Source organism: Euprymna scolopes, chromosome 15, assembly GCF_053919585.1.
Source record: "Euprymna scolopes isolate OS-2025 chromosome 15, ASM5391958v1, whole genome shotgun sequence".
Classification (NCBI taxonomy): Eukaryota; Metazoa; Mollusca; class Cephalopoda; order Sepiida; family Sepiolidae; genus Euprymna; species Euprymna scolopes.
In genome coordinates, this window is record NC_136496.1 from 79,291,510 (window position 1) to 79,363,598 (window position 72,089).

Genomic DNA, 72,089 nt, shown 5'->3' on the forward strand with positions numbered 1-72,089 from the left:
TCCTTATATATAAAAAGTACCTTGTCTGAGTTCATTCGAAACGGCTGAGCAGATTTTTTTTTTAAATTTTACACAAATGTACTCTATGTGCCTGGCAACGTTCTTAGGTTTTGTATCAGAAAAAAAAAAAAAAAAAAAATCTGATTAAAGAAGGAACAGTTCAATTTTGACTGAAGTTACCACCCTTATACAGCATAACAGCTGCAGGGATTTGAGAAGTTTTATCACTGCACAAGCATATGTTCTTTGATAAGAGAGGCGTGTTTGAAATAAAGGTTTCTGTTTAGAATATAATTGAATCATGATACTTGCAAACTCTTACATTTTAAAGTTTAATTCGACCCATTATATAATAAAAATAATTTATCAAATCAACAGTAGATTCTCTACAGTGCAATACAATGTAATGTGGACTAAGTCACTGCAGGAAAGCATATGAAACTTCCTCCCGGTCCATCATGTTAGATCCCTGACTATCGATTTAATTGAAAAAGGCTATTTAGCGGATTTAAAATCAATGATTGTGTCAGTTTTAATCAAATCTGTCTCATCACGGTTTTTATTTTTTTTTTTTCATCAATTTTCTATGAAATGATCTTTTGAATATCAAACCTTGCTAATAAGCATATAGAAATTACAACCCAAAAAGAAAACAAAAAAGCAAATGCAATTAGATTTAATAATTTATTATATAAAAAAATAACTTATAAAAAACCGTGCCTGAATACGTAAAGCACGCAATAATTCAAACTTCTTTACAAGCGAAAGCAATTCTAACCAAGAACTGTTTCATGTACAGTTGAGAAATTGTCCAATATCTACACTGTCAGCTACACACACACAAATAGTTACCAACAAGATCTTGTAATACCAGAAAGTTTGTTATAATCAGCAAGATGTCTCCAAACGATACGACTCAAGCGCCAACGTCTGAGTACTCCCCTTGGTCGAGAAGTGATCACACATCGTTGTCGAACTCTCACAATCGAACTGTTTACTGGAAGAGCATGAACTTCTTTATCAGCTAATTCCTATAATAAAAACAATTTTTAAATATTAAAATAAAACACGCAAAAATAATTAAGCATTTTTTTAATCTATAATTTGTGAAATGAATAAATAGGTTACATTTATTTATTTTTTATTTAATTTAAGGATATTTGTAGGAAATTGGTGTGAGAAAATTTATTGCTTAAAGGAATGAAAAATCTTAAAATTTGCTGACTAAAACAAAACATTTTAGCAAACATTAATAGAAAACATTTTCAAAAAAGGTTTGAACCATTTTTCACAATGTGTGGGGTGAGACATACCAATTTTAAATTACATTATCCTTAGCAATGTCTAAAACTGTAAAAGTTACTGGTCGACTTGTTGAATTTTGAAAATAACTGATTTGGAAAGCATGAACAAAAAGACTCCACTTAAGTGTTATCAAATTTGATTGGAGGCATTTCTAACAGTTACAGAAAATCGATTTCTTTCCAAGATAGGTCCGAATGGATTATCTTAGAATTTTTGTTGTTGCTGGCACGAATAGTCAGTCTTTTGTTTATGACATTTGATTGCTTTTCTATATTTAGCCTAGTTATTTTATAGGGATTTTTTTTTGTTTTTTTTTTTGTTAAAGTTGTGATATATAGTAATAGTATATAGTTATAGTAGTGGTATCAACAAATATAAAGCTCTTCAAAATTGTCAAGTTGTATGTTGAAACTATTGTTTTGACAATTTAATTTTTATTTAATTTTTTTTTATTACAGAGACGATGGTAACCCATTATAATGCCCCACCGCATACAGAATTTTACCAAATTTCATACTGTTGATTAGCACTCATGATATTTTGCCAAAACATCTCAAAATGGATTTGTTACACACGAGTTGCACTGTTAGAAAAGCATTTTTCTGTTCCTATGATTAATGTTTTATATAGAACGATAGCACTATCAGAAATTTCGTGAAAATAGTGAATAATTCCACCCCATCTTTCCAAGCTTATAACTCCTCGAAAAATGTAATTCAAGCCCTATTTTTTTTTTTTTCAATTAAAGTAGGAAGGACCAAGGTTTCATTTAAAAAAAAAAAAAAAACCCAAAAAACAATGTTTTTTTTTTTAAAAAAGGTTTAAAACTTCGGACTTTACAGGTAAATCTCTAAAAAACGGGGGGTTTTTTGTTTTAAATTTGAATATATTATTTATTGACCTTTTCTCTTCAATTTGTGATGTATAAAACTTTCAACATAAATTAATTATTTACTTTTTAAGAGAAACTTGAAAATGGGGGGGGGGCGTGAATTTAAAAAAAAAAAAAAAACGTTTGTCTAAAATATTATATTCGGTTTATTGGAAAGAACATAAAATTTCACATTGATCCTGAAAATATCGTAAAAATAGAATCAATAGAAAAATTTTGATAGATTTTTAAAGTTTAAAAATTGAAAAATATTGAGTTCGGAAAATTCATTACTGTTTTAAAAAAAAAAGAAAATATTTCTATTACTTTTAAAACAACTGTAATAGTTTATTTTGGAAGTATAATCCATAAAGAAAATAACCCACTTTTAACAGAGAAATTACGAGATTTTTATATTTTATTCGCAGTTTCGTGTTAGGGGTGTCAAAAATTCCTACAAAAATTCTGATACTGCTAATAGAACGATTGTAAAAAAAAAAACAAAAAAAAAAAAAAAAAAAAAAACAACGCGTAAATATGAAACTCATTTAGTTTATGTTGAAAACAGAACACAAAAATTCCAAATTCTTATGACAATAAACAAATTCGTTTTATAATTATTTTTTTCTTTCATTGCAGCTTTAATTAAATTCTATTTGTGTGAGGATATATTTAGAATGTTTATCACATTTTAAAGTTTTACAGCTCTGCAATGGTGTTAAAAACAATGGCACAAATGAACATTTTTTAAACCTGTTTACGACTGGTTCCATTAGCGAGGTCATTTTACTATAAGTTAGAATGAATTACATAATGATCCCACTCTCCAAATCGGAAACTAGAATTTTTTTAAATTATGAGGGGCATTCCAAAAATATCTACATTGTTGTAGATATTAATGGTGTGACACTAAGAAAGAAACCCTGTAATGGATGTGTGTCATAAGCAGAGATATATCATTGAATTCCTGGCAAAAGTGCACGCAGAATGGTGGTGACTAGGTAGAAAAATAAATTCTAAAGTACAAAAGAGCTCGTTTTAATGTTACCACTCCCGTCTTTGTAGTTTTTCACTTGGAGTTAAAAAAAAAAAAAAATGAAATAGGAAGCTTTACTTTTGGAACATCGCTTGTATATATTAAATATTAGAATAGAGTTTAATATTAATTTTGGTGTTAAAAAAAATGTTGAAAAATAAAAAAAGTATTGAATTGAAAACTGAATCTTCAATAGGCATAAAGATGGGAAATTTGAGTAAATTATAATAAAATTCCTTAGAAAAGAAATACAAGTTTATATATATATATATATATATATATATATTATATATATATATTATAAAACTTAAATGACCTTGTAATGAGTGTTGTAACCACACATAGCAATTTTCTTACAAATAAATCAACTTTGACCCGTTGACAACTATAAGAGCATTTTACAACGGCGATTTACCCACGTTCTTCCTTTTATTTTTTTAAAATTTATTCTTTTTTTTAGACACCTTTCTTAAAAACATTCATACATTTTCTTCTACACTACCAACATAAATAAATAACCCCGAAATTTTTTTTTTTTTTTTTTTTTTTTTACAAATAAATAATCAACACAATAAAACGTATTGTTTTACTGTGTACGCTTTCAGCATCCCAATTGTTTTTTTTGTGCTTAAATTATTCAAATAAACTATTGTTAATACTTCCTGCTGTTTTTTTTTTTTTTTTTACATCGTTCATTTCCACATTGTCTTAATTAGTTTTATTAACCTTATTAACAAATTAAATATTTGACTAAATGGGTCATGAATGTTTGTTTAAAATAAATGAAAAAAAAATTATATTTTCATTTTCTATTTAAAAAGCCATTCTTAACATGGGGAGATTTTTTTTTTTTTTTTTAAACTATTCTGTACTTTCAACTAACAATTTCATTTAAAAAAGATATATCAAAATTTGAATTTAACTTTAAGTATTACGGTATCTGTTCAGTGCACATTTACCTATAAGTATGACAAACCACTTATAATTAAATGGCTGTAAGTTTTTTTTTTTTTTTTTTAAAATAAACAATTATAAACAGAACAACTCATAGAAATCTATCTATATTCTTTTTCATTGTAATATACTTTCATAGAAATGTTTCTGTTATGTCACGAAAACTATTTTCTTTATGCCAGAAGTGTCACAAATACAAACCATACATTACATAGTAAGTTATAACTATGGCGATTAAGCTACACTTAATATTCTGTTTCATCCACTTTAGGATTCTTCAGGCTTATGCTTAATCCTAGAGTGGATGAAACGTGGAATATTCAGTGTAGCTTAATTGCCATATATATTTTATGGCTAACTAGCTCTACCTACGTATTGAGCACTATGAAGTAAATACTTCAAGTTTACGCATAAATTTATACTTTCGTATATTAATTTATGTGAGTAAATGTAGTTTATATATATATATATTTTTTTTTCATTTAAAGATTATTTTTGACAATGTTAGTTAAGAGTTTTTGGGGGGTTTTTTTTTTAGATCTAAATTTTTGGAGTATAATAGCAGTTGGTGTCATTAAATTGGGAAACTCAATTAAATAATGGTATTCAATTGTGGAGAAAAAAAAAATGTTTCATATAATCTTAATGTAACAGCTGTCCATGATTAAAAGAAAAATGTTTTCTTTTATTCATTATAATTAAAAAAAAAAAAAATTAGTCATCATACACCGTAAAAATGTAGATATTTCTTTTTTTGTCTTGTTTAAAAAAAAAAAAGGTCCCTCATGAGCGCACAGTGAACGTGGCATTTAATCATTGAAGAGAACAATCTTTTTCCTATTAACAAGTGTTAAGTGCCCCCCCCCCCTCAGATTTGCGTTCACACGCTGCAATTGCACAAACATACAAGTTTGAATTTATTGTTTGGCTGCGGCCTTAAAACTAAATGATGGATAATGCCACGAATATTTCAGCTAATGTACAGTGAATTTTTTCTTCCACAAATGTTCCATTTTGGAGTGGATTGTGAAGATTTACTTTTATCAACTTGCTTCCATTTTGTATTGAATATTGACATGAGAAACCCATTTTTCATCAACTTGCTGTGACACAATCAAGAAACGGCTCATTTCGTTTCCTGGAAAAAAAGGACTTGTTGCGATGGGAAGACAATCTGAATAATTTTTACAATTTTCTTCTAAATTGTATCAGCAAAATTAAAAATTATTTATAAACCAACCTAATTCATACAATGAAGATGAAGTTTTTTTTTTTTTTTTTTTTTTTTTTTTAATTTCAGACATCAATTTTATTACTGACTAGCTATGCATACAGTGTTGATCAGGAATCCTTACTTCCATTTTCTTGTTTATTTTTATACTATGAAGTATTTTTTTCTATAAAATTAGTTTTATAAGGATTTTGAAAGATTTAATTCTTATGGCATTGCTCAGTCATTTAATTATTCATCGAACCAAATCATCAGGATTTGTACAAATTTTCAATGTCTATTTTCAAGGACTTTTCAAAGTTTTTCAAGGCCTCCCTCCAGACAAAATTCAAGATCTAAAAACGAAATTTTATGTATAAACAATAAAATAAACCAAAAATCTTAAAATGTGCCCATCGACAATCATATTTACATTCCCTGGCTCGCTTATTTGTTTAACCAAGCAAGATTGAACATTATTTTCCCCATTGCTGTTCGTTTTACTTTTAAATTTTCAATTTCCGGTATTGTGGATATAAGAGTTACATCTCTTTATCAAGAAACTATCTGAGGTTATTATATGGAAAACATCAGGTAGTTTTGTGATAAAAAGAAGGAACTCTTGTATCCACAATACAATGTAATTTCAGAACCGTGATTTCGATTTTACTTTCAATATTTAAAAAACAGTTTAATCGTATTTTTACTAATATACTTAAAAATTAATTTAATAGTGTTTTGATTTTATCTCTATATAAATAAAATGAACTCATTTTTTCCCGTGGGATTTTACCTTAATAGGATTAAAAATCAAGATATTTCATGCAAATACATTATGCACAAACGGCAGAACAATATCTGAGGTTTGTTATAGGCTTATTAGTTCTCAAATTCCTCGATAATCTTAGATTTATATACTTTTTCTGCTGAGAAGTCACGGCCAAAATCGGTTAAGATCAATGGAAGTGGTAAAATATTTTCTCTCTTAAAAATTCCTCCTCCCCCTGCCACCACTTAACACCGTTTGGAGATCGTTCACAAGGAACAGTTAAGAGAACACCGGTTTGGCTTCATAGTTCTATCATGTTAAGTTATTTAAAATCACTAAACTAAGCTGCAGTGCTCTGTGGCGTAGTGGTTAGGGTGCTGGACAATTCACATTATATTTTCACGTTCGCGCCGACCTACCACTGTTTTTTTTTTTTTTTTTTTTTTCCTAAACAACTGGAATGGACTTTTCTTGGTGGCCGAACTGTTAACGTTGCAGATGTTTTTTTTTTTGTTTTTTTTTCACACTTTATTTTCCTACTTTTACTCATGACTCCGGGTTTGATCCTTCCTACTTACCTACCATAACATTTTTTAAAACTCCCCCCGTCCCGGAAACAAACACTCGGGCAACGCCGGGTAACCCCGCTAGTTTTTAATATTGCAAAAAAATTTTACTGGACATAAAGAATATAATTTTCAAGGCTTTTTCAAGATTTTTTCAAGGTAGTAGAAATAAGACCTTTTCAAGGCAAAAGGCAAAATTCAAGGACTTCAAACTTGTGCGAACCCGGGTTATAAAAATTGTAATTTTGTTAAGATAATATTTTAATCTATTTATAAAATGGCTGAATTAAGATAGTTTCCAAAATTTTCAATCTTAATAAATATTTGCCAAAATATTTAAAACAAGTTTAAATAAGTAATGTTATATATTTACAAAAGAAAACCATATTTAATTAAAAAAATTTTTTCAAGCTATCATTTTAAATAAAAGACTTATTTTCATTTGAAACATCTGCTCACAGCCATGAAGAACCTCTACAAAACTAGTCATGCGTCTACTTCAATGGCAGTATACAAGAGTGGTGTTTTCTCCTATATTCTTTGATATCTTTTTGGAGAGAATCATGGCAAACACAATCGAAAAACATCTTTCCAAGTAATCTGTGTGGATTCACATAAATATGCTGCAATACCTTAAAACTACTATTTATCCATTTCAAAAGAATGAAGTTAGAACTTAAAGTTAAATTGTAATGCCTTTTATGTACAAAAAATAGGACCATCTCAAAATGAATACATTGAAACCTTACACTAAATCCTTCAAAAAGGAGATTCTTTTTTTTTTTTTAGCAATTACATCTGCACACCCTGAATTAGAAAATTTAAAGTGGGGTATCAGTTTTGCATATGAAAATGTGAAATAATCTCCATTTCCAGGTCATTCTAATGTTTTAGGGCAGCTAACCAATTTTGTTTTTATTAGATAAATCCTGTGCATTTTTTTCTTTAAACGATTATGTAGTTTTAAGAGTTTAACCGGGTTGATTGTGTAGTGGTGCTTGTGGTTATGTTTAGGGAATAAATGGGGGGGGGGGGGGTCTCATACTTTTTTTTTTGTTTTTTAAAGGGAAGGATTGTCACTCAGATTTAGGGTTAGTGGTACAGTCAAGAGAAGGCATTTTAGAAGGTGGGTTTGTCACTTGAACCTAGAATTAGTGGTAAGGCAAGTCACTATGATTTTCTTTTTATACTAACTTTTCAGCATTAAAATACCTAATGAATTTCGAGGACTAACTGCTCTACAAGGCAAAGATGGTTTGGAAATGCGGCATAATTTTATGTTAAATTTATATACAAAACTGACCCCACACCCCTAAAATAGTTTTGTTCAATGTTTTTTTTGGGTTTTTTTTTTTTTTAATGAGATTTTTAGGATATTCACACACAATTACCTTAAGATGGCTTCAAATGGCAGTTAGAAAGTTATTTCTGACTAAAAGTTAGAAAGTCAAGTATTAGAATCTTAAACCTCAAAAAATATTTCTTGAAAGAATCACTATTTTATAAACGAACCACAAACCGCATGATAATCAATTTATATGGAGAGTACTTGAATGGCAAGCAAAAAGTTTTTCTTTCAAAATAAAATAGCTTGTGAATGTAGTTTGTAAAAATCGCTAGTTTTGTAAACAGCTTCGACTGGCTGATACTATTAATATGGCCAACTATTGTAAAAGTGAAATTTTTTTTCCAGATAGGGTAATTAAAAATTGCTAGCATGAAAAAAAATAAAACCTACAATAATTTTAATGCATAAAGGGTAAAAGGATTATCAGTTTGTAATAATAAAAAAAATATATAAAATAACGTTTAATACTGGTCATTTTGAAGGATTCTTTCACATTGCAAATAAAAGGAATGATTTACACTTTGTGAACCCCGCACCATCTAATTGGTTTCCAAATCTCATGAAATTTTCCATGTAGCAACAAACGTTAAACCTACCCCTATTCTGCACAAAAGTTGCAAAAATGGTCTGCTAGCGGTGTTAATATCACTTTACTTTCTTAAAATTCTTCAAATACATCGTAATTATTTATTAATCCATGTCAAGATATTAATTTTGCAATAAAATACTAGTTATTGAGGGTTTAGGTTTTTAAAATATGACTATTTTAGTAGACCCCCCCCCCCCAAACGAAATCTGTGCTAACCCAAAATGTTTTTACAGTCAGTGCTAGTATTAGTCAATAAAAACATTTGAAATATGATTTGCTAACAGTTAAAAATTAATTTTGTTCCCAATATTTATGAGTAGGACATCTGATAGAGAGTAAAAATTTCACTTGCTCTAAATCCAAAATATCGAACATGATTAAATATTAAAATAGATTCGAAATATTTTTCTTCAAGATCATAGGCTAATATTTGTTATAATTGACTTGCAAAACAAGATTATATCCACCTTATATATATATTATTCCTTAATTGGAATTCATTTTTGAGATGAGCATTATATATTAATTTATTTTTATTTCGGACTATTATTCTCATCTTTATTAGTTGTTTTTGATCTTTTATTGGTTTTGTTTATTCACAACGTTTCGGCCAACTATTCCTCTGGCCTTCGTCAGGATGTAACCGCGACGGATAGTAACTTCGAATCTCCTAACTGCATTCTCAGCCATCACTGCCATCCGTAGTTGTCTCACCACATTTTGGCCAATTAACCTCTGGCACGCTTTGGGTGGGATTGAAACCGCTATCTTCAGACAATGTTAATCTGGAACTGTAGAGATTCAACGTCTATCAACTGCGCCACGGGCCCAAACCAATAAAAGATCAAAAACAACAACTAATAAAGATGAGAATAATAGTCCGAAATAAAAATAAATTAATATATCCACCTTGTATTAAAAAAAAAAAAAAAAAAAAAAAAACTTAATGTTAAAGGAATAGAGAATAAACTAGTTCTTAGTACACACACACACAACATCAGGGAGACCCGACGTTGTCCAGCATTAAATGAGGATCAACAAATGTTTCACCATCCCATACTTTTATTGGGATCAAAATCTATGAAATGGACCTTTTTTTTTCATCAAGTAGATTGATTACCTGCTCTAAGGATCTGCCACAGTGTACTGGGAGGAAGCTTCTCATGCCTAAATATATTCTGGTCTACATTGCACTGTAGAGAATCTATTGTTGATTTTATAAAATTATCTGTAAATCATGGCTTTAATTAAAGTGCAGAAGTCGAGTATCATGGTTTAATTGTGCTTTAAAAAGAAAAATTCATTTTGAACGCATCCCTGTCTTATAAAATCAACTGTAGAATCTCTTATAGGATGAGCCTTTCTGCTTGTAGGGTGATAAAACTTCTCAAATGCACTTGTATAAAAATGTAAACGTTAATCAAAATCTCACTTTCTTTAAATGGATTTTTTTTTTTGATAGATTTGATACTTAGACGCATACAAAACCTATATAAAGAAACGCTCCCAGATAAATCTTTATGAAATTTTAAATTGATTCAACCGTTTTAAAGTTCATAGGGAACAAACTCCCACATACAAAATTACTTTTCTATAATAGTAGGGGGATAAGATAAGAAAAGTTCAATATTAAATTTTTATAAAAATTAAGTTTTAGGTGAGCAATTAAGTAATGTATAATTAAAAAACTGAAATTTTTTAATTTGCTTTTAAAAAACAGTTTTAATATCAATATGCAGAAAAGGTAACATGCAGCCTGTCAGAGGACAGCTGTTAGGTGTGAATGGTTCAAATGTACGTTTCATTTAGTTTTGTGAAAAAATAGTTAAAGTTTAAATAAAAAGTCCTTCATGAAAATTTCAACAATTCTGATTTTTGTGAAATTTTAATAGGTATTAGAGATTAATTAATATACCTCCATTTCAATTTCTTTTTAGTATTTGAAACACATAATATGGACATAACATACCATTTCAAAATTCAAACATTTTCAGATTTACATTGAATTTGATACATTATATCTTGATTTTAATCAATAATTGATGCATAAGTGCATCTCCAAGAGAATCTTTTGCTGAATTTTCACTTGAATAAGTCACCCTAAGATTTCACTGTGGCATCCGAACTAAGCATGAATGTGAGACTCAGTTTTCAGTGTCCTTCAAGAGATGTCTTGTCAGTTTGAGATGCTGGATTCTATAAACATTAAAAATAGAACTTGTCTCACTGTTTTTGTAGGATGCAACTAAATAGAAACCCCTGCAATATTTTCTATACTTCTTGGTTTAGTCTCTAATATAATAAAATGATACAGATTTTTCCATTCTACAAAGCTTTGAAAATATAGAAGACACATAAAAATTCAATATGGTCACACAAGCTTCCTCTATCTGGTGTAAGTTTTCCGGATATTACACTTTTCTTAACCATTATCATATCTTCCTATATAAATTCAAGCAAAACTCACTCTCCCAAACAGCATACACATAGAGGGAATAGCACAATACTTACTCCTTCAAAATGTGTTCCTCGCACATTCTCATCATGCATTGGAGCCACTAACGCATTCCCATCGTACTACCTTGCCACCAATGACCGGGATTATTTCAGTTTATTCGTTACCGTTTTCCTCTTCATCACACCTAATTTTCTACAAAAATACTGACCAGTCCTTTTACAATAGTCATGTGACTTTTCATGAAATTTCATTGGTTGTTTTCTTTCATTCCACTAATTTATTATTCCCTCGATTTTCAACAATTTACAAATGGTTAGACAGTGTCTCACCTGATTTCAAACATGCCATCCAGCTAACGAAAATTATTTTGCGTAATCATTGCTCAATTCACCCACAAAGTTTCATACCAATAGTCACGCGTTGACATCAAGGTCAACAACAGGATATGCTTTATTCCCATGATAGTGCCGTTGAATGTAACGGTAGAAAAAGTTACATTCCTCTATTCCGATCACAACAGTTGTCGATTAACTGCTTCTCACAAAATGAAAGTGTCATTGTACTGTGCAATTAAAGCATCACATACATTTAATGTAAATCGCATAGTCATAGATAATAAACTCATACAAAAACCAACTATATATCCACAAGGCCTGCATTTGTCTTTGTTTTTTTTTTTATTCAATTTTGTTCCATAACAAATTTTGTTCAATAAACAAATTTCAGTTACATTGAACACCGACAAATAGTTCTTATCCAGTGTATTCTTTATTTTCACTGGTCGCCACACTTAACCTGGGTAGGGGAGTGTTTTGTATTGTTTGGTGCGTGTGTCAAGTATAAAAAAAAAAAAAAAAAAAAAAAAAATGGAAGATACTTTAAAGTATTAGATAAAACATGGGAATAAATATCTTAATATCATAAAAATTACTTGCCAGCAACACATTCAACTATATTTGTTCTTATACACGAATACTCCTTAAGAAAAAAAAACAAAAAACTTTATGGTAAGTTTTCCTTTAGTCCTTTAGGTCCCATTGACATGCTTTTTAAATAATTGTATTCCTTTATACATCACTACAACTAACATTACAAATTTAATGATCAATAGGTTTTCTTAAATGCTCTAAGAAAAAAAAAATAAAAATAAACGTAAGGAATGAACTCATTTTAAAATGAGATCTTAAATACCTTGGTGTTATTTTCTTTAAACGTTTTCTTAAAAATACACAGGAAACAACGCATAATAAAATACAGTTTTCATTTTTTGTTAAATAAATCTCTTTATATTTCACATCAAGACAGCAGCACCTGTCTAAAACAGCAACAATCAGTTCTAAACAGCAGTGCCTGCTACTCCCAGTAAGAGTAATCGCCTGAAATTTTCTGTCAGTCACCATCTTGACTGCCAGTGTCCACTACTGGATGACAGTGCACGAATATTGAAGACAGGCCATTTCATTTCAAAGCAGTCAAATGTAACTCAATATTGGTCATGATCGATAAGGTACAAAAAAATGTAAAAATGACCAAATGCAAATAACTGCCTAAAAATATCAATGATCAATGCTTGCCATTGAAGACAGACAAGTTCATTTAAAAACAGTCAAAGGGAAGCCCAATACTGGTCATACCCAACAGTGAACACCACGAATAGACACTGATAATTACAAAGGCAGCTAGTGTCTACCAGTAAATGCGAGCAGCATTAACTGTCAGTGATCATCACTGCCCGCCACAGACAACCAGTGGATGCCAGTGCCCAACAATTCCTGAAATTTGAAAACAGAAGATTTCAGTTTACAGCAGTCAAATGAAGTTGATTCTGATTATGGCCTCCACTGACTGCCAGTTATAAAAGCAACCAGTGCCTACCAATACACTACAGTATCTGCCAGTAATCTTTCAAAACCAACACTACTTGCCAGTAACCCACAATCCTGACAACGGCATTCAGTGGCTTCTGCTAATTGCTAGACAATGCCCGACTGTGGAACCAAGATTATTTTCCAGGGCTGACAAACAATTTGTTTAGAGTTCACATTGAAGCGCTCTTGACTTCCAACAAGCCGGTACACAGGTCCTGCTAGTTTATAAAAAGTTTTGTAAATAAGATTTAAAAAAATAATTTTATTATGCTTGGTAAATAAACATTTAATATAAGCCTTTTTATTTTTTTAGTAAAAAGTTTTAAAAAGTTTTGTAAACTTTTTACTAAAATGTAGTTTATTTCAATGTTTTGTTTGTGCAGTAGAACTCCGGGATATGGTGGCCTTAGGATATGTTTTTTTTTCAGGTTACAACGTGGAATACAATGTTTTTCCAGCCCCTGGTTACAATATTTGCCCTGCTTTATGGTGTTATGTTATTTGATTATATACATGTGTATTATATACTGTACTTTGTTAATTTTTAATGCTGTATACTGGGGTTTTACTGTATTTTAAAGTGGTTGTAGTTTTCTTTAAATTAAATAAAAAAAAAAAAAAAAAAAAAAAAAAATTGTTTTTTATAAATTTCTAATTTACAAAACAAAACTGCATATATTTTGTTTATAATTTAAGCAGACTAGAAGTAAAAAAAACAAACTGTGCCAGGCTAACATGTGTCCTTTTGATCAGTTATGATTTTAGGCTGCCTCAAGTATAATGAAGTCTTTATTATTTAAAAATTTTTATTTAATTATTCTATACACAAAATACTTAAAAAGGAATATTCTAAAGTTCAAGTCTTTAACCGTCCAGCCATTGCGACGGAATATGCAATCGCAGACACATCCAGCTATTGCGACAGAATATGCAATCGCAGACACATCCAGCTATTGCGACGGAATATGCAATCGCAGACACATCCAGCTATTGCGACGGAATATGCAGGAAAGCCTGCTGAAAAAAGACTGATTTCTAACTTTATCTCTGTATGAATGATTAACATTTGTAACTATTTCAAGAAACATAACGAACATTTTCTTAAAATAGCAGTAATTTTGTAATAACAATGTTTCTGACAGACATATTTTTCATTTCTAAAACTGCAAAAACTTACTCTTAATTCTTTTGGCAGAATTGTATTCTTACGAATGGCATTTATCCGCATACGTTCTGGATACTGTTCTTTGAGCGTCATGCGCCTTTTGTAATCCTTTAACATGTGCCAATTGGCAAATCTGCAACGAACAGGTTGGGAGAAATCTGGTTGACGGCCAACAGATGAAAGTATGGAAGTGGAAGGTTTCGGACAGGATACCTGGAAAAAAAAAAAAAAAAGTTTAAATATAAAATGGAGGTAAAGAACTTGGTCGTATTAATATGTATGCAAGATAAAAGATTTGGCAGTTTTACAACAAATTAACCTTTTGGGAGTTAAGTTACACCAAAACTCAATATCTCATAAGCAGTTTAATTTCTGCTTTACATGTTAGCATGTGTTGGATGTCTTTTTATAATTGACTTCCAAACGAGGTCTTTATCCCCCCTTTCTCTCAAATTAACCCTTCTTTCCATGTTACTTCCTACTGACCCTAATATCTAAATCTGCTAACCAAAGAATTCATCCATTCTTTTAATGGGACCAAACCAACAAAATTTCTTGTTCTGCACAACTTTTTCTCTACACTGTCCAAGCCTAGTCTTCCTCTGATCATCAGAACTAAGCCTGTCTTTAAGACAAACATTACATCACGTACCTGCCGTACGTTTCTCATACTATTACGTATACTATTTTTCGATACAATTTCTTCAGGTGCATCAACTCATCTCTAAAAACTGAAGTTTAGTTTCATCCATCTTGAATATGCTTGATTGTTTAAAGTAATTATTTGTTCCATTTCATTGAAATGCTTTATTTGATGCAGTGTAAAAAAAAATTAGCATATTTTGTTGAAATCATATCCACACAAAATCAAAGTTAACTTTGCAAATTAGTTTGAATCCTTTGATCAGCAATAATTATCATTTCCTACACCGATGACTATGTAGACATAAAACACTTGTCTGTGCTAGATATTAGCAGGGCAACACCGAAAGAGATGCTAGTCGACAATTATGATTATTATATTTATAAAAATAAAATGTTATAGCAAAATAAATATTTACAGATAAAATTAGTCACATGAAGTTTTAATAGAAAGGAACGTTAGAACACAATTTAAAAATAAGTTCACCTCTAGAGTCTAGTTTTGCAGAGAGGTTATTTGAACTAACATGGATTTAAAGTTATAGCTTGAAAAACATGATTTTGTAATCAAGAATGAGAGCAGATGGAGTTGTGAGGGGAAAAAGACTATCCACGGAGAGTGACGGCTCTGAGGGGGATCAGAATGCGTTAGTCTAGGACCAGTATTGCAGTTTCCAATGGTGAAACATCGGTAAATAAAGTTGTTGAAAAGACCACTCAAGATTTGATTCATTGGGATGAATCTTCTTTGCAGCTTTTCCGAGGATAAATCAAACAGGATTAAAGACGGACGAGGTAGGTTTTTATGATTCGTCCAATGTTAAAATGCCGGAACTTATTTTTCCCTTCCTGTTGTAAATGTTACATGTCCGTTGTTAAACTGTATCTGTTATTATATCAACACTGTTGTAAGGTTACACATATCAATTCAATGAACATTAGAAAAACTGGATTAGATAAACACGTATATATACACACACGTCAGAGATGACCGACATGTATATATAAACGTACACACATTCATTAGAACATTTTATACCATTAGATGATGCACAAGTTTAGACACATGTACATTATGTATACCCTTCTCCATGTTATACAGAACCAACAATATTACACCGGTAGGTTAAAAAAAAAAAAAAAAAATTTAGTAAATATTCCAAATTCGTTAAAACATTTTCATTCAAACAATTGTTTCAATCCATTTCAAAAAATTCTTTGGAGAACAAAATTTAAGGTATTTTTGAAAAGGCTTTATCAGAATTTTTATCACCACAATAAAGTGAAATTGCTTTTTTTTTTTTTTTTTTAATTTCTTTCAACTTTTCAATATTTGTTGTTTTACACACTGTATCAATTCTACAAAAAAAATAAATAATGTCAGAGTATTTTTTGACAAACAACATTCTGAACACAGAATTTATGACATAAAATACCAAAACATTAAAAATATAATCACTTAACACTTTGCTAGGTTTTCAAAATATGCCATCTATATCTATGACACTAGCAAGGAGGTCCGGTGTTGTCCAGGATTGAGGATCAACAAATCTTCCACCATCCTATACTTATAATTGTCATCAAAATTTGACAATTTGAAGCCCCCCCCCCCCCAAAAAAAAAGACTTGCCAGCTCTAGTTGGGAATCCACTCCAGTGTACTGAGAGGAAGCTTCGCATGCCTCCCCACAGTGACAGTCCACAATAAATTGTAGTCTATTGCACTGTAGAGAACCTGTTGATTTTATAAAATTATTTTTACATATAATGGCTTGAATTAAAGTTTAAAATACAAAACTCAAGTACCATGGTTCAATTATGCTTTAAAGCAAAAACATTTCAAATGCGTCTGTCTTAAAAAAAAAAAAAAAAAAAAAAAAAAAAAGATTTTATATGCTAGGTTTTTCTATTTGGGTGGTGATAAAATGCACTTGTGATGTTAGGCTGTGTTTAACTTTGGTCAAAATCTGACTTCCTTCTTTAATCAGATTTTTGATTATCGATTTTCAATAGTTATTGGACATATTCCGATAAAATAAAAAAAAACTACATAAAGAACACTCCCAGACACATCAACTACCTACATGTGAAATTAAAAAAAAATTTGGCTCAACTGTTTCCAAGTCTATAGGAAACAAACTAACAAAGTTAGTTTATATAATAGCAGATAGATAGATATGTTAAAATGTTATGATCTAGAGGCATCATGGGAATTGGCATTGCTATATCCAAATTAGTCCGGCTTTATTTTATGCCAATTGGAAAAGCGACACAAAATTAAGTAGAATTACATAGAATAGACAAAGAAATTCCTTTTATTATCTCAATTGTTACAAGTCGTTGGTTGTATACAATGTACGTGTTTTCATTTTGAAAATTGAGTGCAGTTTTAGATTTTATTGTTCCAATGTTTGTACTTAAGCACATCTCTACAAACACTTTCAATTTAGAAAATGTTAGCAGTATGCATGCGCTAAAATAAAATAATTCATTCAAACTCCACCAGTAATAAAAGAGTATTAATACAGCTTTATCTGCATATGTAAATACAAAACAGAAAGCAAATTTTTTAAAATTTAAATCAAAAAAGTTTCAGTTAAGGAAAAACGAAAAAAAAAATACTAACATTTAAAATTCTTATATTTTTAAACTTAAAAAAAAAAATTTAAAAGAAAGCAACTGAAATTTCCACAGGCCCCACTAGTAATTAAGATAATTTCTATTTGTTGTCATTAACTATTTCAGGTAAGCATTGTTTTTTTGAAAATAAGTAGATGAAAATTGAAAACAAAATAGTCTGGTATTTATGAATAAAAACATTACATTGGCACATTAAGATTTTAACAGAATCATATGTATAGTGATAAGCAGAAAGGCTGGTCATGTTGGAAACCTGCAACAGTCATCTTGAAGGAGATAAAATACACAAGTCCAAAATTTTAGCAAAATTTGTGCAGGTGAGTAATCACATAAAATAGAGCCACTTTTAGCCCCTATTTCTTTGACCATAATAGTTTTGTTAACAAAAATGGTAGATATTTTAACTTCAGTTTTGGCAAATATTGGTCTGTGTTCTTAAGAAAAATTTCATTTCCCATCCACTTCATATTTAATCTGATTAGCAGTTTTTGTTTTGATTATCAATATCATTAAGGGAATTGGAGGAGTTAACCATCTCATAGTCCAAGTCTTCTGGCACCAATGACACTTAAAGTTTGGAAGAAATCCAATTAGTCAATTTTATTTCTAACTATTAGTAACTACTTCACATGATTTTTTTCAATTGAACATTTGATTTATTTATGTAATGTTTTCATAACATGCTTATAATCTGATGTCCAAATTGATAACATTCAAACCTAAGCTGCAACGCAGAGTTCAATTCTTGTCAGAGAAAGGAAAATGCTTTTTATGTTTATTATTACTTCAAAATTATTGTCGATTTTTTTATTTTGATAGAATTGGCGGAAAAAGTCAAAATGTCTATTTGGGAAGGAAAAAATAAAATGCAAAATTTTAATATTTATGTATAACCTAAATAACTTTCTGTATTTTTTTTTTTCAGGCAAAAAAAAAAAAAATAAAATAAAAATAAAAATAAAACGGAGTAAGACCAGACAGTTTTGGATAAGTTAATTTCCCAATGAGTAGAATAAAGTGTTAATTATGATAAATGCAAATTTCAAGGGAAAGGTAAAAAAAAAAATAAATAAATTGAAAATAAAAAAACATCACTGCGCGTTTTAAGTGTAATTCAAAAAATAATTAAAAGTTAATGCATTCATATTTTTTAGAATTTACCATTTAAAGTCTTTTTTAAAACCTTGAAATGACTTAACACTTCATGTCTTAAGGGTCTCCTAATCAGGCGACGCATTGAGTTACACAAAACAAAACCAGCAAGAATCACAAGTCACAAAAGACAATCACCAGCATAGAAACATGAAGTACACAGAAAATAAAACTAGTGAACAAGCAAATTTCACAAATGCTTATGTCAAATTACAGAAAATGCTGTCATTAGCAGGTGAAACGACTTGCTTTGCGACATGAATTAAAACACAAAATTATTTGTTTACATCAAGACGTCTACAAGTATGCGCAGATTGCTCCTTTTCGGAAAGCTATCGTCTTTTTTATTGCAAACACAAACGACAGTAATCACCACCGGATGTAGTGGGCAATTCATTTTGTGAATTGGCTGCACTACAAGTTATCCAGAATTACTTGTACATTTTATAAACAACCACATCAAAGAACTACAAAGACTATAGAATTGATGAATAAGCTGATCGATTCTGTCACAGGTTCACTAGTGCACACAATCTTCAAACAGATGTTTGAGTTATCCTAATTTATTACCGTTGTATAATGGATAAAGCATATGGTGGTGAGAAAGACAGGATGGACATTTAACTGATTGATATTCAATCATTTATTTCAGCCATAAGTTGGAAGATTAAAAGATTTGTCAGTTCAATGGCAGAGAGTCCTGGCATAGCAGTAGTAAAAGTATTAATTACTGTTGAAATAGTAGCACCAATGGCGGCCATGCATTGGTTTGACAGTAAAATTGAAGAAAAGGTTTTCAGTTCAATGAGATTTAATTGAAGTTATCCCAGCTGATATCATGGCGTGGCGGAAGTAATGATATTAGTAATCCTTGTTGACAAAATGGTAGCGTTGACAGTAGTAGTGCCTTGCTGCTTTATTTTGAGAAGATGCTGACAATGTCACTTGTGCAAATTGTTGTGAATTGTCGAGAACCCTTTGCCTAGCAAACAGGTTTAAATTGCTAGTTCCCTGTGGTTCAACTGACACGAGTTCGTTTTGTAATGTTACTGCTCTTCAGAGTGCCTGCCTTATATTAAGAAATCTAACAGGTGCCCAGCTCTAGGTGTATCAGAATTTTTGTAGGAATTTGACACCCCTAACACGAAACTGCGAATAAAATATAAAAAAACTCATAATTTCTCTTTTAAAAGTGGTTTGTTTATGGATTATACTTCCAAAATAAACTATTAAAGTTGTTTTAAAAGTAATAGAAATTTTTATTTTTTAAAAAACAGTAATGAAATTAATTGAATTCTATGAGCTCAGTATTTTTCAATTTTTAAACTTTAAAAATCTATCAAAATTTTTCTATTGATTCAATTTTTACGATATTTTCATGGTCAATGTGAAATTTTATACTTTCCAATAAACCGAATATAATATTTTAGACAAACTTTTTTTTTTTTTTTTTTTTTTTTTTTTTTTTTTAATTCACCCCCTCCCCATTTTCAAGTGTTTATTAAAAAGTAAATAATTTACTCGAAGTTTTATGTATCACAAATTGAAGATAAAAGATCAATAAATAATATATTCAAATTTAAAACAAAAAAGTAGTGTTTTTGTTTTTTTTAGAAATTTACCTGTAAAGTCTGAAGTTTAAAACCTTAAAAAAACATTTTTTTTTTAATGAAACCTTGGTCCTTTAATTGAAAAAATAAAATCAGGGCATGAATTACATTTTTCGAGGAAAAGCTTGGAAAGACGGGGGTGGAATTATTCAATATTTTTCACAAAATTTCTGACACACCTAGGCCAGCTCCCACAGCAACTGTTCTGATTGAAATTAGGTCACAACCAATCAAACTCTAGGTTTCTAACCGAAAAGAATTATTTTTGCAGAAATCGTACTTTCTGCTCCTGTTAATTTTTGTTGTTGCTCCTGCTACCGCTGCCAAATTTGTTGACACTGCTGTTATTTTGATAACCTTGAAAGGGCTCCATCAATTTTGTCTTATGCCAGGTTAAGATAAAACCTAATTGGAATGAGATCTTAGCAATTACTATAACATTAAATACAAGCAGAAGCACCTGACATTGCACGGAAATTCTTATAAATGATGGAATAAGTCGGAGAGAGTTGCAACCTTGGTTGAAGTGAGTGTTCCTAAGGATGGCGGTTTGAACAGAGCTGAAAGGGAAAAACAGACCAAATATCAAGGTCTCCTGGAGGATATGAAAAGAAACTGGAATCTTAGAGAGATATCAATCATACCAGTTATTATAGGTGTGACAGGGCTTATGAAGAAGAACCTGAAGTCTTACCTAACTAATATTCCTGGTGAACCAAGTGCAAAAGAGATCCAGACAATTGCACTTAAGGGAACAGCGAGGATACTAAAAAGAGCTCTCGGTTGGTTTCAATAAAAAGCAGAGAAATATTTTCAAACTACCTCCTCCGAAATTAAGTCACAGAGCGGCGCTAAGGGCCTCAAAGGATTGGATTTTTTACGAGCCGTTCTTTTATGGTCTTTAACCAGTTAAAATTGTTTTTAAGGGGGGGGGGGTAAAAAAAAAAAAAAAAAACAACCGGGTCAAAATTGAACAAAAACATTTTATACATTCATCTTAGTTTATTTTTAATCAGTTTATATACATGTCACATTGATAACGTCACCAGTTTTGAATGCTACAGTTTTGGTTTCAATTTTAACTCATGGCACCTAAATACTTTTTTACTTTTGAAATTATGGCTATAATATGTAAAAAAATCTGGACAAATTAAAATATATCTAAACGTATTTTACGCCCGGGCAAAGCCGCGCCCCCTAGTTAATTATATTTAGTCAACATATGAAAATCATCTGAGTTATGCAACACGAGAATCAGTTTTGTGAAGCTTCTATCTGAACAATATGCATTTTTTGCATGCTAAGAAATAATTTTGAAAGCTTAAATTCCCTAAAGCCACAACAATTTTTGTTCGTCCATTTCTTCCAATTACTATTTTCAATTAAAAAACAAAGAATTTATTTATTGTAAAAAACTATTTTTAATGGCAGATAAGAAACATGTAAATAAAATGTTTTGGAATCTGAGACTAGGATGAAGAATTTGGATTATTCCATTTACTGTTCTCATCTTGATTATGTTCATAACATTTCAGCTGATATTGTTTGAATCTTGAGGTCAGAGTTGAACTTCAGGACTTGTACAGAATTTGAAATGAAATTCTTTAATTCACAAGAGACGGTTCTAATTTTATCGGCCATGACTAGATAAAAAAAATAAAAATTTTCATGTCTGTCCAATTATCAAATTGTGGCTTACTAGTTTACTGATTAAATAGTAAGAAAAATTGGAACTTGAGTATCAGAATAAAAAATTTCAGCCTATTTTCATATTCTAAAAACAGTTCATTAAAATTGGTAAATTTTTCATTAATAGTACTAACTAGCGGGACCTGTGGAAATTCCATGGAGACTCATGTAATATATTGATCTTGGCATTCTATAGAATGTTCAGTGTAAATGGAGATGCTTTGATATTGTAGCTTTTTCGTAAAAAAAAAAAAAAAAAAAAAAACTAAGCTAGCATGAACACCCGGCACAGCCCGGTCGTAAAGTATGCTTAAATATATTTTAATTCCTGCAGATTTCATATATACTATCAGAGTTAATGTTCTATCGAGTTTTATATACTATAAAGTTGCGATTTCAAAAATAAAAATATATCCATATGATTTGGGTGCATTAGCTTGAATCGACACCAAAATAAAAAAACTTATGAGAAAAAATACATGTATATAACTTGAGTTCCTTCAGCCGTTATCGAAACTGAAACTTAATTATTGATAAAATTATTTTAAAAAAATAGCCGACTTAGGTGCTATTAGCTATAATCGAAACCAAAACAAAAAATTATAATTTTACCAAGAATTCTTCATGACAAGAAATGAAAGTACATAATTAAACGACCCAAATGTAAGTGTGACATAGAAAATAACGTGCTATAGTATTAATATTCAGATGACAAAAATTTGTTTTTAAACTATCAATAAAACTAAAATCTACAGATCACAAATTTAGGCAAAAATGGCACGGTAAAATAGTAAAAGCAGAAATGGCACAAATTAATAGGAAAAACTAGCCCAATTGAAAAATATAGATGAAAATTTCACAATTTCAACCAGAACTAGCTCCCATACTTACAAAGTTGTTTAAGTGTCATCTTAAGTGCTTCCCAACACCCTGGAAAACCTCAGTCTGCCTGATCAGTCATCTCCCTCTTAGTACAGACCAATAAGTCTCCTGTGTGTCATAAGTTGCTAGAATCTGTTAAACAGAAGTAGTTCACCACCTCAGCAAAAATAAACTCCTTAGTGACATACAATATGGTTTCTGTTCTGCTAGATCTACAGCAGATATGATAGTTTATATCTCATAGGATTAGCAAATCTCTCAATGGAGGCTTCCTTTCTAGGGCAATTGCTCTTGACATAGCAAAGGCCTACTTAACAAAATCTCCAGCTATGGTATAGCTAGAAATGTCTTTATTAAAATATTTTTCTCTGATAGGTTCATAATAGTGATTGATGGGCAGAAACCAGAAGCTCACAGTATTAATGCTGGAATCCCTCAGAGGTCCATCCTAGGCCCAACTCTCTTCCTGATCTATAGCAATGATCTCCCAAATCACATCCTAAGATCATTCGTAGACATTTATGCTGATGACTATCTATGGGAGCACATCTAAGGCCGTAAACGACCAAGTTCTCTCCGATTCTCTCTTCTCCGATCTTGAGCATGTGGTGCAATGGGCAAAGAGGTGGTTGGTTAATTTTAATGCATCTAAAACCAAGCTTCTATCTTTACATCAAAGCTCTGATTCCCATCTGGCATCAATGGAAATGAATGGCTCTCATCTTGGGGAGGCTTAATGTTTTGATAAGCTTCTGGCTTGACTTACGCCTGATCTGAAATGGAACACATACATCAAGTCTATTGCCAAAGCTGCTGGAAAAATGGTGGGATTCTATCGATCCAGTAGATCGATCACTGCTGATGCAATTCTCTATATGAGAGTCAGGTACGTCCAAGGATGGAGTATTGTTGCCACATCTGGGCAGGAGCTGCTAGAAAGACCTTATCCTACCTTGACAGAGTTCAAAATAGACTTTGTAGCTAGTAAGGATGCCCTTTTCTCTTCCTTGCAACCTCTTTCTCACAGAAGAGATGTTGCGAGTTTGCTTTATCGTTATTTTCATGGCAAGTGCTCATCTGAGCTCCAATCTATGATCCCGTTGCCAAACTTTCACGAAAAACACTTGTCTAGTTAAAACCACTATCAATAATTTCTCCCACTCTTTATCTGTGTCTAAACCTAAACAGATTCCATGAACAAAACTTCTTAGAACTGCAGCCTGTGGAACTCATTTACCTGCTTTCCAGCTGACTATCATTTGGTCATCTTCAAGTCCAACGTAAACAAATTTTTAATGAGCTGTCCCCTAAAGTAATTCAATTTGCCAAATTTACACTACTAATGATTACTACAATATTGTCCCATTGACTTCTGCACACTCATTAACCCTTATCCTTGAGTGGTCTTCAGACCTTGATAAGTGGTGATTCCTATCTAAAAAAAATAAAAAGCAATAAAGGGCTTTAGTAGCATAAGTTGCTTCTTATTGATTTATGCCTGTTTTGTTTTTTTTTAAATAAGATTGTAATTCTGGATTGATCCTGGACTAATCCAATTGCCAAATTTCATTTGATTCAGGAACTGGATAACTTTCACATTACAATTCGAGTGTTATCCAATGTAATCCAGTGATTACACTCAAAAACAGAATTTTCATTGATCCTGGGTGACATCACAACCAAAACAGCTGTCCAGACAAGATTTGCAGTGACCCAATGGACAGAAATATTTTGTTGAGGAAGCATTGCATTACAGTACAAAATGATATATCTCTAAAAATAAAAGCAAAACCATACAAAAACTGTTAAATTGTGCAACTGGTAAAACCAAACAGGAAAACCATGTGTAAAAAAAAAAATTTTTTTATTGGACTTAAGGAGTCAGATAAACAATTCTGACTGACTCCTAGTACTCTTAGAAATCCGACTTCAATTCCAGCTAAAACCTCCGACTCTGCAACCCTGGTGACCAGTAGGTTACATTTGTATTCCTATACACTAATACTACAAACCAGAGAAAACAATTACATTGTCCGGGCAGCTAGCGTAGCTAAAAATCAATGCTGGTTACATCCGTGCTGGTCTTGGCTAGGCTGCTTCTCCACAATCAACCAAGCTATAAGAAACTCACTTTTTCCCAAACACCATTGTACCTGCATACATCAAATGAAGAATTCAATTGACATTTACCAGTATAAAAGCTCTACACATTCATTCATATATGTGCAACCAATCAGAGCTTAGAGAAGGTCCAATCTCTACTATTATATAAAAGTCACTTTATAGGTTTCGAAATTGCTGAGCCTATCTTCTGCAAATTTTACACAAAGCTAATATGTACGTCTGGCAATGTTCTTAGATATGTTTTGTAAAGAAATTCATTTAATAAGTATAAAAAAAAAAAAAAAAATCTAACCCTAAACAAGCTGCATGTGCGTGGTCTTCCTCTGGTGCTGCATATGAGATGACGCCACAAAAAAATAGTGAAGAAATGATGAATGTGAGAAGTGTGAAGGGCCAACGTTGCCTTCACACCTCCAAGTTTCAGAAAAATCTAATGGGTGGAGTAAAAGTTATGGGATAAAAAGTGTCATTTTTTTGCAATTTTGCGGCATGTGTGATGTGACCCCCTTTTGAGCTCTTGGGAATGCCGAATCCCAGTGAAAATGGACAAACAGTGTAGTTTAACACCTTAAGGCATGTATATTTGAATTCAGCCCTATGGAAAACCACTATATAGACATACATATCAAGTTTGAGTAACATGGAGAAAAAAAAAAAAAAAAAAAAAAAGCCACAAAAAGGAGCGTTTTTAGCACTAAAAGTCCCCAGGGACGCGAACCAGAATTTTGCCAGGGTCACCCATACTGGATTTATATTAAGAACAATGGGCGTCACATTTTGGCCAAGTTTCAGAAAAATCCAATGGATGGATCAAAAGTTATGGGGCGAAACATCATTTTTGATCTCTTTTGTAGACCTTAAGAACGCAATGGGAATTTTTGCAAAAATTTTTTACTGTTCACATCTATTTAATGAAATACAATTTGTGGCAAAATTTCAGAAAAAAAACTAATGGACAGTTATCTGGCAATTGTCTGGACTAACGGACGCACACCACCAAAAACATGGGTCCCTCTCAATAAATCGTGGGGACCAAAAAATAATTTTACAGAGTAATATTTTACATTACGCTGGCAAGGGAAATAAATTCAACAAAATTTATTCTTAGCAAAAAATATTGACATCTGGAAATATAGCTCAGTGGTAAAGCATTCGTGTAGCTAGCATGCTAATGCATTACTTTTTCCAATTTTTTTTTTTAGACAATAAATTGTCTCTAGACCAAATATGGTTAAAGGTTCTTGTTCTGTTCACTCAGTTTCTGTTGAAAGTTTTGTCTATTTTCGGTAATAAAAAATATTCCTACCTCTATTGGATGTGAATCAATTTAGATACTTGTTAAACTCGCCACACCTAAATTTTGGAATAAATTTAGGAATTAGCCAGATGCTAAAAGTAAAGGGGCTCAATTCAATCAGATATTTACAATAAAAGTAGTTCTCATAAAGGCTTTCTCCATATATTTATCTCGCATTAAATTGTCTCCACCAAAAATGGTTAAAAGTTCTTTTATTCACTCACATTGTCTGTTGAAAGTCTCGTCTTTCAAAAGTCCTGAGACTATTCAAAAACTATGTTCACTTTTTTGCCCCTTTGACTCCTCCCCTTGTTCCCTTTTCATATATATATATATATATATATATATATATATAAAATGGCAATTTTGATAAGGGCTGTTTTAGCTATGCCCCTCTCTGAGCGAACGTACTATTACATACACAAAAACGAACTTGAACGATCAACTGAGTGTCTTCCATAGTCCATGGGGATGCATGAACTTGACAGTTACATCAGCTTCCTCTGCATTTATTTAATTCACGATACCAACCCACCAGAAAGAGTTATAAATACAGGTTATATATTGCATTAGTGTGATGTCAAATATAAAGAGTTGATGGCAAGTTAAAGTTATGAATATCAATATATAGTGGACACTGGACAACTTATGGCCATTTTGTGAGGTGTGACAATGATACAAAATGGTGACTGGCTCTGATTCTTGACACTGTGTCTCCCCTGGAAAACCTTGCTTCAAGCAACTTTCTCACCTTCTCCATAGTTTCCTTACTGATCGCAGGCATCTCGTGGCAGATAGCAAGCATGGCTTTATAATCAAGAATTTGATTATTTAGAGGGTGTTGGAGAAACCGCTTACACAGTGGGTTCGCAAGCGGACATATGGAATTTTTGCAACTTCCCCAAATGACTATAAAACTTAGAAAAGTGCAAAGTTCAGTTTCTGTAGTATCAAAAAATGGTATTATTTATCTTCTAAAAATGATTATTGATCAAGATATGCCAGCTGGAAGCTTGCGAATTTTGATCGTTCACAACCTTGCGATAACATAAAAATTACCAAGCAGCAACTTTGGGTGTACCTGAGTAATTGTCAAAAATTTCTTCCAAAACCTCTGTACATGTCCCATAAGTCCCCGAAATATAAGGCCAGATGTCTAAAATTGAATTAAATGCGAAAAGTTGGATCTATGGTCAGCTATTGGGCCTCTTTTGTGGGATTTTCCGGAAAATTTATGACACAGATTAACAGTTTTTTTCCTTAAAAAAAGCCCGAAATTTGACCCCGATCTGTACACTTTCACCGACGATTGTAAAAAAAGCCCGAGATAAAAAAATTTATGCTTCACATATAAGAATCTAGACAAATAACACTATCATAATCCAATTGGACAAAAAAATTCACTCTCGGGCACCATATTAATTCTGACGTAATAAAAAATATTGAGGATACCCAATTATTGTAATTTTGTGTATCCAGCAAAAATCGTCAAACGCGTATATTCATATAACTAATCAAATTTTTTTCCACATATATGACCCATACCACTTTTCCTATGTTTTTGGGGTGTAGAATCCAAATCTGGCCTTTAAAACACCTGAAACTTAACTGTTTTCATGATAAATCCAAATTCTAGCAGTTTTTGAGCTATTTTTCGTCACATATTCGTTAGTAGCCTGCAGTTTAATTGGTAACCTACAGTTCTATGATTTATTGCTTTTCAATTTCAATTTTACTTTTTATTCCAGTAAGAATCATGATGAATGAAATTACCAATCTTGACCTCTATGAAATCTTCAAAAATTGCAAGAAATCACGTTTTGAGAAAGAACCCGACTTTGACCAAGTCCTTAACGAAGTATCTTCAAAACTAGATGTCCCACCCACAGATAAACTCATGGCTGACATCAAAGTTGTATTCTCAGAATTCATTCAACATCAAAGCAAAAATCGTTCTGTGACAAGTTCTGCCCGTACCATGAATAAAAAGAGTTCTATTCTGTCGAAACTATGTTCCCAAAGTTAAACGTCCTCTTGAAGAAGTTGGTGATCGTCAGCAACGCCGTCGAATGAGCGATTTCATGGAATCATCAAAAGCTGCCGCTGAAGCGGAAAACACCTCCCCCAGCAAAATGTTTGCTTTCGGTTTGAAGCATAAATATCTGAAGGACAAGACGGTTGCAACGATTGGAAAGACTGTGTTCGACAACGGGCAATCAGTATCACCTTCACATGTATCGCTTCAAGTCGCCTCAGCCATTTATTCAACTGGTAAGATGACCAAGCGTGTATACACAGAAATTTGTTTGCTCCTAAAAGAGGCTGGTAAAGACGTTCTACCTACATACAAGAAACTGGAGCAGTTCAAAAGAGAAAACCGACCTACCGTGAAGTCGCTTGAGGAACCATGGTTTTACGGTGTAAAATATGATTATGTCGAATGCCTGAAGCTCACAACATCTCAACTATTGAAGTCTGTGGAGTTGCCGATTTTCCATCAGTTGCACGAACTCCGTATGACGTTACACCATGGTCTTGATGGTAGTGGCGGCCATTCGATATTCAATCAAAAAGATTCCACTGAAACCAATAACATTATCCTGTACATGTTTCGAATTGAAAATTTGAAAACATCTGGTTTGGGTGGGGCATTTTGTTGCTTGTGTACATACAGTAAAGAACAATGTCATGATTCTGTCTGTATCACCACTGGTTTCAAAATTGATCGTTCCTTGGAACAAACACTAGCCCTCTGTGAGAAAGGAATCCATCTTCCAGAAAACCGAAAGGTTGGTGATTATGATGATCGCAAAGGTATCACCCAGGATCCTATTACCATCGAAGATATCAACAACTTGCATCCTCTCCATAATTTGCTGAGATGCTTTGGATGGATCTTCAAGATTTGTTATCATGCCACTGCAGGACATTATTCATGGTCAGAAGCAAAGATGGACGTATCCAACCGTATCGCTAGAGCATTGGCATTTCTAAAACAAGCGAAGGAACAGATCCAGACCAAGGTAAAGGCAGAGACATCAATCACCATGGAGAAACCTGATCCAACAGGTCACGGGGGTACGTCTACGACAGGAAATGTGGCGTCACTTATGCTCAATACTAGCAACAGAAGGTTGTTGACTGATGGAATTGATAACACCGAATTGAAGTTAAAGATTGACCGCATTATACTTCGTATGGCGGTTATTCTAACGATAAACAACTCGAACAAGAACGTCAGGGTTGCTGAATTTCAGGAGTTTTGCCGTGAAACATACCTTCTTGTCAATAAGATATCGTAGATTCAAATCAGTCCAAGTGCACACGTTGTTCTTGGTCACAGTGCGGAACTTATTGAACAGAACGACGGCAAAGGTTTGCTGAACTTTACGGAGTGTGGCATCGAAGCAAATAACAAATTCCTGAGACAGTATCGAATGAACTATGCACGGAAAACAAGTCAATTTGACAATTTATCCGATTGTATTAACAGACTGTGGGATAAAAGCGACCCTATGGTGTTGAAAGTATGTGAACGACTACAGTGCACTCATTGTAAAGGAGCAGGTCACACAATACGAAGCTGTGATGAGTTGAAGGAAGCACTTCATCAATGCAACAGCGAATATGAAGCACTAGTTGCCTTCTTGTCTTACTGATTTTTTATTTAGGGTCTATTTTGTTCCAAGTTACGTTATTGATCATTCTATTCATAGTTCATTATGTTTTTCAATATTGAATTACAGTGCGTATCGAATCGTTATTACATAGCTGCGGATTTATTATGAACTTTCTTGCAAATTCTGTTCAAAAACGCATTCTTAGGCCTTTTACGTCGAAAAACCTGTTTCCTGGAATGTTGACCCGATTTCCCAAAATTAGGGGTTGAGGCACCCAGACTCCCAAAAATTTGAAAATCATACATGTAAAATTGACTTCTCTACATTCCACACCTTGTACGGTTCTAACAAGCCCAAAATGGCCTCCGTATCAGTATTATTTAACAAGTTCTGTAAAAAAACGTGTTTTTTGGATTTTGGCCAGATCGCTCAAAATCAGGAGTTTTGGCCCCTTTGACCCCCCAAAATTTCAAAAATTTTAGAGAAATGTTTTTTTCTGTCTTCTACTCCCTCATTCGGTTCTAACAAACCCTAAATGGCCCCTACATCGATATTATTTGACAAGTTCTGTCAAGAAACTCGTTTTTTTGGATTTTGGCCAGATTGCCTAAAATCCAGGCTTTCTGCCCCCTTGACCCCCCAAAATTTAAAAAAATTTTGGGAAATGTTTTTTCCTGTCCTCTACTCCCTCATAAGGTTCTAAAAAGCCCTTATGGCTATAAATGAAGTAGTTTTTTCTAATTTATAGTGAAATGTCCGCTTGACCCCACCTCTGGGCCCACTGTGGCTTAGCCACATGGCGTTTTACTAAACCAATTCCATTACAAGATTTTCAATGACTGGTGGGTGAAGAAAACCCACTCCTTCAATACCAAAGTCCTCCTTATGCAAGCATAAATTGATGAAATTCTTGAAGTTTTTATATTGAGCCCCGCAGCAATCATTTGTTCACGTGCGATAAGGTCTGGATTAAGTGAACAGTCAGTGTCTTAGTTTGATACATGAATGCAGTATCATGGGTTTTGTCATCGGAAATAAAACAATGAAATATGCTTTAGCTGCTAATCAGAATCTTGGTAGTAAATAACCACTGGGTATCATTGGAGCAAAGAATATTGCACCCTCCACCACTGAATGCAATATTCCTTGCTCCAATGATAACTGAATTTTGTCTTGTATTAAAAATTGGAAGTTTTCTGCAAAGTCTCCCAGAACAAGGACCTCGTTGGAACAAAGATTCTTTTTTGCCTTGGCATTTTGTAAGATACGAGTGTCTAATAAGATTATAAATGGTGTCAGCCAACAGATCTTTATATTCTGCGTATGTCGTTCTATGGGCACTTATGTTGCATGGCTGCTTGTATTCCATTGACTAAAATAAAATTTGTCATCAGGGTTCATATACAGCTCATCCAAGAGCTTCTGCAATGCTTCTTCACCAGGGCAGTTTTTATAGTGATGCATCATATACTGTTTATTAGAAAAACCACAAACTTGGAAATCAAATCTTTGTACGTGGTGTTCCAGTTCATGGCATCGACAAGTTTTGCATTCTGATGTATGCCACAGACACCAACAGTACCCATAGATCTAGCTAAAACACCACTTTGGATGCATCTCCACAAATTTGGAAAACACCACCTTGGCATCAGGATACTTCTGTTTAAAAGCAACATACAGTTCATCCAAATTACACAATATCAAGCGTTTTTGTTTGAACAGCCTTTGCTATACTAACAAAGTCCTTTTTACCCGGCATTTGGCGGCTGTATTCATTATTCTCATACATTCGTATTATTAGGTAGACTGTCTCTGAGTAAAGTATTTTCCCTTTTTTTAGAGTTAGGTTTTTGACAAAATGTCATTGATCCTTTTCAGTTCTCTAGCAGTTCAAACATCTTTAGACACCTTGAAGAATTTGGAGCTGTATTCACGAGACCAGGAATCAGGAGCAAGTGTCATGATTTAGATTTGATTATGAGTTGAAGCGCTCTTTAACTTCTTCAGATAATGTAATCGATCCAGTTTTGCTGCTTTCTAGCACAATCAGTTCATCAACGCCAACTTTGTACACCATGGACATGTCACTTGAACGTTTCGACAGCTTGTTCTAACTCCTTTTTGGTGCTATGAACATGGCTATGAGAAGCAACACTGCAGAACAGGAGAAACATTTAAGGTTTATTTGTGGATTTTCCACAGAACTCACAGGTTTGTAATCTGGATCCATTGTGTAATCAACTGTCAGACTTTCATATTTATTTGTGCACCGACAAAAAAAAAAAAAAAAAAAATGACCTGTGTTACTTTATACCCTCTTACCTCCAGATCTTTTGCCATCTGCAAAGATATCAGTTGTTCACCTTTGACTTTATTCTTGTGTTGTAAAAATCCACTTTGCAGCCTTTGCTCAAGCACATTTCCGAAATATTGTTTGTGAAGGAAGCAAATGGTTTATAATTGACCATTTTTTTCTTCTGTTCAGCTCTCCACAACAATGTCTCAACAATTCCTTGTTCCAAGTTCAATAGATTCTCAAGGTCCCTTGGACTGATTTATAGTCAAACTTGTGACACTCCAAATTGAATTGAACACCAATGGAGCAAGCCTTGTAAGTCATCCGGTTTTCTGAAGAAAGGTAAAGAAAATTAGAACCTGCTTTTTATAAGAAACGCGAGTTGGCCTCCTAGTATAAGGAGGGTTTTTTTTTTTTTTTTTAATTTTTTTTATTTTTTTTTTTACACAAACCTGGTTCCAAGGTTTCTTAAAATTCTCAAGTACTTTGGAAATGCAGTTTAAGGACATTTTGTAAGGTAAACATAGTGTAGGTGTGAATATTTGGAGCTTTGTGGTACAAGTATACCATTTTCACAGAAGAAGGTAATATAGGATGATTTGTTTCTTAACCCTCACAAGATCACGTGTTCAACTTGACCCAGAATTAAAAAATGTATAAACCCTGCGAAACACAATTGAAACAATTTTATATCCTATCCATTCTGTAACCTTAGATCACATAAAAATTTGCATTTCGTATATGTGCAGTGGCTTCGAAAAGAAGTATGGTCAAGCCAAGAAATCTTGTGATTTTAAGAAAAATGCTGATTTTCAGCAATACCAATTGTTGGCCATATTTCATCAAGTTTTGTTACTATACAATCAACTTTTGTTTTCAGATAGTTTTAAATATCCGATCATGAAAAGCAATAAAATTTTGTATTTTGATCGTTTTAGGTCACTTATTATTTGGGAATTTCTGAAAAATGTAATAGGGATTATTCTCAAAGACACCCTTTAAGAAACATTTTATAAAGTTATATTTTGACACTATATGATAAGTTATAAATATTCAGGAAGTTATATAGAAAATCAGAAAAAAAAAAAAAAAAAAAAAAAAAAAAAATCACGTTTTCAGGATTTGGTTGGTTGGTTGTTTTACGGCATATCAACCTTTTTCGGGTTATTTAATGCTGAATTCAAAGATTGAAGAAAATTTTTTTTAATAGAATATATTTGTTGTTTTTACATCAGTTTCTATTTAACCCATAGTTGGGACCCTAACAGGTACTACCACTCCGGGTCAGAGTGGACCTGGGAGCAATGGTAATTAAAGGGTTGCTCCACACTCCCCAAAGCCCACAAGCTGGGGCCTCACCACTGGATATAGTTTAAGGTCATATCCAGGACCCCCATTGAGGGACTTTCACCCTCTGCAGGGGGGTGGGGGGCAGTCGGCGTATTCTAATGCCCCACCGACAGGGCCACGTTTTCAGGAAGATATAGACAAAAGTTTAAAAAGTTTACTCCAAAATTAAGATGGGACACGAGTTTAACAAATGTCTAAATTGATTATCACATCAGAAATTCAGTTTCTAATGGGCAGCTAAATTACTTTCAAACGGTTATAAGCCAGCCATTAAAAAAATGTGTTTACTTTTAAAATGATTGTGTTGTGGACATTTGAAATGATTAAGAAAAAAAAAAAAAAAAAAAAAAAAAAAAAAAAAAAAAAAAATAGTGGCTGACATACACTAGTGCTATCCCACTAGCGAAATACGCATTGGCTCTGATGTTGAACGTTGTTCAATTTAGGGAGAAATCATTTTTACAAGGAAAGAATTTTTGCGTGTGTTTTTTTTTTTGGATGGATATTGTTTTTGCCGGAGTTTATATAATTATTAACAGGAAAATTGGTGAGAGTCAAAATGGAATCCGCGCTAGTTTAATTAAAGTTTTACGATACCTGCATTATTTTTTTTCAAGTTCGCTTGAACTTTACTTTTTTTTTTTGGCCGGATTTAACAAACAAAATGAAAGCAAAACAAAGCAAATTTGGTGCTTATGCACTTATGTTACCGTTTTTTTTTTTAAAAATGGTTTAAGTGCCTCCCCAATGTTTGAATTGTTTTTTAAAGGAAAATTGGTGAAACTCAAAATTAACACTTGTGGCGATAAACAAAAATAAAAAAGTTTTAGCATGTACGTATGGAATGTCGTAAATCGAAACAGTGAAATGTTATTTGGTGCTAGTGCACTTATTGATCCGCGCTATTTTAAAATAGTACTTTCAAGTTTCATTAAAGTTTTATGATGCCCGTTTTTAATAAATTGTTAGGTGAAAATACAGAATAGGTACACAACTAGGAGTGTCAGAAGTCGCCATTAAAAAAGGAGTGATTAGACTCCCTATCTTTCGAAGCTTATAACAATATGAATGTAATTTAACCCCTAATTTTTTTTTTTTCAATAAAAGGAGCAAAGACCAAACTTTAAAATAAAAGGTTTTATCGAAAAATATCCTTTTTTAAAAATCGGTTTTCTTTAAAAAAGATTTCACTAAATTCAACAAATTTTAACTTAATCTAAATATAATATATATAAATTAAAAAAAAAAAATCACTTACCTATATAAAATACTAATCAATGGATGCTTCCATTCTTCATTTGAGAATTATTTTATATTCCATGTATTTTTTTAGTAAAATTTTTAAGCAACCATTTGAAAAGACCGCCATTACGTAAGCATTAACCGATTTTAGCAAGCCGATGTTTCTTATCTTTCTTCCGGTTTTGAAATACGGATGGGTAAAAGGGCTATAAAACAAAAACACAGCCGTCAAGCCTTGTGCGTGAAAAAATATGGATCACCATACTTAATGATTACATTTTACTCATCAGTTTTTGCCTTAAAAAAAAAAAAAAAAAAAAAAAAAAAAAAAAACTCGAATTTCCGATTTTCTTTTCTCAAAGAAAAGAGTTTTTGATTTAATATATTTTATTTCTTTATGGAGTGAATTTTTTTTTAAATATCTAAAAGAAAAAAATTGAATGAAATAGAAAAAAAAATTGTAATTGTACGAAATTTTCTGGACAATATAAGATTATAGGTTTCACTTAAGAAAAAACAAAATTCAACATATTTTTTAAAAAAATATGGGTCAACAAGAGCAGTACATGCAGACCATTGAATATTTTATCAATGAAGTACTTTTTTTTGAAGAAGAAAGTCAAATTTTCCTATTTTTGGGGACAATCTATATCTATAAAAGTGAACGTGTGTGTGTGTGTGTGTGTGTGTGTGTGTGTGTGTGTGTGTGTGTGTGTGTGTACGTACATTTCCCTATGCAATAACTGTCAATTTTTAGTCTACAGACTAGAAATTTGATATACAGGGTACCGAGATTTGGGAAAATCTATGTGATCGGTTTTTGGCCAGAAATTTGGCGATTAAGGGATCAAAGCTCAATGATTTGACCTTTGAGAACTCTACCAAACTCGACAATTTTGGGTCTACGCACTTGAAATTTTCGATATAGGTTCCTTGGACATGGATCTAACTTAACTTGATTTGAGCCCAAAACAATAAATTTTAAGGGGTCATAATAGGGGTTAAAGTTTAAAAAAATTTACCCCTGCGGTCTCTTTCAAATTACTCATACAATTTTGGTCTAAATATTTGAAACTTTACATAAAGGGTATTCAGAGATAGGGCAAGCTTTTTCAGTTTGGGTCGAAAATAGTTACCAATATATATGTATGTATGTATGTATGTGTTTGCATATCTGCCTTAAACTTTCAATAGAGGCGACAGATTTTACCAAGATCAGTATCATTTTAAAGTTCGACCTTTCATACGACAAATATTGGCGGTGGTCGTAACAGCATAAACGCTAGATTTTACCCCGTTCTTTTGCGATACGGATTCGAGTCTGCCTTCCTACTACCACTTTTTTTTTGTGCTCAACATACACATCCAAACACCCGGACAACGCCGGGCTGAAATACTAGTAAATAAATAAATTGACTTCTTTTAATAAAGAGAATGTGGAAAACTAATTTTTGTTGTTCGTCTGAAAACAGACTTTAATAAGGGAAGTATTTAAAAAATTTTTTTACGATTTTTAGGGATAATAAATAAATAGACTTCTTTTAATAAAGAGAATGTGGAGGGCAGACTGTCTATTTTTAGATTTTTTTTTTTTTCTAAAATAAACTCACTTCCGTTAAGTTGTTTTATTAAAAATTTTTTTAACGCAAATTTTTCAATAAATGTTTTTCCAATTATATTTTGATAAATTTTTATACAACAAATGGTTTTTCAAATGGCGCTCGCCCAGTTTAAACCATTATGAATACGTCATTTCATTTTCTGTTTTTAATAAAATAAAAAGTTCCATGAAAAACTTTCCCGTTCAATTAAATCGAAACATTTTCAATTAAAACAATTACGGATATATGTTCTTTCACTTTTTTTTTTATTATTTACTTTTTTTCATAGTTCTTTCCAAGTTTAATTTTTTTGTTATTTCATGCTTCGGCCATAGTTTAATATAATGTTCTCCCCTAAATTTGGATAGCAGGTGCGCGAAATAAAATGGCATCTCCAATTTCGGCAATAAAGTGTAGAAGCACCACGATTTATTTAAAAAATTTTTTGCCTAGTTTTTTTGTGTACAGTAATACAAACCCAAATAGTCGATGGTCTGCCCTCCACATTCTCTTTATTAAAAGTATTTTATTATCCCTAAAAATCGTAAAATTTGTTTTTCTTAAAAAAAAAAATAAAAAAAAAAATACTTCGCTTATTGAAGTTTTTTTTTTTTTTTTTTCCGTCTGAAAAAGTGTTTTCCACATTCTGTATTTAAAAGTCAATTTATTATCCCTAAAAATCGTAAAATTTGATTTTCTTCAAAAGAAAATAAATAAATAAAAAAGTACTTCATTGATAAAATATTCGATGGTCTGCATGGTCGTTAGTGGCGTTATATCTCAAACAAGATGGCGTCTGGCTAAATTTTCGATAAAACGTCCGATAATATTTGATTTCCTTTAAAAAGAACTTGATCGATTTACGTGATTTTTGGAATATGACATCTTCATGCAGTGACAAGTACGTACATTAAAGATTTTTTCCAGATTTTTATTGTAAAAAGATTGGACCATTTATAGACTTGCACCAAATAAATAATATTTTCCAACAATAGAAGAAGCGAGCATGTCAAACATGTTTGTATTCTCACAAGCACGTGTTGCAATTTTTAAATTAACATTCTTGGCAAGGCATTACAAAAATAAAAATTAAATTTGAATAAAATTGGGGGTTGTGTTACTATACAGATTCGAAAAAGTGGTAAAAAAAAAAAAAAAATATATATATATATATATATATATATATATATATATATATATATATATATATATATATATATAACAAATGTTATCAAAGGCAAGATAAGTTACTCTTCTACCTATCCGCAAAAGATTTTTAGTGGTTTTACTCGCTTTAAAACGTGGAATCTTTCTAAAAATCATAGTGTTTATTGATATATTTTAAAAAGAAAAACGGCGGCGTTCTCGCTGTTGAATACGGTAAGTTTGGGGAAAATGAGTTCAAACTAATTATACAAAATACTGTTAGAAACCCATCCATCGCCTATGTCACGGTAACATCTATTGAGTGGGGTTCTAACAGTATTTTGTATAATTAGTTTGAACTCATTTTCCCCAAACTTACCGTATTCAACAGCGAGAACGCCGCCGTTTTTCTTTTAAAAATATATCAATAAACACTATGATTTTTAGAAAGATTTCACGTTTTAAATCGAGTAAAACCACCAAAAACTTTCGCAGATAGGTAGAATCTGGCCTTTGATAACAATTTGTTATATTTTTGACAACTTTCTTCGAATCTAAATTTAATGGCACGTTTTCATGATATACAATCAATATAATTGTTAGATGTTTATACAAATTTATAATATATCTTAAATGGCTAAAGACAGGTGTCAATTTATGATAAAATAGAAAACTGCAATTCATAAAGCCCAATAACTACGCATAAGTCTGTGGTGCGGTGATGGTGGATAAGAGGATAATGCTGCGATCCAAGTAGACCCCCACCCCCTTTAATTTGATGGTCAGGAGGACGTTAAATTCGGCTTCACCTCGTGTCTGTAGGCCATATGACAATCAAAATGAGTAACTATATGAACATGTGTTCGAAATTTTTGTTTTGGTAAATTTTCAGATTAGGTCCACCTCCACAATTCTTTTAAATGACTTTTAGTTTTCAACGATGCTGAATACGAAAATCGCATTGAAATTTTGCAGAAATAAGTAGTTATCGAGCTATAAAACGTATTATGCATTGTATTCTTTGGCGGCCATCTCTTTACGCGCGTGTGCGCGCGCCATAAACGGGTTTGTATTACTGTACACAGATTCGAAAAAGTTGTCAAAAAATAAATATATAACAAATAAATGTTATCAAAGGCAAGATAAATTACTTTACGGTAAGTTGTGGAAAAGGTGTTAGAAAAAAAAAAAAAAAAAAAAAAAAAAGACAAAATACTATTAAAAACCCACCGAATATATGGCAATCTATGTCATGGTAACATATTGAGCGTGTTTTTAATAGTATTGTCTAGTTTTTTATTTATAACACCTTTTCCACAACTTAACGTGTTAAAGAGTCAGGCGCAGGCGCCATCTTGAATTTTCCAATACATCGGTAAAACACTATGGTTTTCGAGCTGAATAAACATGTTATATTGAATAAAAACACGAAAAATATATCCAGTTAGGTAGAGGCACCGCCAAAATTGGGGGGGCAGGTCAGTACTTTTTGACGGACCGTCTTTTTAAAAATCTACCAAAAATCAGGTAATTATCCGATCAATACGAAATTTTCAGCGATTATTAGAAGAATGAACTTTATAACAGTGTACTTATTTTTCATAAACGATATTTATATATATATCTTTTTTTGCTTACAAACCCCCCCTTGTTTTGAAGTGGGAACAAATATGCTTAAAATAATCATCTGAAACTGAACAAAACATTGTGTTGTTGTAAGGGACAGAATTATAGATTCCAAAAAAAAAAAAAAAAAAAAATTGTTTGCATACCTTATTTTGACGTCTGAATATCAGAACTTCGAGGTATTCCGGCATAAAGCTCGAGACAATAGTCTCTAACCCCCTTTCACAACAAAAGGAACTAATTTCCATATACACCGCTTTTGGTTACTATGGGAACAGTTAATTTTTGTGATGATTCGATTTTTAATAATAATGATGAATGATAATAATGATGATTCGATTTTTAATAATAAACAATATACAGGACATTTTAAAAGTAAAACAATATTTGTTTAATAGTAATTATTAAAGAAAAAGTTAAAATTTGACTTTTTTGGCCTTTTTTTATCTAAAAAATGTGGTTTTGTCTTTGAATTTGGCCTTTTTTGCTGAAAGATTTGGCTTCAAACATTTATTGTAGCCTACAATATACAGGATTTTTTATTTATTAATTTTTGTGATTCGAGGAATAAACCAATAAAATCTATTTTGTTTTTTTATTATTGTTGATTTTTTTTTATTATTGTCGATTTTTTTTTTATTATTATTGTTGATTTTTTTTTTAATTATTATTTGATCTGAAAACCCGCACAAATTATTAGTACTGCCGCTAATTAATCGAAAAATCGTACGCGTTCTGCTGCAGTGCTGCACTTATGGAGAAAATTGTTGATGATGTTATACCTGCAGCAGCTGACCTGTGTTTTTTGGAGTATTCTCAGTATTCATATTAAGCAATGTAATTCTTTGTTATCGGTGGTGGTGGTGGCCATTTCTATACATGCAAGCAAGCACATTTAAATTTGTCACAAAAAAAGTAGTTTTTGGGATATTAATCAGTGTAGTTTATTATTAAAAATAAATATTAATATTTAAAATAAAATAAAATGTGTTTATTATTAAAAATAAATATTAATATTTAAAATAATAAAATGTGTTTATTATTAAAAATCGAATCATCACAAAAATTAGCTGTTCCCATAGTAACCAAAAGCGGTGTATAGGGAAATTAGTTCCTTTTGTTGTGAAAGGGGGTTAGAGACTATTGTCTCGAGCTTTATGCCGGAATACCAACTTCGATTGTGTTTAATTATCCCGCTTTTGAGTTTTGAAGTGTGAAATTCGGTGAATATGTTAAGTAAAATAATTAATTTAAGTTAAGCAAAACAAAAAAAATTTTTAATATTTATACGAAAAAAGCCATTTTAAAATTTTTGATAAATAAATTAACAATTTTTTTTTTAGCGAGCCGAATAATGCATGACCATTATTAAACAGGGCATGCTTTGAATAATTGATATAAAAAAAAAAAAATTCGATAAATGTTGTGCCCTTTGTGTTAAAAATAGCATCATTTTTTTCGATCCCGTTTGAAAACGTTTGCCGCCTTTCGACTACGGTGGACCAAACGCGCTGAAATAATTTTTTTTTTATTCTGCTTTAAATTGCCCCCCCCCCATTTTGGGGAGTATGGCCCCCACACACATATACATTAAAAACCAAACTCATACAAATGGTCACCCATCTGGTACTGGCCAGCCTCAGCTTTATAATACATTGAAATTTTCGTCACTGAAAAATAAGTTTTTTTGGCCTGTTTGGTCTTCCATAGTTTTCTTCTTATAATCCGCAAACGTAAACAGAGTCGATCTGAACTCTACATGAACGCGAAATATCTGGTTACCTATATGAATAAGTGGAATTATTTGAAATTCAGGTACTTATATTATAATATTTTTGCATATTCTCTTAGAAAATCATCCTAAATCTTAGTTAGACAATAAATAAATAAATTAATTATTTCAAAAACCTTTTTTTTTAAATATTTAAGTACGTTTTTTGTGCAAGACAAAAAATGTCAATTGTTAACTTTTTGGGAAAATTTAACATTTAAAATTTAATTAAAAATAGTAGAAAACGTTTTACATTATTCTGTTTTCTATATGATAAAATTCAGGGTTTTATCTTTCTGGAAAAACAAAAGTTACTCAGAAATAATGGATTTTAATAAATGTAATTTAGTTTTAAAAAACAACAACAACTTCATTTTGCGGCCATTTTTGGCGGTGCCTATAAAAGTAACTTATCTTGCCTTTGATAACATTTATTTGTTATATATTTGGGGTCTGTATTACTGTACACAGATTCGAAAAAGTTGTCAAAAAACAAATATATAACAAATAAATGTTATCAAAAGCAAGATAAGTTACTTTTCTACCTAACTGGATATATTTTTCGTGTTTTTATTCAATGTAACATGTTTATTCAGCTCGAAAAACAGTGTTTACCGATGTATTGGAAAATTCAAGATGGCGTCTGATTCTCTCTTTAACACGGTAAGTTTGGGAAAAGGTGTTATAAATAAAAACCCAGATAAAATACTGTTAAAAACTAGCTCAATATATGTTACCGTGGCATAGGTTGACATATATTCGGCGGGTTTTTAATAGTATTTTGTATAGTTTTTTTTATTTATAACACCTTTTCCCAAACTTACCGTGTTAAAGAGAGAATCAGACGCCATCTTGAATTTTCTAATACATCGGTAAACACTGTTTTTCGAGCTGAATAAATGTTACATTGAATAAAAACACGAAAAATATATCCAGTTTGGTAGAAAAGTAACTTATCTTGCCTTTGATAACATTTATTTGTTATATATTTGTTTTTTTGACAACTTTTTCGAATCTATGTTTACAGTAATACAAACCCCGAAAACCTATAAAAGGTGGCATTTAAAAGAAAATTGTGGAGGTGGACCTAATATAAAAAAAAAAAAATATTTTTACAGCATACGAAATAATGAAAATGCGAGACTAAAATCGTGTTTATATTATTGACGCTTTAAAACAACGTACCTATGGATGGTTTGCTTGTAAAATGGACCAAGAGTTATAACAAGCAAAACATTTCCAAGACGAACCTCGTTCCTCGAAAGTAGCCCTCCCTGTAAATCCTTTATTCTTTGGAAATACAATATGATTAAATTGAAATTAAAAAGTGGGGATCACACTTACGTTTTTGTTTTTTTTCGGACTACTATTCTCATTAATTTGGTCGATGTAACCGACATGTGCAACGAACTTGGAAACAAACAATATCAAAAGCAACTTATGAGAAATTTAGGAGCTGAATCTACTGCTAATTTCAGGCATAAAAGATAATTTGCTTTTCTATCTGTATCTCCATATGTGCTACAATTTTATATATTAATTTGTTACTTTTTAAGTCATTAAAAAGATGATAGACGATTTATTTGGGAGCTGCTGGATAATTTCAGGCTTTTAAGCAAAAAAAAAAAAGCTTACCCTAACCCTACTGGCAACCATCCCCGGACTTAGGCTCATGGTTCCACTTTAGGTGTATCAGAATTTGTAGGAATTTGACACAACACGAAACTGCGAATAAAATATAAAAAACTCGTTAATTTCTCCTTTAAAGTGAGTTTATTTTCTTTATGTAGTATACTTCCAAAATAAACTATTAAAGTTGTATAAACAATAGAAATATTACTTTTATTTTTAAAAAAAAACTAATGAAATTAATTGAATTTTACGAGCTCAGTATTTTTCAATTTTTAAACTTAAAAAAAAAAAAAAAAAAAAAAAAAAAAAAAATCAATTTTTCTATTGATTCAATTTACGATATTTTCAGGGTCAATGTGAAATTTTATGCTCTTTCCAATAAACCGAATATTTTAGACAAACGTTTTTTTTTTAAATTCACGGCCACCCCCTATTTTCAAGTCTATTAAAAAGTAAATAATTTACTCAAAGTTTTATGCATCACAAATTGAAGAGAAAAGATCAATAATATATTCAAATTTAAAACAAAAACGTAGTGTTTTAGAAATTTACCTATAAAGTCCGAAGTTTAAAACCTTTTAAAAAAAAACACGTTTTTGTTTTAATGAAACCTTGGTACTTGCTCCTTTAATTGAAAAAAAAAAAAAAAAAAAAAAAATTAGGGCTTGAATTACATTTTTCGAGGAGTTATAAGCTTGGAAAGACGGGGTGGAATTATTCAATATTTTTTACGAAATTTCTGACATCTACATTATCGGTATTAAAGAAGCAGCATTGCAGCATCTTTCCACCCTGAAAAAATGCTTTCAAATTACCACTATTACAGGCTTTCGGAGATGATGATAACGTTTAAAATTCCAGGAAACAAGTAGTTTCTAAGACGAAGAATTATAGTAAAAAAAATGGGGGATAACTTTTCTATATTGATTTAACGCAAAATGAACACCCACTTTATAGACACCTTTTGTTGGGGGAGGGATAGGTGTGTCAAACTCCGTGAAAAATATTGAATAATTCGACCCCCTGTCTTTCCAAGCTTATAACTACTCGAAAAATTTAATTCAAACCCTAATTTTTTTTTTCATTTAAAAAGGAGCAAGGACCAAGATTTCCTTAAAAAAAAAAAAAAAAAAAAAAAAAAAAAAAATTAAAAAATAACAACGTGGTTTTAAACTTCCAAAAAACTTGTTTTAAATTATAATATATACATACTAAGATCAAAAGATCAATAACTATATTGATCTTTTATCTTCAATTTGTGATATAAAACTTTGGCACATTAATTATTTACTTTTTAATAGACAAAATGGGGGGGGGGTAAAAAAAGAAAAAGTTTATCTAAAATATTATATTCGCTTTATTGGAAAGAGCATAAAATTTCACATTGACCCTGAAAATATCGTAAAAATAGAATAGAAAAATTGATAGATTTTAAGTTTGAAAAATACTGAACTCGTAAAATTCAATTAATTTTATTAGTTTTTTTTAAATAAAATATTTCTATTACTTTTTATACAACTTTAGTTTATTTGGAAGTATAATCCATAAAGAAAATAAACAACCCATTTTTAAAAGAAATTACGAGTTTTAATATTTTATTCGTAGTTTCGTATTAGGGGTGTCTACAAAAATTCCGATACACCTAGGGGAGGTGGCAACGTAAAATGTATAATTGTGGCCTGGTAGACCAACACAAAGCCTACCTTAAAAAATTATTATCTAGGTTTTCGGGTATGCTGAATACGAATATCGCATTTAAATTTTTCGCAAATAAGTAGTTTTCCGGATATTAAGCAATAATGTAATTCTTTGTAATGACCACTGTTGTATTTTTGCCGCAAAAATATGCGTACATCAATGGCCACCAACCATAATGTTTGTTATAAGTGGTTGGTTTATAACAAACATTAATAACATTGCTTAATATCCGGAAAAGTATTTATTTGCAAAAATTTAAATGCGATATTCGTTTTCAGCATACCCGAAAACCTAAAGTCGTCATTTTAAAGGAAAGGAAACCAAGTAAAATTTTACAAATATGACCGCCGCGTTATATTACTACATGAAACACGTAGAAAAGTATCTTCAGTATCGTGAAAACTAGTTGTCGAACACAATTTTAAATGCGATATTCGTTTTCAGCACACCCAACAACAAGTTTTTTAAAGTAGGCTTTGTGTTGGTCTACCAGGCCACAATTACCACCATGGTGGTAAGGGAATTTAAGAAAATCTCACCTCATCAGCTCATCACGTGACACATCCGCAAAGAAATGGTAGCAATGAAAGAACGTTATAACCTGAAAGTGAACCTTCTTCAAAGGCGTTAATTTTTTTTTCTGCTACTCAGTTTTAATGTATGATTATTGTCGGGGAAAAAAAGGCGAAAAACACGCAGGGGTGGGGTGGGGGGGCTCTCTTACAGGTCCACCGACCGCACGATCTGTATAATATAGACTACAAATATGAATTCATGTCCAAAAGTTGTGAAACTTTTTCGATAAACACCATTGGTACTAGTGCACTTATTGATTCGTGCTAAAATAAGGTTATTAAAAAAAGCCATTCTTAACATGGGGAGGGGAGGGTGTTTTGTACCTAACATTGAATAAAAAGAACAAAACTTTAAACTTGGAAATAAGATTAAAAAAATAGCGCGGATAAGTGCGTTTAGCACCACCCCAATGAGACTTGTTGCTTTTCCAAATTACGATATAATTTTCATAAAATATTTGATTTAAACTAAAAAAAAAATTAATACCTTATCTTAAATATTTCACCCGTGCGTGCTCCTAATATATCCGCTGACTAGATTTCCACGTTCGATTTTATTTTGTGTTGAAACAAAAAAAAAAAAAAAAAAAAAAAAAAAAAACACGAGAAAAATTTAATAACGCAAGTTTTTTTAAATCTCAGGCTGTTAACAAAACTGCATGGTTGCTATTAAAAAGGTTCATTTAACGTATTCGATTCAATACCAAAGAATAAAAGTTTTAAAAACCTTAAAAATTTAGACAATGGAAATCTACCTGGTGTTTTACTTTCATTTTTTTTTTTTTTTTCACATTTGCGCGAAAAAGATTTTTCATTAAATTTACCGAAATTTTACCTTGCAGAATTTAAACCGAATTGTATTTTTTTTATAACGTTAAGTTTTAGATTTTTTTAACCCTCGAAATTTAAGTGATTTAAACGATTTTAGAGCCTTTAAACTGTTGAATAGAAAGTTATTTATGGCTTACGATACTGTAATAATTAAATTTAACTTAAAAAAACAAAAAAAAAAAAAAAACACGATGTTTATTTAGAATAAGACGTTACAAAACTAAATTGCAGAAAAAAATCTGATGATGTACGTACCGTCATATTCCAAAAATCACGTAAATTGATGTTTTTTGCAATCATTTTTTACTTTGTCTTTACTGATTTTAATAGAAAATTGTAGACATTACAAGGTAGATTTTGATCTCGATAGTTCGATTTGTGTTCTCTTATTTCTAAAACATGGCGGATCAAAACAACGTATCACTTCCTCAAACTTGGATTTTCTTAAAACTACTTTCATCAATTTACGTGCGTATCCGGATATTTACCGATTTTAGAACATTTTTCTGTATTTTATGTTGTGGAAATAGGTCTAATAAGTATCGAATATACTTCCGGGTAACGTCGGGAAGTCTTTACGTTTGTTGTTTTTATAGTTCCTATTTGTCTCATTATTGGAACAGAGTTAGGCATAAGGTCTTAGGTATTCAATGTGCGAAAAACCCAGCTTCCTCAAAACGGGCACTTTTTTTTTTTTTTTTTTTTTTTTTTACAAAGGCATCACCACATTATCAAGGCCCAGAGGCCACTCAAGGATAAGGGTTAAAGAGTGTACAGTAGAAGTTGGTCAATATAGTAATCATTAGTAATGAAAATTTGGTAAATTTAATAACTTATATGGAACGGCTCATCAAGAACTTATTTACCTTAGACTTGAACACAACCATATTGTAGTCAGCCGGAAAGCAGGAAAACGGAAGACAATTCCACAGGCGTGCAGTTCTAAGAAAGAAGCTTTGTTCATGGAATCTATGTTTAGGTTTAGGCACAGATAAAGAGTGGGGGAAATTATTGATAGTGTTTACAGCTAGACGAGTGTTTCTTGTGAAAGTTTGGCGAGGGGGGACCATAGATTGAAGCTCAGTTGAACACTTTCCATGAAAATAACGATACATCAGAGACAAACTCGCAACATCTCTTCTGTGAGATAGAGGTTGTAAGGAGGAGAAAAGGACATCTCCTACGAGGCTACGAAGTCTATTTTGAACTCTATCAAGGCAGGACAAGTCCTTTCTAGCAGCTCCTGCCCAGATGTGGCAACAGTATTCCATCCTTGGACGTACCTGGCTCTTATATAGATAGAGAATAGCATCAGCAGTGAGATATCTACTGGATCGATAGAAAGATCCCACCATTTTTCCAGCGGCCTTGGCAACAGATTTGATATACGTGTTCCATTTAAGATCAGGAGTAATGGTCAAGCCCAGAAGTTTGTCAAAACTTGAGGCCTCCTGAAGACGAGAGCCATTCATTTCAATTGATGACAAATGTGGATTAAAATGTTGATGTAAAGAGAGAAGCTTGGTTTTAGATGCATTAAAAGTAACCAGCCACTCCTTTCCCCATTGTACTACATGCTCAAGATCAGAGGAGAGAGAATTGGAGAGTACTTGCTCGTTTACTGTCTTAGATGTGGTACCATAAATGGTAGTGTCGTCAGCATAAATATCTACAAATGATGTAAGGATATGATTTGGAAGATCATTAATGTAGATCAGGAAAAGAGTTGGGCCCAGGATGGATCCCTGAGGGACACCGGCATTAATACTGTGAGCTTCTGATTTTTGCCCCTCAACTACTACTCTTATGAACCTATCAGAAAGAAATGATTTAATAATTGAGAAGACTTTTCCAGCTATACCATAGCTAGCGATCTTATGAAGTAAACCTTTATGCCATACCCTATCAAAGGCTTTAGATATGTCAAGAGCAATTGCCCTAGAAAGATTGCCACCGTCGAGAGATTTGCTAATCCTATGCGATATAACTGTAAGGACATCTGCTGTAGATCTAGCAGAACGGAAACCATATTGAGTGTCACTAAGAAGGTTATTTTTGTTGAGATGTTTGATTACTTCTGTATTTAACAGATTCTAGCAACTTACTCATGACGCACAGGAGACTTATTGGCCTGTACTGAGAGGGGGATGAGCGATCACCTGAATTCTTAAATACAGGGCATACTGATGAGATTTTCCAGGGAGATGGGAAACTATTCTCCTTAAGACAACGTTTAAACAGTTTTGTAAGTATGGGCGCTAGTTCAGGTTGAAGTTTTTTGAGTACTATAATTGGAATACCATCAGGGCCAGTTGCTTTACTGGAATCAATTTCCATTGTGAAATAAAAATTTCCTCAGTCTAGAACGATTTCTTTCACTAACCGAAGACAAACGATTAAGTGTAGAATCGGTACAGTACACTCTACTCCTAGCCAAAAGATCGAGTATTCATTCGTGTTCGAATGAATACAGATTACAGCGGTCATCATTCGTTGAATTTATTTAATTCAGCGAATTTAAAATCACATTAAGTTAAATTATCACAATAAACATGCCCTTTCGCCAATAACATTTACTATTTATTCAGTATAGGGTCCTAATTTGTATTCAAAATTATTTTAGTACGTAGAAAATGCAATGTTCACGAATACATCGAAACATTGGTAAAGGTTAAATATTTAAATGAGAATACGGATAAGATTTTTCGAAAAGGCGATCTAAGATTATGACATGCTGAACGTTTTGGGCTTAAAAGCAATTTAGTTTAGTAGTACGAATGAAAAAAAAAAATCACTTTAATGATTAAATATGCTATGATTATCGGCTTATTTCCTAGATGACGCCATATTGGTAATAATGGAATGTATTAATTTAGAAAGTGTTCACTATTCATACTACGTACTCTAAACTGCACCCTAAACTCAGATATTTGTTAAAAAAAAAAAAAAAAAAAAGAAAAAGTGTTTATGCATCTTTGGTACCGCGCTATTTTTAAATTTTTTTTTTTTAGGTTAAATTCGAATTTCACAAAATCGTTTATTAAATTGTTAGGTGGGAGCACAATAGTTACAAAACACCCTCCGCGTGTTAATAGCTTTCAAAATATTTCAGCACTGTACCAAAATAATTTTATTTGAATTTGTATGAATTCGAGCACAAAGCAAAAGTACACAATAGTTAACACTCGGTAAACCACGTGCAAAATATAACCAAGTCATTTCAATGGGAAAAGATAGTTTAAGGGCAATGGATGAACGCAAGAAAAAAAAACATACCTGGATTTTATTTCTCGCATTCATCAATGGCCGCGATCTTTAAAAATCGCCAGTATAAATTAGATCCCGGGTTTGTTTTTACCAAGTATTTTTTTAGGCTTTGAAATTTGAGATAATGACTAAATTTGTACTATTCGGACTACTTTCACCGTGGTTGTTCCTATTTACAATGTCTCCCCACGGGACAGAGTTAGACACCAGGGTCGTTTTTTTGGTATTATTATACAAACACCGTGACAGCGTTAGGGTTAGGGTTAGGATTAGGGTTAGGGGTTAATTCGCTGTCACGGTGTTTGTATAGTTTTACCGTTTTTTTAACGTGGAGAAAAGGAACAAAAATAAACATTGTCTCAGTCGTGAAGGATTTCTCATCCACTGACAGAACAAGAAATTGAAGTGCAACATCTGAAGAACAGATACTACACTGTGATCTTGTCCCGAAGGCCAACACCTTGGTTGTTATTCACAGGCTTTCGACCATATTTTTCAACTTGAGAATAGAATAAATCAAAATTTATATTTCGAACTAGCTAACGACTTTCAAGTTCGAAAACAAGATCAAAGGTTACATCGGCCGAAACGTTGTGAACAGTAATCGATATATTTTTCATAATGTATATTACGAAAATGAAAATGAAGCTTAAGTTAACTAATATATTGAAATAAAACTTTCAGAACACGATATATATATAACAAATTAACTATAAAATTTTGTTTTTAGGAAGCATGATTTAGAAGTTAAAACTTTTAATAAATTAATGAAGTAGATGTTTGTTTCTTATATACATTCCTTCAAATGGAGAAGGAAACAAGTTCACATTTATCATTAATGACAAAAAAATACGTGCTGAAATAAGGGTGGCGGATTTTTTAATCACTTACCCCATAGCGACATACGCTGCTAATAACGCCACGTACTCCATTGATAAGTTTGGCCGCCATATTGAACGAATAAATCCGGAACAAATTAATAGTCGTGAAAGAAAAAAACAGAACTACTAGGGAAAAAAAATCTTTTTAATTGTAACCAAAATAAATCAATAAATTTGATTATAATCAATTTAACAATTAAAAAATGGTTAATTATTAAAAATAAGTAAAAAATTTAAAAAACATATATTCTCACCGGAAGTTCCCGAAATGCAAAATAGTGGTTATGGGATAGAAATCTATGACGTCAATTGAATGCTCCGCCCAACACCCACCCATCCATATAAATATCACGTGACCACATCTGTTCATCCCTTTTGCTTTTAACCAACTCGGAGAACAGGTGAGTAGTGAATATTTCTCTCGGTTTATCCCGATTTCGATTCAACTTATTAATGCCATCCAGTTAATATTTTTGTCTGTATCGATTATACAGTTCTTACACTAATCATTGATATCATTTTTGTCGATTTTTATGTTACGGTAATTAATATTTTTTTATAAGCCAACTTCGTCTCTTTTTTTCTGATACTGCCGCCATTGCCGGTATCTTTTTTTTTCTTTTTTTTTTTTTTATCGTTTTGTCCAACCTTCGGTCTTCATCATTTTACATAACTTTGTTTTAAATTTTAATCTATCCACATTTGTTTGGATTAAAATTCGTCTTAATTCCTCCCGGTTTAATACGGTAGCTAATAATGGACCACGTGGTATAATCATAAATGTTAATGCGTAAATTTAAAATGATTCTAGTAGTTAATGGTTTCGCCCCTTTTATTACAACCTTTTTATTTATCTCATTTAATGTTAGCTTTCTTGAATCCCTTTGTAAATGAAGTAACTAACTGCTAGGATTTTCCCCATATTGTATTGTAAAAATGTTAATTGTCTCCTAGTCACCTCACAAAATGGCTGCCGATACGGTTTTTATTCCAGAGTTAACATTTTCTTTTTTTTTTTTTTTTTTTCCTTCCATCTCTTCCATTTTTGTAGAATCTTCCGTTGATTTGCTTTAAAGACTAAGACAACCATGCCGAAAGAAAAGAATCATATTAACATCGTCGTCATTGGACACGTCGATTCTGGAAAATCTACCAGTACTGGTCATTTGATCTACAAATGTGGCGGTATCGACAAAAGAACCATCGACAAGTTCGAGAAGGAAGCCCAAGAAGTAATTTTTACTTTAAATCTTATTTCGATTTTTTGGATTTCAAAAAAAAAAAAAAAAAAAAACCAACCCTTGTCTCGTGCGACGTGGCGCTGTCGGCCATATTGCATTCGAGTCTTTTCTTTAAAAATGGCTTTTCTAAAAATTGCATTTTTTTAAATTTCAGATGGGCAAAGGTTCTTTCAAATATGCCTGGGTATTAGACAAACTGAAGGCCGAACGTGAACGTGGTATCACCATTGATATCGCTTTGTGGAAATTTGAAACCGATAAATACTATATTACCATTATTGATGCTCCAGGCCATCGTGATTTCATCAAAAACATGATTACAGGAACATCGCAGGTAAAAATGTTTTTAAATTCTAATTTGAATGATGCATGACAACACCATGAACGGTGTTTTAAAATAGCAATGTAGTAGTTGTACTACACTTTAATCTTTGTCACCCTTTTTCACTAAAAAAATTAATCGAACTTTCCAGTTTTCTCAACTAAAATATTACGTTACAGTATACCAAGCTAAAGTATTTTAATGGTATCCCTTTCTTAAAAGCTGAAAAGTTCAACTTAAGCTAAACTGTCTTTGTCACTCTACCCTCGAGGGGGGGGGGTAAATATTTTAATGTACTATTTTCTGGTTCACTAGAATTATTCCTGTGTATAAAATACTGCCTCCCCTTTTCATTTTTGCTTTTTCAACTCTTAAAATTGTATGTTCCGTTATCTTAATAGAATTTACTTTTAAAGTCTTAAAACACTGAAAATTGCTTTACGTGCTGGACATAAATTTTGTGACGAATTACTTTTGGCGTAAATTTTGTGCTGAGATAAGGCGCACGTATAGAAGCAGTACCCCTTTCTATATTTATTACGACCCAGCACAATATCCCACCCTCGCCCCAACCACTTCGTTAAGAACGGGTTTCGAGAATGTTTATTCCGAAAGCCGTTCTTAACATTGGTTATCGTGTTTATTATGCTGGAGCACGTCGTAAAAAATTTACCTCCTTGAATGACCACTACTCTACTGGACTATTAAAAATTCAATATTTTTAGGGATGTTCCGTTTCTATTACGATTTTAGTAAATCGATCTCCATCTTGGAAGCATCGACTTTTTTCCAAATTTGAAGAATTTAGCATTTAAAGGCAAACTAAAATAGGGTAAATTTAGTCGATCGATTTACTAGAATTTTCGTATTAGAAACGGCACCGCTTAAATATTACATTAAAAATTATAATCTGGTAGATTAGTGACCATTATATAATCCGCTAAAGGGTGCAAATAAAATTGAATTTAGGAAAACTCGTCCCCTTTCGCTAGGTAGGAAAACTCGTCCCTAAAAGTGAAACCACTAAAAACTTAGCCAGTTAGGTAGAAAACGTACACTTAGAAAATCGAATTTATTTAAAAAAAAAAAAAAAAAAATTATGGGGGCTATAGTCTAAATTTTAAATTAAAAAAAATCTTCAAGAACGATCATAAAATGTGTTTTCAATCGATATTTATTCAATAAGGGACCAGTTTTCTTACCTAGCGAAAGAACTAGTTTTCTGGGCACCAATAAAATTACAGAGGGTACTGCTTCCATACGTGAGCCCAATTATATTATACCCTATTAAATCGTTAGGTGAAAGTACATAATTTAAAACTTAGTGTTGCTTTAGCAGTATCAGAATTTTTGTAGGAATTTTTGACACCCCTAGCACGAAACTGCGAATACAATATAAAAATCTCGTAATTTCTGTTAAAAGTGGGTTATTTTCTTTATGGATTATACTTCCAAAATAAACTATTACAGTTTTAAAATAGAAATTTTTTTTTTTTTTTTAAACAGTAATGAATTTTCCGAACTCAATATTTTTCAATTTTTAAACTTTAAAAATCTATCAATTTTTCTATTGATTCTATTTTTACGATATTTTCAGGGTCAATGTGAAATTTTATGTTCTTTCCAATAAACCTAATATAATATTTTAGAAAAACGTTTTTTAAATTCACCCCCCCCCCCCCCAGTGTCACCCATTTTTAACTTTCTCTTAAAAAGTAAATAATTTGTCTTATTTTATATATCACAAATTGAAGAGAAAAGGTCAATAAAAAATATATTCAAATTTAAAACAAAATCCCTTTTTTAGAAATTTACCTGTAAAGTCCGAAGTTTAAAACCTTTTTAAAAAACTTTTTTTTTTTTTTTTTTAATAAAACCGTGGTCCTTTCTCCTTTAATTGAAAAAAAAAATTAGGGCTTGAATTACATTTTCGAGGAGTTATAAGCTTGGAAAGATGGGGTGGAATTATTCACTATTTTCACGAAATTTCTGACACTGCTAGTGTTGCTTGCACTGTTCAAAGAAGCAACAGAACTTTTTTAAATACTAGCTCACTGCGCCATTTTATGTTAATTGAATTTTTACCATATTTGGTACTCGTGCACTTATTGATCCGTGCTAAAATAAGTTATTTAAAAAGCCATTCTTAACATGGGGGGGGTACCTCTTTTTTGTACTTTTTGGGAAAAAAAACCTTTTAAAAAATAGCTCGGATCAGTAAGTGTATAGCAGCCCATATTTTGTACTCGTTAAAAGTACATAATTACAAAACATGTTCCCAGATTAAGATCGGCTTTCAAAATTATTTGTCTAAACAATGTTCAAATATTTATCAAATATCAAAGATGTTAAAATATTTTATTACTAATTTGTCGGATATTAAAATTAATCTTGACCAGATTGTATTTTCCGTCTTTTAACAAAATCCTTTTAGTTGAATGCCATTTTGATGTGGTCCAGCTTTTTAAAATGTTAAAAATAAAAATTTCAGGCTGACTGTGCCGTTTTGGTTGTGGCTGCTGGTGTTGGAGAGTTCGAGGCCGGTATTTCCAAAAATGGCCAAACTCGTGAACATGCTCTTCTTGCCTACACTCTTGGCGTGAAACAGATGATTTGTGCCGTCAATAAGATGGACACTGCCGAATACAGCCAGACCCGTTTTGACGAGATCGTCAAAGAAGTGAGCAGCTACATAAAGAAAATCGGTTACAATCCGAAGGCCGTTGCATTTGTTCCTGTGTCCGGCTGGCACGGCGACAACATGATTGAGCCGAGCACAAACATGTCCTGGTACAAAGGATGGGCTATCAACAGGAAAGATGGAGATGCCAGCGGTGTCACCCTCATCCAAGCGTTGGATGCTATCATCCCTCCCACGCGTCCCGTCGAGGTCCCACTTCGTCTCCCATTGCAAGATGTATACAAAATTGGAGGTAGGATTTTTAAAATTTTACTTTGCTACTTGTGCAGTTTACAGACTTAAATTTTAATGTAATTACATTTTATTTTAAACATGTATTTTTAGTATCTTGTCGATACTTGTACAGTTTAATCAAGACATTAAAAAAATGAAATATTGAAAAAAGTAAATTGTACCTATTTACTATGCCTCCCCACGGGACAGTTAGACACCAGGGTCGTTTTTTAACGTGGAGAAAAGGTACAAAAATAAAAATTGTCTCAGTCGTGAAGGATTTCTCCTCCACCGAAAGAGAACAAGAAATAGAAGTGCAGCATCTGAAGAACAGATACTACACTTTGATCTTGTCTCGAAGGCCAAGTAAATTGTATCCGTTATGAAACGAAGTTCTCCGAAAAAATTTCACGGTAAATTTTTAGATTAGGTCCACCTCCACAATTTTTAAATGACGACTATGCTGAATACGGAAATGACATCGAAATTTTGGAGAAATAAGTAGTTGAGATATAAAATTGTATTATGCATTGTCTTTGGCGACCATCTTTGTTATGCGCGTGCGCCATAATTCTACGCACTGAACAAAGATGGCCGCCAAAGAATACAATGCATAAAACAACTTTTTTATCTCGATAACTACTTATTTCTGCAAAATTTCAATGCTATTTCCGTACTCAGCATAGTCGAAAACCTAAATGTCATTTAAGACAATTGTGGAGGTGGACCTAATCTAAAATACCAATTTAACTTGATTTCATGGAGTAGTTTTTTGCTATACAGCGAAAAAACAATTTGATACCGAGCAAAAGGTTAGCTTTTTAGGAAAAGCTAGTATTAAAGATGGGAGGGAGTGTCGGCGCTTTAACTGGCGTGTTCAATAAATTTCATAATGGCTTATTTCAATGCACTCATAACTTTTTTTTTTTTTTTTTATGCTTTAGAAAAACTACTCAATCAAATTAAGTGAAATTTGTCGGAATGAAGACTTAAGTCCAACTTGATAAAACTGTACAAGCACTCATCTTGTCAAAATATTGTGCATGGTTTGCTCCATTTTAACTTGGCAAATTACTCTATTCTGCCAAAGGAATTTGGGTGGGATCTTTTATGAAATTAAAATTTATTTCCATATTTCTGGAAACTATACGGGCATCCGTTTTAACCTTTTAAAGTCGTCCACTAATAATGCCTGTAAAAGTGACTTGCATAAAACAAACTAAAAAAATTTTTTTTTTTTTTTTTTTTTTTTTTTTTTAGGTATTGGAACTGTGCCAGTTGGCAGAGTTGAAACTGGGGTCCTTAAACCTGGTGTTGTTGTGACCTTCGCTCCTTCTGGAATTTCCACTGAGGTAAAATCCGTGGAAATGCATCATGAAGCTTTGCCTGAGGCGAATCCAGGTGACAATGTCGGTTTTAACGTCAAGAACGTTTCCGTGAAAGATCTTCGTCGTGGTTATGTTGCTGGTGACAGCAAACACTGTCCACCAAAGGAGACAAAGCAATTTGAGGCCCAGGTGAGTTTATTATACCTACATATTTTAAATTCGTCTCGTCACCAACGTTAAGACGCAGATCATTTTACACCCCACCCACACCATTCCAAAACTTTTAAAGATTTCCCAAATGTCTAAAAAAAAAATTTTTTTTTTTTTCTTCAGGTAATTGTCATCAACCACCCTGGTCAGATTCAGGCTGGCTACAGTCCCGTCCTGGATTGTCACACTGCTCATATTGCTTGCAAGTTCCTGGAACTTAAGGAGAAAATTGACAGGCGTTCCGGTAAGAAGATTGAGGATGCCCCGAAATTCATCAAGAGTGGTGATGCTGCTATTGTTTTGTTGAAGCCGACCAAACCGATGTGTGTGGAGACCTTCTCAGAGTTCCCACCCTTGGGACGATTTGCTGTTCGTGACATGAGGCAAACTGTGGCCGTTGGTGTAATTAAGGGTGTCGAGTACGCCGAGGTTTCTGCCAAGGTGACCAAGTCTGCTGTCAAGGCCCAGAAGGCTGAGAAAAAGAAGTGAAGGTTAGCGGAGGTTAGCTTAACTGCGATTCCCGAGTGGAGTCCAAAAACCAAGTTTCCTTATAACACAAATGTTCTTATAACAACAAATTCTCTCCTCCTGCAGCTTCTGCTTTCATGGCCTGTATGGTTGCTTAGGTCTAAAATTCACCGCAAAGAATTCAGACGGAAAGACTGGACTTCTCCAAGAAAATGGGCCTCTTGTCATTTTTTGACTTAACACAATAAAAAGCTTTAAAAATACAAACTTGTCATTGTTTTGAAATTAAGTCTTTGCATTTTGATAATTTTATATCTATAGATTGTCAAATTTTCTTTATACAAGAATGTTGTTTCACTTCTCCTCTCCCCACCCCTCAAACCTCAGCGAGTGATCCTGTTCACACTACAGGAATTAAGTTAAGTGCTGGATATTGGCTTGGGATGATGCACCGAAGAATCCTAAGTGAAGTAAATTTAGATAAAAGTTAATCTTTGTATTAAAGTATGAACGATTATCAAAATGCTCTGATTGGAATTGAAGTTTGTAGAGATTTTCTGGTCTTATTTTCAAAAATCCTTTTCTTTTCAGTTGTGTAATTATGTTGAATTAACATGAATTCAGGTAAGATTTTTTAAATTTGAACAGGACACAAAGTTGCAGTTTAAAGACAATATTCGCTTCAAAATAAGAAACATGTTAGTCCCCCAATAATTGTCCCATCACCTCTGGATGGGTTTTCTAGCCCGCCCAAGTGACTATCAAGTCTCTACTGCCATATTTTTCTTGTTCACTTGTAGCGTTTAACATAATTCGTTTTTCAAACCCGAATAAACATTTTACATTTCAGTTAGGAAACTTGCCTTTGGTGACCCCTCCCCGAATCTCTAACTCTAATCTTTTTAACCTGGTTGACTTTCGTTCATCTAAAATCATCTATTTAAAATCTACCACTCCATAAAGTACCTGATGCAAGCTATTATTTACACAAAGCTATTACTTTGCTAATAAGGGGAGATAATATATTAACGACAGGAGCTGAATTGACATTAGGGTCTGAAATTTTTTAATTTCACGTGCCTTTTAATTATAGAATCAATTTCTAAATGTTTAATTTGTAGAAAAATGTTTTTGTTAGCCGAACAGTAAAGTTGACGAACGGTTTACATAATTCAACTGATCTAAAAAAAAAAAATTCCTAGTTTTACAGGCATTTTTTTTTTCTTTGAATAAACGATTTTACTGAGTACATTAATACCTACATATTTGTTGTGATTGGAAAGTTTCCGGCACTTTGAGTAATGCATAAGAATTTTAGATGGGCAAAAACACAAGTTCCCTTTTAAGTAAATGCTTCCATAAAGATGTTTAAATAATTCAGTTATCAATACAAATTTACTGCTAGCAAATCAACATGACCCACTGATTAAGGAGCTTCGAATTTCTCTAGGTTTAGTTGTAGATGGAAAAATTTATATCTGGATGATATATATTTATTGGGAAACATCCTCTTCCAGAAACTTGGAATTACAGGTAAGATAATGGAGAGGATCTTTATGATATCCTTGGGCACAGGGAGGAGTTGGTGGGGTTACAAGAATTAAAGTGGATGAAGTAAATTCAAAGTTACGATTGTTGATTAAAAGAAAAGTATCATGTGTAGTTGTGATGGAAGTGAAATCAGGCCAGTTGAGAAATGATAATAGATGTGTTATATGATCTTCAAATCTGTATAGTATGGGAAGATGTGTGGAAAAACAGATTGTTGATAAGGTCACATTGAGGGGGGGGGGTTTATGCATTAGAACTTAAGTAGGTGTAGTTAAGAGAGGAAAACATGGCAAGTGATGAGATAAGACTTGGTCAAAGACAGATTTGTTTAAAAATCGTTCAACATATGCCAGCATGTTCTAAATAAAAATTTAATAGAATTTTTCAGTTCATTTTAGCATAATACAACTATATTAGTAATATATTTAAATACCAGCAGGTCACCTGGTGTTGCCCAGTCGTAAGATCTAAATGATATTTGAATTCATTTATTCTTATATTGAACCTGTATGATTTAGAAATCAAAACCAAAGCATACAACTCTCCACCCGCATTACTTTGCCCCTGAGCCACACCCTTATATATATATATATGAGGCATTGACAGTTACAAGCATCACTGCAGACAAAAACGAGTTATGTATACCACTGTATTAAAAGCCTGCTAACATATAAGAGAAGACATGATCGAATTAAAACTAAAACATGGTTGAAAATCAACTAATGTACAATCTGCTCGGAGTATGTATCAAAAGTTTTCCGCTCATAGTAATAAGACATTTAAAATCCATTTTACTGTGAACCATCTTGTAGAGTTTAGTATTTACTGCCCCCTCAATGTTGGAATCTCGAAAGCACCTAGGGAGAGTTCTTGTCTGACTATAAGGTCGATAATGCGCTTTGTTAATGTTCGCTTGTAGCGTTAGTGGCTTGTTGCTGGACTTGGATAGCCAAGCGCCACAACACTGGCTGCAGGGGATGGCAGCCAATGAGTGCACAGGGCAAAAGTTTTCAGCTAATCACTGCCTCCTGTTTACTCGTTCAAAGTCTTCCCCTTCGAAGAAAGCATGCACGCGGCTTAGGATTCTTGTGATTTTTATCAGGTTTGTCACCCTTCACTGCAAAAATGAGTGACATTAAACAACCAGAAACATCACACAGCAGGAAAAGAGTGAGAAAACCAGAGGAATAGAAGAAAACGCAAGCTAAAATGAAAAGGAATCTTGGCAAGGAGTATGTGCATCTTACTTCTGGCAAACGCATGGCTGCCGAGACGAATGTCTTCAAAGTGACCGAGTAGGTGCGGCAGAAATTTCGTGAAAAATATTGGATAATTCCACCCCATCTTTCCAAGCTTATAACTCCTCGAAAAATGTAATTCAAGCCCTAATTTTTTTTTTTTTTTTTTTTTTAAAGGTTTTAAACTTCGGACTTTACAGGTAAATTTCTAAAAAAAACACTACTTTTTTTTTTTTTTTTTTTTTAAATTTGAATATATTATTTATTGATCTTTTATCTTCAATTTGTGATATATAAAACTTTGAGTAAATTAATTATTTACTTTCTAATAGACACTTGGAGGTGGGGGGGGCATGAATTTAATAAAAACGTTTGTCTAAAATATATTCGGTTTATTGGAAAACGCATAAAATTTCACATTGACCCTGAAAATATCGTAAAAATAGAATCAATAGAAAGATTTTGATAGATTTTAAAGTTTAAAAATTGAAAAATACTGAACTTGTAAAATTCAATTAATTTCATTACTGTTTAAAAAAAAAAAAAAAATTTCTATTTTTATACAACTTTAATAGTTTATTTTAGAAGTATAATCCATAAAGAAAATAAATAACCAATTTTTAAAAGAGAAATTATGAGTTATTTATATTTTATTCGCAGTTTTGTGTTAGGGGTGTCAAAAATTCTGATACACCTAGTGACCCAGCCAGTGATAGAAAAAATTTTTAATGATTTCTTGGATATTAGCGACAACACATTGCAAAATGCATACATCAAAAACTTAGTACCAGTTAAACAGACGTAAACCGAAGGATGCAGCCAACCCCAGTCCAGTGCGTGCTGTGAACTTGTGTGCTATGACGTATGATAATACCTGTTACCAGATATGTTAACAAAAGATTTTTTTTTTTTTTTTTTTTTTTTTTTACATAGGCATCACCACATTATCAAGGCCATTCTCGATATTAAAAAATTAATGTTTATTCTCGATATTAAAAAAGACGGAATAATTAGTGGATTTAAAAAAAAAAAATGTTCGGCCAGCGGAACATCGCAGAAAGACAAACGTGGCAAAGCTCCACCAGCAGGAATGATCAGGGATACATTAGTAACTCAGCGTTCACGAATACATTAAAACTTTGCCAACTCTTTCCAGCCATTGTGCAAGAGCAAAATCTCCACACAGAACTTACCTTTATAACGCAGACACATACCGCACCAACCACACCGGGTTTCCTTAACCTCGTCGGATTCCACCTGATATGACAGGTATTCTTTTGATCGTCATTGTCCTGTCACAAGTTGGCCTGTTGATCGTCTTTACCCACTGTGTTTTCATAGTGGGGCGCTTTGCCTCTCATCGAATCGTCTCCTACCCTGTGTAGGTAGTCTCCGGGTACATCAATCATTCCACTGGTCCTTGCGGCTTGCTGCAAAATGAAGAGTCCTCACCACAAACAAACAGAAGTCTGGTTTATAACAATAACAAGCTATTTATTAATTTCATTACTTCATAACAGCTACTGTCTAAATTGAGGTGATTGACTATAGCAGTGAAACGATGCAAGACCAGACCAGTAAAGTCACAGATTTCCCATTAACACATCATAACATCAGTCCCTGAGGGCTCCCAAATCTGGAGCGCTTGACCAGCCCAGCCGTTTGGTTTGCTGGCTACGACTCTTTTCTTTTTAGAATTCCTTTTTCTAAATCTGACCCCTTTTTCCCCATCTCTCCTTCAGAGAGTTGTTACAAATACCCCTTCTTTCTTCCTCTTAGAGCTTACCCTTCGTCTTGTCCACTCAGCACCTCTCTCTCTCTCCCCTTTATCCTATTAATTTGTACTGAGGTTTCTACTTATTATCAAATTAGGAGTTATTAGTCACCCCAGATCAAACAATGCTTGGCGGCAACCTTTACTCTTGACTCCCATTCTAAGTTGTCAGCCTTAATCAGCTAAGGATCTCTGTATTTCTTCATACCTCTCAACAGGGGTTTTAAAAACAACCTTTCATGCTAACAGATATATAACAACAATGAGATAAAAACAATTATTATTTGTTTTTTCTCTTTTCTTGTCAAAATCCCATAAACATTTCTGTTTTGTCCCAATCAGACATCAACACCCCCTCTTCTGCCCTCTCTTCCTCTATTTGACAAGCAAGACCATCTTGTGTCGCCCGGGGTCTTGCCATATCCGCCCCTTCCTTTCCCTTGTCATTTGGTCACAAATTACACTTACACACCCTGCATCAGAAGCTCATAATGGCATATCGGCGGTTCGTCCTATTTTCCTAGCTAAGGTTTTGCATTTCTCTGCACTCCTTCACTCCATCCCGTCCAGTCAAACAACCCCTCTCACTGCAATATGCACCTCGCTGCATGCATTCATGACACCAATAGTGTCATACCTTGAGTCATCCCTTAGTGTCACCAAACTGTACCGCATGTACCTGGATTAGATTAGCCTTGAACATCCAGATGAAGGAGAGCTACTACCATAATGTGTTCAACCATAGCTACAACATCAGTTTTTAGCTCTCAAAAACAGACACCTATTTAACCTGCGATGAGCTGAAAATCGCTATAAGGGCAGCTGAAGAGACCAGTGATAACAGGACGAAGCAGGAAAAAGAAGAACTTGAAAGGCAGAAGGAAAAAGCTGCAGGAGGACAAAGATTGATGCAAGAATGACGATGCGTCTGTGCGTGTTATCTGCATAGAGCTGCAACAAACTTTACCAATACCGAAACTTCCAACCAGTGGAGCCTATTATAAGCAGAAAGTGCGGATGTTTAACCTGTGCATTCATGACATGAAAGTTAATGAATCGAAATTTTACGTATGGGACGAAGTGACAGGTGGCAGGGGTTCATCAGCCATTACAAGTTGTTTGAAAAAGTGGATTGTTGACGAGTATGATAAGAATGAGTTTAAAAAACTAGTGTTTCGTTACAACTAAGAACATAAACTTTATTATTAATCATCTACGTGAATTGAATAGTGGTCGTCTGACGGAAGTAGAACACTTTTATCTCATGCCGGGTCACAGCTACATGACCCGTGATCGTGCTTTTGGGAATATTGAAAAAAGCTATCCGTGTCCGTGCTGATCTCCACACTTTCAATGACTAGTGTAATATTATTATGAATGTTGTGTATGAAGGCTGTGATGTTATTGAAATCAAGCGTGAATGGTTTTATGATTTTGATGATCTTCATCGGTACATCAGCCACCGTAAACCTAAAGACCCTGAAGAAATTTTTATCCACTTTTTCCCGTGGAAGGTAATTCTTTGTAGCTAAATACAAGTTACATGTAACACTGAAACTATTATGGAAGAAACAACAAAAAAAGGAGAAATCTAATTCATTAAATATAATGTTAGCAAAAACAATTTGTGACCTCATAGGGTTGCCAAAAATGTTCATCTGGCTTACAAGATAACTTGTAGTAGTAACTGTTGAGGGAAGAGTATGAAGGGAAAAAAGAGGTAGAGAGATGGAGAGGGAGAGAAAGGGGTGCACTTGCTGGAAGCTTCTAGGTGGTTTTATCTGAATGGAAACAATATAAAAGTTCCCTTTTTTTTCTTTTTAAAAAAAAAAAGTATTCAGAGTCCTTATTCTAATAGTTATCAGTCCTTTCTATATACAGAGTCCTTATTAAAATAGTTCTTAATTCTTTTGACAATATCTTCCTTGGAAGGTATTTGTGTTGTATTCCCTTTTAGAGGTAACCGCCTTTTCTTTTAAACACGTTTCTGTGTTCATTTTCCTTTTCAACGTCCTTGCATGCCTCCTCACGAGGTTGAGAAAGTAAATTATCCAAAATGAACAAATCCTAGTTCATTAGAGCAAACGACGACTGCATAAATCTTTCCAAATTGAATAGCAATTGTCTGATATAATGAAAATATTTCCAAATTGATCAAATCTGATTGCTTTCGGACATTTCCGGAGATCGCGACCAGAAAAATACTGCCAGAATTAGTGTTGCTTTTATTATATGAAAAAGCCTAATCCACATGTGATATAAAAAGTTTTAAGAAGTTGTGAGCCGGCCGACCGCTTCTCGGAAAAAAGCCTTTCTTAGACATACACAAAAAGCGAACATACATACACACACACATTCGCTTTTATATATATTAGTATTTCAGTTCGGCGTTGCCCGGGTGTTTGAATGTGTATGTTGAGCAAAAAAAAAAAAAAAAAAAAAGTGATAGTAGGAAGGCAGGCTCGAACCTGTACCACGAAGGAGGAAAAAAACGGGGAAAAAAACCCTGACGTCTTTGCTGTTACGATCACCACCAAACTGGAAGTGATGTAGGTTTAAATTAAGGCTAGTCAATCGAAAGGAGAGGATGACTTTAAAAAATATCGGTGAAAAAAGCGACCCCCCCCTAGAAAAGTGCCCAATTGAAGGTGAAGATATTAATGTTTTTAGCCAACTTTTCGATATTTGTCGTATGAAAGGTCGAACTTCAAAACGATACTGATCTTGGTAAAATCCGTTGCCTCTGTCGAAAGTTTTAGGCAGACATGCAAACATAAATACATTCATATATTGGTAACTAAAAATTTTTGACCCAAATCGATTAAAAAGCTTGCCCTATCTCTGAATACCTTTTATGTCAAATTTCAAATGTTTAGACCTAGAAATTGGTAGAGACCGCAGAGGTAGGTTTATCAGAAGCCACAATTAAAAATACCATATATGAACTTAAATAATTCAACTTACTATCTTTCGAAGTTTATAACTACTTGAAAAATGTAATTCAAACCCTAATTTTTTTTTCAATTAAAGGAGCAAAGATCAAATTTTTAAAAAATAACAGGTTTAATAGCAAATTATGCAATATTTGTTTTTTAAATCGGTTTTCTTTAAAAAAGATTTAAAGAAAGTCAACGAAATTTTACTTACTTCAATTATGAAAAATATAAATTCCAAAAAAGCACTTACCTATAAAAAAATACTATTTAATGGTTACTTCCATTATTCATTGTTAGAATTTATCCATATTTATACTTATATTCCATGCACTTTTTAAATAAAATAATTTTTTAAACAAGGATTAAAAAAAAACGTGAACTCAGATGTTTTTCACTGTTCAAAAAAAGGGAGAAAAACGTCTGATTTTCTTCTTACGGTGGCTTCAAAATGCCACAATTAATGTCTGTTTCTATTACGTGCTGTAAGCCAAAATTAGTATTTTTGGGCCACCTTAGTTAAAAAATAAAAACATTCAGTTATTAGTTTTTGCCTTTAAAAAAAAAAAACCCCACTCTACCGATTTTTTTTTATTCTCTTAATGAAATACATGAGTTTTTGATTAATATATTTTATTTCTTCTTTATCAAGTGAATTTTTTTTTAAATATCTAAAAAAAGGAAACATTGAATGAAATAGAAAAAAATTGTTGTCAGCGTCCAATCTAAGCATAACATGAACTTTCACTTAAAAAAAAAAAATCAAGATGATTTTAAAAAAAAAAGGTTTTACACTTTGGACTTTACAGGTAAATTTCAAAAAAACACTTCATTTTTTTGTTTTAAATTAGAATATTTTAAATATTGATCTTTTATCTTCAATTTGTGATATATAAAACTTTGGTGAGTAAATTAATTATTTAAATTTTAATAGACATTTCAAAAATTAAAAAAAAAACGTTTGTCTAAAATATTATATTCGGTTTATTGGAAAGAGCATAAAATTTCACATTGACCATGAAAATATCGTAAAAATTGAACCAATAGAAAAATTTGATAGATTTTTAAAGTTTAAAAATTGAAACAAATTTAACTCGTAAAATTCAATTAATTTCATTACGTAAAAAAAAATTTAACTTGTAAAATTCAATTAATTTCATTATGTAAAACAATTTAACTCGTAAAATTCAATTGATTTCATACGTAAAAAAAAATGGCTGCATGAACGCGTGCAGACACTATGTAAACACCGTATTTTAAAAAATAAAAAATAATATTTCAATTATTTTTTAAACAACTTTAATAGTTTATTTGTGAAGTATATTCCATAAAGAAAATAAACAACCCACTTTAAACAGAGAAATTACAAGTTTTTTATATTTTATTCGCAGTTTTGCGTTAGGTGTATCAAAATTTCCCCCCAAATTCTGATACACCTACCCCAGAGGTCAAATTCTTTTTTCATTTTGACCCCTATTATGACCCTTTAACATTTATTGTCTTGGGCTCAAATTGAGTTATTAAGTTAGATCCATGTCCAAGCAACCTATATCTAAAATTTCAAGTGTTTATACCCAAACTTGGCGGAGGAGTTTGGTAGAGTTCTCAAAGGTCAAATCATTGAACTTTGACCCCTTAAGAGCCAAATTTCTGTCCGAAAATGGATTACAAAGGTTTTCCCAAATCTCAGTACCCTGTATATCAAATTTCGAGTCTGTAGACTAAAAATTGACAGAGTTATTGCGTAGGGAAATGTACATAGACAGACACACAGTTACACAGACACGTTCACTTATATATATATATATATATATATATATATATATATATATATATATATATATATACTAGCATGGGTGCCCGGCGTTGCCCGGGTGTTTGGATATGTATGCTGAGCAAACAAAAAAAAAGGTCAATTTTTTTAAACTTTGACCCCTATTATGACCCCTTAAAATTTATTGTCTTGGGCTCAAATTGAGTTATTAAGTTAGATCCATGTTCAAGGAACTAATATCTAAAATTTCAAGTGTTTAGATCCAAAATTGTCGGAGGAGTTTGGTAGAGTTCTCAAAGATCAAATCGTTAAACTTTGACCCCTTAACAGCCAAATTTCTGGCCGAAAACCGATCACTTAGATTTTCCCAAATCTCAGTACCCTGTATATCAAATTTCGAGTCTGTAGACTAAAAATTAACAGAGTTATTGCGAAGGAAAATGTACACAGACAGACAGATACGTTCACTTTTATAGATATATAGATAGATATATATTTATTTAAAAGATGGAATCACCCGATAATAAAAGACAAGATGTAAGAAAGCAAGTGAGGTCCAGAGTTTTATAATTAAATAAATTAATGCTGTACATTGGAAGAATAAAATAAAAACACGATTGCTTTTTCACTAAATTTTATTGTTTCTTAACTTTAATTTTGCTCAGACATCCAAGATAAATAAGTATTCCAACCCAGGGCTGTAACATTCACTACCAATATCCTGTAATGAAAAAAAAAAAAATATGTATATATATATATGTATAAATATAAGTTCATTTTTTTATCATTCATATATTCAAATGATGTAAGAATTAAAATTAGTGACGTGAATTGACATACCTGAGTTGAAAAGGGACAAAGTAAAAATTGCATATTTGAACGGCCGGCCAAATCTGGATTTAAAAGAAAAAAAGATGGTATTAAATGAATGCTTAAATTAATATGCAAAATTAAAAAATACAAACGTGATTTATGTAATCTGAGTTTTTACATGTTTAAATCAGCATTGCCCAGTCATAAAATATGCTCAAATATGATATTTTGATTAATGCAGATTTCATATTTATTATTATACTAGCAATTTAGCCCGGCTTTGCTCGGGCCCTATATATTGCTAATAACCTTATGTGCATATATATATATATATATATATATATATATATATATATATATATATATATATATATATATTATAAAGTTTGACTCATGTCCAGGTAACCTATATCTAAAATTTCAAATGTTTAGACCCCAAATTGACGGAGGAGTTTGGTAGCGTCTGCAAAGGTTAACTCTTTCAACTTTAACCTCTTAGCAGCCAAATTTTTGCCCCAAAACTGATTAAAAAGCTTGCTGCATGTCTGAATACCCTTTATGTAAAATTTCAAATGTTTAGACCCAAAATTGGCTGAATAGTTTGCTAGAGATCGCAAAGGTCAAATCTTTTGAACTTTGACCCCTTGGCAGTCAAATTTTCAGCCAAAAACTGATTAAAAAGCTTGTCTTATATCTGTATACACTTTATGTAAAATTTCAAATGCTTAGAAAAAAATTTGGTAGAAACCACGGAGATAAAATTTAAAAAAAAATTTTGACCCCTTAACATTTATTGTTTTGGGCTCAAATCAAATCAAAAAATTTAATCCATGTCCAAATAACCTACAGCTAAAATTTCAAGTGTTTAGACCCAAAATTAGCGGAGGAGTTTGATAGAATTTTCAAAGGTCAAATCCTTGAACTTTGACCCCTTGACAGACAAATTTCTGGCCAAAAACTGATTAAAAAGATTTTTCCAAATCTCAATACTCCTTATGTCAAATCTTGAGTCTGTAGACTGAAAATTGACAGAGTAGTTTGGTAGGGAAATGTAAACACACAGACAGGCAATTTCACTTTTATAGATATATAGATTATATTGGACCCAGTATATAGTAATGATTTAAAAAGTAAAAAAAAAAAAAAAAATGACTCGTGTGCCACCACCGAGAATCAAAACCAAAAGGTTCAGCTTACAATTTACTTTTTCCTTTGATCTCAATGCCTGAGCTATGAAAACATGTTTGCTGCAAGGCTAAAAATTAAAACATGAACCAATAGCTATTACGTTACGCATGCATATTCGTAATGCCATTGTTCAACCTTCATCTGGCAAATTCCATTTTTTAAATTTCACACTTTTGCACTGATTTTCCCTGGCTAAAACCCAAATATAAAGTTTTGCATGGGTTTGAATACCCTATATATTAAGTTTCATGTCTATAGACCAAAAACTGACAGAGGAGTTTGGTAGGCAAAAATTTTAAACAAATATATATACGTGTGCATAAATATATATATAGAAAGCGGTTTGCATTTGCTACAACCTTTTTACGCAAATAATGCATAATCATTTAGAATATTTGCGTGAATATAATTACATGTAATAGTTAACTAAAAATGATCATCCCATAAGAAAACTGAAAAAACTAAAACTAATTAAAATGAATGTTTTAAAGAATATGCAAATTTGCTAGATCTTTTGCAGATGAATGCAATTCAATGACCCATATATCACCAAGTTGTATTTTCTTTTTGAATAAATAAATAAATAAAAAAGGGTTTTTAATATGAATATCAATGCACAAAATACCCCAAATTTATAGGAGTATATATTGTTTCACCTTAGCATTTATGTCAGAGTTGCAGCATTCACCCTGGGTTGGTTGGTTCAGCTCTTTCTAACAAGTTCACCACGTCCCAAACACTGGCTGATCAGGCACAAGGCAAACAAGCAAACAGCATTCCGAGTTTAAGAATTCGAAACCTAGTCAGGATGGGGGAGGGTTCTCTTTTTTTTTTCCTAGCAGCTACTTTTTTTTAATTATTTTTTTATTTTTACAGAAGAGATGTTGCTAGTTGGTCTCTACTCTATCATTATTTTATGGGAGGTGCTCGTCTGAGCTCCAATTTATGATTCTCTCATAAAACATTTACAGGAAGAACTCGTCTATCTACAATAACTTCATAAATAACTTCATTTCTCTTTATTATTACCTAAAACTAAAAACTTTCATGAACAGTTTCCTTCCAAGAACTATCCATCTGTGGAACATGATATCAGGGGGTTGCTTCCCAGCTGACTACAAAATGGTCGTTTTTCAAGTTCAATGTTAACAAATTCTTGTTGAGTCATCCTCTTAAATAATCAAATTTCTGGCTAGTCTAAAACATTGTTTCCAATCTTCACGTTGTTGTTTCACTGTCCTCCAGGCAAACTCATTAACTTTTATCCTCGAATGGCCTATGGACCTTGATAAGTGGTAACTCGTTACTTCATAAAAAATATGAAGTAGATTAAGGAGAGGAGGTATTTTTAATGTTAGAAGGATATCGACCGAGCATGTAAGTGCAATTTTATAATCTATTTTCCTATTTCAGTTTCTGAGCAGATAGATAATTTCAAACGAGAAAAGATACATAACATTTCCTCCTCTCCCCCACCCCATGTCCCGATTTTGTCAAGGCACTTAGCGACCTTAGTTCTAAGTAGATCTGTCATGGGACCGACACCTATAAAAGCTCCTTAAGATGGGAACTCAGACATTGCTTGTACATATTCTCACACACAATCCGTCAGACAACATTAATGAAGAAAAAGAAGATCCAGAATAAAAAGTCTTTATTGTCTTATCAAAAAGATTGGACCAAAAAGCACTTTGAATAAAAGTTATTTTTTTTTCAAGCTAACGAAAATCGTTTGTACGAAGAATTTTAATATTCGGACTCTTTTTCACCGTGGTGAAGGAAAAAAAGCTGAATTTGAAATATTGAAATGATCTTAGAATCTACTAAATTGTTTCACCAATAACAAGTGAAGCATGCATGGTTCCCCGTGAGTGCACAGTGAACGAGGCATAAAAAAAATGATGAAGTTCAGCATTCCCCCCCCCCCATTTAGCCCCAAAAGTCTCCAGGAGATATCAAATCTTGGTGAAAATGAACGAACGGTGCAGTTTTAGGCCTTAACATATGTAAATTTGAGTTCTGAACCATGCAAAAAAAAAGAAATGACTAAGTCCATCATTTACACCCCCCCCCAAAAAAAAGTCCCCAAGGCTTTAGCATATTTAAATTTGAGTTCAGCACTATGCAAAACTGCTAAATAGACATACACAGAAAATTTTGGACAAATATGGTAAAATAGTTCCAAAAATGAAGTGTTTTTTATTAGCCCTAAAAGAACCCCTGGAGCACACCCAAGAGTTATTGTCAGGTATAGACAACAAAATTATATAGAAATAAGTTAGTTACAACTTTTCAGAAAGTTTTATAAAAATCCAAGACATCAATTTTTTTTTTTTTTAATAAGCCTAAAAGTGTCAATTTTAGCCATGTTAACCCGAAAGGCACCCCTAGGTGGGCAACCGGAGTTTTCCCGGAAAATCCATTCTGTTACTTTTTTACTCATATCATGTTTAATGTTTTTGCAAAATTAAAAAAAAAAAATTCAAGGTGTAGTTATTGAGAAAAGTGTGGACAGACAAACGGATGAACAGACAAGAGTGAATTTACAGGCCCACTCTCCTTTTGTCGGGGGGGGGGAGGGGGGGACAAAAAAAAATGATGTGTGTTATTTTGATCCAACAAGCTGAAGTAGATGCGTCATACTCCAATTCATTTTCTGTTGTGTGCAGTTACTAATCTGTGATTTTGAAGAAAAATTGTGTAACGACGACCCTGTTATCTAGAACACAACTCTGTTGAATGACATTTAATGAAGAAGAAACGATGAAGATGAAGAAACATTTTTATTATTGGAATCCTTTTGAGATGAGCAATTTATACTAGCATGGGTACTCAGCATTACCTGGGTTGACATGAAGTTCCGTTTGAAACACGCCTGCTATACTAATCATTTTCATCATGGGTAATGTGGATACACCCACAACAATTTCAAAAATAAAAGAACGGATAAAAACATGTAAATGTAATCGCCCCTAAAAAGAAGTATCTGATACCCTCTCCACCAGATATTTCGACAGAAGGTATCACCGTCCTAAGAAAACTCACGATTTTTTTAACCTAAAAAAAAGAAACGTTTATAAACATTAATGCGTGCGTTTATTTTTATTTTGGTAAATGTGTAGTTTAGCGACGTAAATTATTCGCCAAACCAAAAACTATAAAAACTATTTGTTTTTATATATAACACATTGTTAGACCCAAAGGCTTAAATAAAACCATGAAAAAAAATTTCATTTTTATTATTTTTTTATCATTTATATTTATTATTCGAGGCCGCTATATTGATTTTAAAATTTGGCCTTTCTAAGGTTTGGCAGATTGGCCTTTTTAAGTTCTTTCATGAACTATGATTTTAGCCGACACATTTAAAAAAAAAATGTAATAAAAGAGCGTAAAAAAGGCCAAATTTGGCCTTAAAAAGGCCAATCTATCAAACCTAAAAAAAGGCCGAATTTTAAATGTGTAAGGTGTGCACATTAAGTCTAATAAAAATTGATGAAAAAACATAAAAAAATTTTTTTTTTATTTCAGCCTTTGGGTCTAATAATGTTTTATATAAAAATGAATAGTTTTATAATTTTTTTGTGTGCCAAATAATTTACGCCTCTAAACTACACATTTACCTTTATTTTTTGTAAGGGCACTTTTTTACTGGCTTTTTTTTTTTTTTGTAAATAAAGAAAATTTTCGATTTGCTTTTTTTTTTTACAGGGGGGGGGGCTTTTCGACTTGTTTTTTATTTGTCGTTTTATGTTTCTAATGTAATCCCCCCTAAAAAAAAAATAATTGAATTTGTTATATTTTTGGGCTTGTTTTGTTTATTAAATTGTTAGGTGAAAGTAGAGAATGGTCTTATAAAAAATAATTAAATTTATCGTTATTTTATGTTTCCAATGTAATCCCCCCCCCCCCCGAAAAATTACCAATTCCTGTATAGCTGTTTAAGGAATAAAATAAAACAAATAAATGAAATCTTTTCAGTTTTTTCGTAAGTGTTTTTTTTTTGTGTTTGAATATTAAAAAAAAAAACAATGAAAGCCAAACATTTTCCTATTTACACAGAATTATTTTTCCAGCTAGAAACTTAATGAAATTACCAAATGATTTTATTTGGCGAACGTTTGTTTTTTATGCATAGCATCTAGGGGCAAATAACTCTAAAAAAGTTTTTAAAAACGGTCGCTGTTGGAAATAATAATTCCAAATAAATTAAACTAAATATATTATCAATATAATTGTTGCTTAAAGTTTATTAAATAACTGTTTTAAATAGAATACTTAAAACAATTCTCTCGCTAAAAATATTAACTAAAATACCGCTATTTAGTAAAATCGATTTTTCTTAATGTCATATGCAAATAAGGTGATCTCTTAATTGTATATTTTGCAAGAATCATACTATATATAGAAATAACTGAAAGATTAAAGTAAGACACGTTTTGTACATATTAATCAAATTATGAACAAACAAACAGACAGGAATACGAATTTATATATAGATATTTGTCGACTATTATCCTCGTCTTCTAGTTGTTTTACAACGTTTATAACTAGTTTTCCCAAACTTACCGTGTTCAACAGAGAGTCTGGCGCCATTTTAAATTTTCCAATACACTGGTAAACAC

General features: G+C 32.3%; 3 protein-coding genes across 9 annotated transcripts in view; 1 reads left to right on the forward strand and 2 right to left on the reverse strand.

Moving 5' to 3' along the window:
• Positions 1-665: 665 nt before the first annotated feature.
• LOC145293933 (small ribosomal subunit protein uS14m-like) lies at positions 666-49,877 on the reverse strand. Of its 2 annotated transcripts, XM_080140762.1 has the most exons (4): positions 49,721-49,817; positions 42,462-42,551; positions 14,152-14,352; positions 666-1,031 (listed from the first exon to the last, which is right to left on the reverse strand). In XM_080140762.1, exons 2-4 carry the CDS (start codon positions 42,498-42,500, stop codon positions 849-851), a joined length of 423 nt encoding a protein of 140 aa, XP_079996888.1. In that variant the 5' UTR covers positions 42,501-42,551; positions 49,721-49,817; the 3' UTR covers positions 666-848. The 2 variants fall into 2 exon arrangements, with proteins under 2 accessions (XP_079996888.1, XP_079996887.1); XM_080140761.1 differs by lacking the exon at positions 42,462-42,551 and having other exon boundaries at positions 49,721-49,877.
• A 103-nt stretch (positions 49,878-49,980) lies between these two features.
• LOC145293932 (elongation factor 1-alpha-like) lies at positions 49,981-56,460 on the forward strand. 2 transcript variants are annotated; one of them, XM_080140759.1, is made up of 6 exons: positions 49,981-50,111; positions 50,762-50,942; positions 51,106-51,285; positions 53,765-54,206; positions 55,448-55,704; positions 55,849-56,460. In XM_080140759.1, the coding sequence occupies exons 2-6, from the start codon at positions 50,799-50,801 to the stop codon at positions 56,212-56,214; spliced, it is 1,389 nt and encodes a 462-aa protein (XP_079996885.1). In that variant the 5' UTR covers positions 49,981-50,111; positions 50,762-50,798; the 3' UTR covers positions 56,215-56,460. The 2 variants fall into 2 exon arrangements, with proteins under 2 accessions (XP_079996885.1, XP_079996886.1); XM_080140760.1 differs by having other exon boundaries at positions 50,103-50,251.
• Positions 56,461-66,080: 9,620 nt separating this feature from the next.
• LOC145293935 (mitochondrial inner membrane protein Mpv17-like) overlaps positions 66,081-72,089 on the reverse strand; it is a 146,083-nt gene continuing 140,074 nt past the window's right edge. For all 5 annotated transcript variants that reach the window (XM_080140776.1, XM_080140774.1, XM_080140777.1 and 2 more), the window contains exons 6-7: positions 66,304-66,356; positions 66,081-66,184 (exon numbers count right to left, since the gene is read on the reverse strand). In XM_080140776.1, coding sequence (XP_079996902.1) covers positions 66,115-66,184; positions 66,304-66,356 — 123 coding nt within the window. In that variant the 3' untranslated portion in view covers positions 66,081-66,114. The remainder of the gene's footprint in view (positions 66,185-66,303; positions 66,357-72,089) is intronic.

Excerpts from the sequence above, each read along its gene's own strand:
- LOC145293933 (XM_080140761.1), bottom strand. The coding sequence starts at position 49,780 with ATGGCGGCCAAACTTATCAATGGAGTACGTGGCGTTATTAGCAGCGTA. Across the intron at positions 14,353-49,720 it reads GCAGCGTATGTCGCTATGGG|GTATCCTGTCCGAAACCTTC; the intron begins GTAAGTGATTAA and ends TTTTTTTTCCAG. Across the intron at positions 1,032-14,151 it reads TTCTGCCAAAAGAATTAAGA|GAATTAGCTGATAAAGAAGT; the intron begins GTAAGTTTTTGC and ends TTTTTATTATAG.
- LOC145293932 (XM_080140759.1), top strand. The coding sequence starts at position 50,799 with ATGCCGAAAGAAAAGAATCATATTAACATCGTCGTCATTGGACACGTC. Across the intron at positions 50,943-51,105 it reads TCGAGAAGGAAGCCCAAGAA|ATGGGCAAAGGTTCTTTCAA; the intron begins GTAATTTTTACT and ends TTTAAATTTCAG. Across the intron at positions 54,207-55,447 it reads AGATGTATACAAAATTGGAG|GTATTGGAACTGTGCCAGTT; the intron begins GTAGGATTTTTA and ends TTTTTTTTTTAG.